Genomic DNA, 72089 nt, shown 5'->3' with positions numbered 1-72089 from the left:
CATTTGCAACACAGAGCACATTTATTAGTCCCTTGTATCGTGTAATGCATTTAAAAAAAGGTTGGTTAGTATTTTCACTCACAAATTCATTAATACGATTATTTATTATGGAAGTTTAACTTTGCGAGTCAGAACAAAATATTATTCTGAACCTCGCTCCATCAACTCCCTCATCTGGCGATTTCAAAATCACCAAACTACACCCAAAAACTTTTAGCAAAATTTAAAAACCCTTTGAACATGTTTGGATAATCACAGTGTTAGTATTTCTAAAGTCTTCACTCAGCTGTTTGTCTGCTACTCTCATATTGGGACTTGCCACACTTTGCCACACTTACCGACCGGGGAGGTCTGGGAGGCCATAGCTTGGGCCACTGACGGTCACCGGGTTACCTGCTGCCACTTTGCCTCCTGTTGTCTTCCGCCTCCCGGCCATCGCGGCGAGGCGGCGGTTTCGGGGACTACATCCCCCAGCTTCACTTGCGCCAAGGAGGGCGCACATCCTGTCCCGCCCCCGGAGGTGCGCATAAGGCCAGCGCGAGCTCCGGGGGAGAGGGGGACTTGCCACACTTTGCCACACTTACCGACCAGGGAGGTCTGGGAGGCCATAGCTTGGGCCACTGACGGTCACCGGGTTACCTGCTGCCACTTTGCCTCCTGTTGTCTGCCGCCTCCCGGCCATCGCGGCGAGGCGGCGGTTTCGGGGACTACATCCCCCAGCTTCACTTGCGCCAAGGAGGGCGCGCATACTGTCCCGCCCCCGGAGGTGCGCATAAGGCCAGCGCAAGCCCCGGGGGAGCGGGGGACTTGCCACACTTTGCCACACTTACCGACCAGGGAGGTCTGGGAGGCCATAGCTTGGGCCACTGACGGTCACCGGGTTACCTGCTGCCACTTTGCCTCCTGTTGTCTGCCGCCTCCCGGCCATCGCGGCGAGGCGGCGGTTTCGGGGACTACATCCCCCAGCTTCACTAGCGCCAAGGAGGGCGCACATCCTGTCCCGCCCCCGGAGGTACGCATAAGGCCAGCACGAGCCCCGGGGGAGCGGGGGACTTGCCACACTTTGCCACACTTACCGACCAGGGAGGTCTGGGAGGCCATAGCTTGGGCCACTGACGGTCACCGGGTTACCTGCTGCCACTTTGCCTCCTGTTGTCTGCCGCCTTCCGGCCATCGCGGCGAGGCGGCGGTTTCGGGGACTACATCCCCCAGCTTCACTTGCGCCAAGGAGGGCGCGCATCCTGTCCCGCCCCCGGAGGTGCGCACAAGGCCAGCGCGAGCCCCGGGGGAGCGGGGGACTTGCCACACTTTGCCACACTTACCGACCAGGGAGGTCTGGGAGGCCATAGCTTGGGCCACTGATGGTCACCGGGTTACCTGCTGCCACTTTGCCTCCTGTTGTCTGCCGCCTCCCGGCCATCGCGGCGAGGCGGCGGTTTCGGGGACAACATCCCCCAGCTTCACTTGCGCCAAGGAGGGCGCGCATCCTGTCCCGCCCCCGGAGGTGCGCATAAGGCCAGCGCGAGCCCCGGGGGAACGGGGGACTTGCCACACTTTGCCACACTTACCGACCAGGGAGGTCTGGGAGGCCATAGCTTGGGCCATTGACGGTCACTGGGTTACCTGCTGCCACTTTGCCTCCTGTTGTCTGCCGCCTCCCGGCCATCGCGGCGAGGCAGAGGTTTCGGGGACTACATCCCCCAGCTTCACTTGCGCCAAGGAGGGCGCGCATCCTGTCCCGCCCCCGGAGGTGCGCATAAGGCCAGCGCGAGCCCCCGCGTCGCGGGATCGCGCGCGGGTCAGCGCCCGGGGCTAAGCCCGGGCAAAGGGCGGGCCCTCTGTGGCCCTCAGAGGACCTGAGGAGGACGGGGCGGGCCACCCCTCTTGGCCCCATCAAAAGAGGAGGTACAAATACATTTTATCCTATTTATTATCGTGTTCTACCTGCCCAGTGTTGTTATCGGGCTTTTGTTGTCCAGTCATCATGTCTATTTGGGAAGAGCTTAATGCTGTGTGTGGCACAAACTATGCCCCTGATATATCAACTCCCCCTACTGCGGGGAGAGATACTAACCTCATAAACTGTACTACCCAGGATGTACCTTTATCCCCTGAAACACTGTCGCGGGAGTCACCCAGCAAAAGGAACAACGAGGAGATTCCATTGAATGTCGATCTAATGTGCTGTTGCTCCTCTTCTTTCCCCGCCAACCCAACTGTATCAACGCCACTTCATGCGGGGATTACATTAAATGACTCTGTTCTCCACCTCCAGTCGACCCTATTGGCCCAAATTGAGCGATTGTTGAATGCTGCTCTATCACCTCTGGTCACTAAAATCAAGGATTTGGGAGACAGGTTGACCGGTGTTGAAAAAATAGTAAAAAGGATTTACCCAACATCTGTAAATACTGCTGTTTCCTCACGTTCTACGCTCTCTACCAACCCTGACAAACTTGACAAGCCTAAATCCATTGAACACAGGAGAACACGATCAATTGATTCTCCTCTGAGCACACCCATTCCAAGGGGCCGTAAAAGTAAAGTCCACATTTGTAAAGCGCACAATCACCCGTAAGGGTCTCTAGGCGCTGGGGGCCGTCGGGAAGATTAAGCGAGCTATTGCCCAGAGTCACATGGTGCTGGGCTGACCTGCCGCCGGAGCCGGGGATCGAACTGTGGTCCCCAGATTCCAGTGTCAGTCGCCCTGGCCGCGGCGCCACACCTCTAATGTCACCCGTAATGTCACTTCAAAGCCCACTCGCACCCCTTTTAAAGCTCCTATGTTTCCTCAAGAAAGAAGGCATCTAATTAATTTACCCCCTGAAGCTGCCCCCTACGTTACTGTTCTCTCCGGGGTCCCTGAACTTAGTCAGGGCAAACTCTAAACAAGCGAGGATCTGCTGAATAAAGCCATCTTTTGGCTTAACAACAACAGACCGCTGCCACCTGTCCTAGATGGCGGAATCCTGAGTGTCAGGAGGGTGGGGTGGCTAGGCATGTCGCCCAAAGACATTCCGGGAGACCTGATATTAATCAGATTTAAACACAGGAACATTGTCCCCTATTTAAGATTTTCTCAGCCAAAACCTGGAGATGGCCATATTTCTACTTGGGACTTATTTGATTTTTACCCTGGCCCCAGAGTATTGAACTATAACACTTGGTGAAAGGGGTCTTTTTTACACTGCACTTCCCACCACATCAACAACATGTGGTAGTACCAAGTGATTGTGGGTCGCTACCCCCTATCTGGTTTTCGGGGTATGCTGGTCTCAATGATCTAGAGACACAACACCCGACTAGGACTACCAAATGATAATATTGATCATCACAAGACCTTTGATGGGAATCCTACACCAGGGGGGACTCACGGTACTGGTTCTTCACACCTGGTGATCTGGTTTGCTAGCACATTTCATTCATACCTATGTACTAATGACAAGGTTTTGAAGATTAGAGGACTATGGTGGAATCCTCAATTTAGACCCCTAAGTTTGTTGTTGTTTGTTGATTCCTTCGGGGGATAATACTTAGGCTTGGTCGTTAAACATCCCTCTAGCCCTGCATTAATTCGTATTTTTCCAAAACCTGGAGATGGCCATATTTCTACTTGGGACTTATTTGATTTTTACCCTGGCCCCAGAGTATTGAACTATAACACTTGGTGAAAGGGGTCTCTGTCGACTATGTGTTATTACTCCGCACCAGATTGATTTTAGTTTGTTTTAAATAACTGCTGAGTCCTATACAAATGTATGTAAAAGGAAAACCTTAGTATGTTCATAATAATTGTACATGATATACTATTTCTGTGTATTCTACGCATGATTGTTTTTGCTTGTTGTAGCTTTTATGATTTTTTAATTTTCAAAAATCGAAATAAAGCTTTTCTAATCTAATCATATTGGGTTCTACGAAACTCTTCTAATTCTATTTCTCTTTCCTGTTCCTTTCTGAGCTTATATATTCTCTTCTTTTCCCTACGATATTTCTTTCTTTTGCGTAACATGCAACTGATTTTTAACAAAAGTATCACAAAGACTATGACTAATAAAGGTGTCAGTATTTTGCCTAAAATTGAACTACCAATCTTTTGAAACCAGGTTTTGATTGCTGCAAATCTTTTGCTCAAACGTTCTGAAAAATCATCTTCATCTTCTAAAGGTACAATTTCTGAGTGTAGCTCTGTGATGTTTCTAATGTACATTTCAATATTTTGACTCTTGTCTGGGATAAATGTGCAGCAATGCTGAACATGTAAAATTCCACAGACTCCTCCCTCTTTTGCTAGCAGAATGTCAAGGGCAAGACAATTCTGCATTACCATGGATCTCATGGCAATAAGCTCAGTATCCACTAGCTGAAATCCACTAGCAGTATCAGTAGACAGTCTGTCAACAATCGTGGACAATGTTCTGATTTTGACTGCATTCAGGGTTATACCCACCAAAGGTATTACTGCACCAAAAATATCTCCCGAAATTTCTGAAAAACTTTCTCTTTTGTATCTATTCAGATGATTGCTAATTTCAAATGAACCTTCTACATTTCTGTCTACATGAAAAATCTTTGGAAAAACTAAACCAACATAACAAGTCCCATATCAGTGGTCTGGGAGATTGTAGTAGGCTTTGTCTCCACATACAAAATAAATTCTAGGGAAAATTGGATCCTTGCCACCTTTAAATCCCCATCCACCCAAGATTTGATAAGTAGCCTCACATTGACTTGCACCCACAAAGTAATTATCAAAAAGCGTATTGTCTCTTCTAATATAAAACTTCTCACTAACAGGTTTATCTATGTGTATTGCAACATTCTCTATTCTACCATTCAATTGTTCGTCTTCAATTTGCCAAAACTTAGATTTGGTTTTTTTCAGCATTTCATTCCTTTTATAAATTTCTCTTCTCTCTTCAACTAAGTTTAAGAAATCTTTTTCCTCAGTTCTCAGCTTACATGTTAAATTGTTTCTAAAAGCATACTCATATGTGAGTTCATTAGTTTCAATGAACAATTCTCTCATCTGCTTAGCATGTTTATGTTTATTCAGGCTTTTCTCAACTTTCAAATTTGCAAAAATCTCGTCGTAGTTAGAATAATAGTACTCTAAATGACCTGTTTGATAAAACAGACTAGCTATTACGCTGCAAGTAATGCCATAAGTAAGGGGAACCCAGTCGCTGTTTCTTTCTACTGCTTTATTTTATTTGAAGCAGATTACACCCAACTTTTTTTAATTTCGTGGGTGTTGTGATTTATTTATTCATAACCATATTTACAAGTTGCTTCACTTGGATGAACCAATATATTAGTCCGAGGAAATTTTTTTGTCAAACACCAGAGGCTAGTGTTTTGTATACAAATTTTACAAAAAACATTCAAACAAACAATTTAAACAACAACACTATACATTACTATACATGTTTACATAAATTTACATGTGATGTGCAACAAGCTATTGTTGAACCCTACTAACAATTTTTACTACCAGGCAGTAATTATATAACTTCAATGAAATTAGGGACTGGTTGCGCCAGGGCATGCCATTTTTCATGCACCTTTCTGTGTGAATTCCCAGTATTCGACTACTGGCCCTTGGCGCATTAAATGTTCGAGAACAAATCAGGTACTAAACAAGCCGACGCATTTCCAAGCCTGTGTGTTGCTCGCCAGGCTTTTCTTCAGGGCTTTTGTTAGTTGGGTACCTTTATGGGCGTTGGGTTGAATCTATCATGGTGGGAACTGCAGGGCATTCAATGATTGTTTTCGGGACCTCGTTTTTTGTGTTAAAGATGGGAATCTGTTTTTCTTTATGCTTTGTTTTCCTTCTCTTTGGGTCTCGTTTATATGGGCTGCTGCGGCAGGGTTTGTGGGTTTAGTCCGCGGGGCACCGCCGCTTTTTTTCGATGCACAGTGCCGCCTGTGGCTTTGTTTTCATAAAGCTCGCGTGTAGCTTTAGGTCTTTTAGACGCTCGTAATTTTCCTTCCTACTTCAATGACGAACTGGTGTTCAGTGGTCACAGTTCGTCATGGAAGTAGGAAGGAAAATTACGAGCGCAGAAAGGTGCATGAAAAATGGCATGCCCTGGCGCAACCAGTCCCTAATTTCATTGAAGTTATATAATTACGGCCTGGTAGTAAAAATTGTTAGTAGGGTTCAACAATAGCTTGTTGCACATCACATGTAAATTTATGTAAACATGTATAGTAATGTATAGTGTTGTTGTTAAAATTGTTTGTTTGAATGTTTTTTGTAAAATTTGTATACAAAACACTAGCCTCTGGTGTTTGACAAAAAAATGTCCTCGGACTAATATATTGGTTCATCCAAGTGAAGCAACTTGTAAATGTGGTTATGAATAAATAAATCACAACACCCACGAAATTAAAAAAAGTTGGGTGTAATCTGCTTCAAATAAAATAAAGCAGTAGAAAGAAACAGCGACTGGGTTCCTCTCATTTGATAAATGTGATTACGTTGTCCTACCCAGCGCTCATTTGGACACAACCTCCCCTTTAGTATAAGTAAGGGGAAGCATATTATACGTCACCCCCTCAGAAACTGAAGCATGTAATTTCACACAGATGTAGCAATCTTTGACTTCCATCACTCTAACATATTCAGAAAGGAGTCTAGAGAAGGTATTACTAGAAAAATCACCAGCAGATCTATCTTGATGGATCTCTAGTTTATGATCAATAACTCCGTTAGTTTTGCTAACTACATCATGTTCATCTTGTTTAATTGCAACTTTGCTTGTCATGTTAACTTTATACGTCTCTTTGTCAACTCCAAAAGGGAAGATGACGGCTAAAATTAACCAGACCAGAATTAATAAAATCACACAAATAGAAGACATTTTACAGCATTTCTTAAGTATCGAACATCTTGAGTTTTTGTTAATATAAGGCATCATTTACTTTAAAACAAGAGCCTCTCAGAAAAAACAAAAATTTAAAGATCACTGAATATATACACCCCCCTGTTTTAAAAAAATTTTTTAAAAGAAAATCCTACTTTCTAACAGCTTTTCTTCGACCTTACGTCTTACATCAAAGTGTTTTAATCCAGCTAACACAATTTCTTCAACCTTGTGTCACCTAACACAATTTCTTCAGCCTTATGCCAAATGCAAATTACAATGAACAAAATCAATCATTATCAATTGTGTCATCTAAATCTTCCTGACTACTGCTATTCACCTCCACCACAGGTGGGATGATTATGTAAGTCCACTCAGGGGACTTGTACATTTTTGGTTTGGCTTCACAATTCTTTTTGCTCTGTTATTAATCACTTCTATTTTTCTTCCTGCCTGAATTTTCTTATCTATATCTCCTTTTGGACTCGATATTTCATTAATTTGCTCCTTTGATCTGTTCACCAATTTAAATTTTAGGCATCCATTTTCATTAGGCCAGTTATCTCCTTTTCTAGATAATTTTTTCTTTGGCTCAGTTTGATTACTTTCTGCTCTCCAAGCTCTTTTCCTCAAACCCTTCAGTTGGGATTCATCGTCACTTTCTTCTTCTGTCTCAGTATCTGAAATTTGAATTCTAGATTCAGGTACTTCTTTACTCGGCAGCTTCACTCTGTTAGGAACATCATCCTTATAGCTGGTACTTGGTAATTCGTCTTCTTCTTCTTCAATTACCTTCAACTTCCCAGTTCCAGAATTTTCATTCCTTTTGTCAGAGCTTCCAATCTGCTTTTCAATACCGTCCTGATCTTGATTCTCTTCTTGTTCAGACTATTTTTCTGCTTCTTTTTCTAGGACAACTTCATCATCTTCAGAGTCTAGTATCACGATTTCTTCAGTATCTTTATCCAATGCCTCATTCACATTTGAAACTTCCAGATATCGACTTTCCTGTCGATCTTCAGGATCTGGATTTCTTTCAGGTTCTTATTCAGAGTCTGAATCAGCTGTAGTGTCACCTTCGTCAGGGTTTTCAGGTGTTGGCACACGAATGGTGTGACTAGCGTGAATCCACCTCTTCAATCCTTCGCACTTTACTGCATTTGTTGTGACAAGAATCACCTGTCTTGCCTTCTGCCACCTTGGTACTAGACAATTTCTTCTCCGGTGTATTTTTGTCCTCAACCAGTCTCCTGGCAACAGATCATGAGCTTTTTCCTTGTCTCTTGTAATTACATCAGTTCCCACCTGATGGAACACAGAAGTTACGACATCAGAAAGGTTCGTACAGTATTCCAAAATGACGCTATCATTTATACTTATCAATTTTCCAACTGGTACAAATGCTTGTCTCAGGACTCTTCCCATGACAATATCATGAGGACTCAGTCCTGTCTTTTTATCTGGAGTACTTCTTAAAGACATCAAAACAAGTGGAAGTGCATCAGTCCACTTTACTCCTGTAGCTAGACACATCTTAGCTATCCTATTCTTGATTGTACCATTTATTTGCTCAACAACACCTGATGCCTCTGGTCTATAGGCACAATGTAACTTTTGTTTTATATTCAGTGCTTCACAAACCATTTGTAGTAGTCTGTTTTCAAAATGTGTTCCACGATCAGTTTCAACCGTCACTGGAAATCCGTACCTAGGTATGATCTCCCTTAAAAGCAATTTTGCAACAGTAACTGAATCATTGTGATGTGTTGGGAACGCTTCCACCCATCGTGAAAACAAACAGACTATCACTAGTACATATCTCAACTTATTGTGGGGTGGCATGTCAATGAAATCCATTTGCAGTTTGGTAAAAGGACCACCCTCCCGTCCTATGGTTCCCATGCTTACAACTGTTTTTCTGTTTGGATTGATTTGTTGACAGATCAAGCATCTCTGACAAAAAGATTCTGCAATCAACCTGAATTTTGGATTAAACCATGTTTGTCTGAATAACCTAATCATAGAATCTCTTCCAATATGTCCTGGACCATGATACATTCTAGCCATGTCAGCAATCATGCTATTTGGCATAACTGGTCTGTCATCTTTATAAACCCAAATCTCATCTTCTCGCTGTCTACAACCTACTTTTAACCATGTGTCTTTCTCCTCAACATCTGCCTCATCTTGTAAATCCTTAACTCCTTGCCATATCTCTACTACAAATGTTAGCATAAGTGAGTTCAAAACATGTTCATTGTCTTTTTCCCGATTGATTGAAAAATTGTTTTTCGTGCAATACCTTGCGATCTCATCAGCATAGGAATTACCCTTAGTAATATAGTCGTCGCCCTTTTTATGCGCTGCACATTTCACGACAGCGATTTTCTCTGGTAACTGAATACCATCAATAAATCTTTTGATCAATTTTGCATTCCTTATTGGGGTTCCCGCAGAAGTTAAATAACCTCTTTGAGACCAGAGCTGGCCATAGTCATGAACTACGCCATATCCATACTGACTATCAGTCACTCTGGTAATTCTTAATTCCTTTGCTCTTTCACATGCACGAATCAAAGCAATCAATTCTGCTACTTGAGCTGAACGAATTCCCTTGCGACAAGAGGCTTCGACTACATCTGCAACTGTGCAGACAGAATATGGTGCTCTCAGAATACCTTCATCCATTCTCAAGCATGAACCATCAACAAAATAAACAAAATCTGATTCAGCCAAAGGGAAATCTTTAATGTCCTGCCTGGGTTTTGTACAATATTCTAAAACATCCAAGCATTCGTGATCAATGTCATTCTCATTCCTGAATTCTGTTACAGTACCATCAGGCAACAATGTGGAAGGATTCAAATTCACACACCTCGCAACTGAAACGTTATCTGATCCCAGAATAACCTTCTCATATTTGGTTAACCTATTGCTTGTTAAATGCTGTGTTTTACTTCTAGTAAGAATAATTTCAACTGAATGGGGTACGTAAACTTTTACAGGGAATCCCATTATAATTCCCTCACTCTGCTCAAGGCTTACACTAGTTGCAGCTACTGCCTTTAAGCAGCCAGGTAATGCTTTGGAACTGGATCAAGAACCGCTGAGAAATAGGCAATTGGCTTTCTCAGTTTACCATGTCTTTGAATCAAAACTGACAATGCACAATCTTCTCTTTCACTGCAATACAGCTCAAATTCTTTCTCATAATCTGGCATACCCAATGCAGGTGCTTCACACAAACTCTTTTTCAACTTCTCAAAAGCTTCTAACTCAGTTTCTGTTAAAGTAATTGGGTCTTTTATATCTGCTTTTGTTAGTCTCTGCAGTGGTTTTGCAATTTATGAAAATCCACTAATCCATTGGTGACAATAACCAACCATTCCTAAAAACATTCTGACCTGTCTTTGTATGTTTGGAGGTTGCATTCCCTGAATCATTTTAATTCTCTCAATTGTCACTTGCCTGATTCCTTTTACGTTTCTGTGTCCAAGATATTTAACTTCTTGTTTGCAAAACTGTAATTTTGCAGGAGACACTTTATGTCCCTCATCTGCCAAATGATTTAACAAGGTAATAGTATCTGTCACACAGTTATCTCGTGTTTTTGCAGCCACAAGCAAGTCATCTATGTATTGCACCAATGTTGACTTACCAGGTAAATCTAGATTCTCCAAGGATTTCTTTAGCAACTGATTACAAATAGATGGACTTTCTGTATACCCTTGAGGGATACGACACCATGCTGGAATACGCTCCTGGAACCTGAACGCAAAAATTTGCTGGCTATCTGGATGCAATGGAACAGTAAAGAATGCGTTACAAAGGTCGATAACTGTATACCATTCTGCATCATGTAGAATCTGATATAAAATTACCGCTGGGTTTGGAACAACAGGGCAACCTGGAACAACTATTTGATTAACCTTTCTCAGGTCTTGAACAATCCTGAAAGTTCCGTTCGGCTTTTTAATTCCCATAATCGGTGAATTGCATGGACTACTTTCAATTTCTTTTAGAACACCCTGTTTTATAAACTTGTCAAATACAGGTATGACACCTTCAATAGTTTCTGCTTTCATGTTATACTGAGGAATGTTTGAAAAATCTACTCCTTGTTTTACTGTAATTTTAACTGGGTCTACATTTTTCATCAAGCCCATTTCACTTCCTGTCAAATTCCAAATTTTAGCATTGACTGTCTCTTTTAATTCTTTAGGAAGATTATCTTTATCAAATGCAGGGAATAATTTACTTTCCTCTGCTTCAACCATTAACATTGTTAACTTGTAAATCCCATCCTCTTCTTGAGTTTGGAGCTCAATACCATCCGGTGAGCAATATATTTTGCAATTCATCTTACATAAAATGTCCCTCCCTAACAGGTTTACAGGACTGCTGTTACAAACTACAAATCTGTGTTTGTCTTTAAATTTACCAATTTCAACTTCGACTGGTTCTGTTAAATCTGTTTTAATTTGTTGATTAGCTACGCCAACTACTTGGATGGTGTCACCAGAGAGAGGCAGGTTTTCTATTTCCACTGATCTAACAGTAGAACGGGTAGCACCTGTGTCCACTAGAAAAGTGATTTCTACATCATTCACTTTACCATTTACAAATGGACCAGACTGATCTACCTCAAGAGTGGCTCCAAGCACACACTCTTCCTCCTCTCTCAGGCACCGTCATAAGTAATCGTCAGAATCACTTGCTCCATTTTCATTCAGCAAGTATTGTTGTGAAACATTTGACACATTCACTCTTTGCGGTCTTATTACCTGTTCACCTCCGCAGAATCCCGTTTCTGTATTGTATCTCTGCACATTCATACTATTTGGAAGTGGCGGTTGTGGAAACTGACTCTGCTGATTCACTACCTGTCGCTGTAGCTGTTGCTGCAGATTTATCTCATTCTGCATCTGTGGAATTAATGGTGCATTTTTTAAATTTCTGGGCGGATTTTTACATTCGCGCTTCCAATGTCCAATTTCACTGCAATTAAAATAAGGGAGTTTTTGTTTAAGCTCTTCAATATTAACATTCAATCTTGGCTCGTGGAGAAGTGTGGCTCAGGGGTTGGAGGCAGCAGACCCGGAAGCTGAGATCGGTCCTGGACCAGGGTTCAATTCCCCGCCTCGGCGGGTCTTGGGCTAAAAAATTCCACGGACTCGATAATTCTCGCCCCGGTGCCTCCTCGACTCACGGGTTCACACTCTGCGACTCTGGGCAATAGCTTGCTTAATCTCCACAATGGCCCCTCGCGGCGGGATGCCTGACTTTCACCTTGTGGATACCCTGCTATCTCACAGGGGAATACCAGGAAGGGTTCCCTAAGCAAGCGCCGGGACACCCACTGCGGGTAGCTGTGCGCTATATAAGCTCAACTACATTTACATTTACATTTATTAAAATTACCCTTAAATTTACCTTGATTCTGAAGAACATTTTTATTATCGAGGGTTGCTATTTGCTGTTCAGCTATCTTTACCTGTGCCCACATAGCTTTCTCCTTTAGCTTCTTTTGCTTTGCGTCTATCTCATCACTACAGTATTTTGCTTTTCTCAGAATGTCATCAACCAAAAGTGATTGCCAACCTACAATTCCATTTCTAATCATATCACCAATTTCAGGTCTTAAGCTATAAACAAACCTGTAAATAAAGTGGCTCATGTCCTTCTCACTTCATTTTTCATAACCACTGTATTGTTTAAATACCAACAGTAATCTCTCATAAAATGAATGTACTGATTTTTTTGGCTCTTGATTTGTTCTGTCTATTTTAACCCAATCAACTTCTTTCGGGGGAATCTTGTTTTTCAACCAGTAAATTACTTTATCATACAGATCCATAACATCTGATGATGGGGCACCTGTTATTCTATCTCAACCAGGTTCTACTTTAGGCCAACTTACAGAAACTTTACATTCTGTCCAAAGATCCGATGGGACAACAATGTCAAAGAATCCATCTAGATCAATCCACAGAACTTTTGAAACTTTAAGAAGTCTATCCACCTGTCGATACCATTCTACAGCCTTTTCTCTCAGCCGAGGAAAATCATTTGTGAACAATAAGATGTCCTGTCTTGTCCAAGGAACATGCACATACCCACCTCCTGCTATTTCTCTTATTGGAAACTGATTTGCTTCTTCTCCTCTTTCTCGTCTTTCTTCCTCTCTTTTCTTTGTCCATTTTACTCTCCATTTACTTAATTCACCTAATCTTTTTAGAAACACAATTAATTCTTTTATATGAGTTATTCTTCCTGTAGTGTTCAGGTTTTCAATGTCTTTTTCAGTGAAGTCTACTCTGTAATGTTTTCCCAAATTCTTCTGCCTGCTCAAATCAACTTCTAATTCAGTAGCTAATTCTTCTAACTGTTCATACTTATTTTTGGTTTTCCATTGTATGCTTTTGCAAATAAATATTAAGTCATCATCCTGATATAGCTTTTAACTGTCAGGTCCAATTGTACCAATAATCAATTCCTCCAAATCTGCTTTTAATTTTGCCACATCAAGTAATTTATTTTCTGAAATCTGTGGAGAATGTGTTAAACCTATTTTATTTATGCTCTTTTCTGGAGTTTCAGTATCAGATTCTGCACCAAACGGAGTTTTACATGGTGAACCTTAATTAAAAGTTAAGTCAGGCATTGTTTTTTCTCGGTGAATCTCTGATAATTCTGAGTAAAGTTTTTCAGCTACTTTCTGAATTTCTGCATTTAATGGAATAGTTAAAGCTGGGTGTCTAATTTCCTTTTGATCAAATACTGGTTGAACAGGACCAATCTTTACTGGTACTGTTACTGCTTCCATGCCTTTAGTTAACTGTTGTATTAACTCATCTTTTGATCGGAAGTGTTCCGAGGAATTTGGTAATTCATTACATCTTTCTGTTCTCATTACATTTCTTGGGGCTTCATTTCTCTGCACTGGGGAAATTTCAAAATCATTTCTGGGAATTTCAATATAATTTCTATTTTCTCCTGATATGCTAGAATTAGACCTTAACTCTACTCTTTCAGGTGTTTTTCCATAGCTTTGATTTGACATGGTAGATGTCTCATCAATAATTTCTTTTGGAGGTGGAGGAGCACTCGGGGAGACTCTTGATGTGACTGGAATTCTTGGGGTAGACCATGAACAAGCTGGTTGATATTGGTAAGCTGGCGGTTTCGGTTTTGTGATATAAATCTCTTCCAAAACCGCATCTTCTGAGTCATTTTCTTCATTAATATTATTTCTCTTTTGGGTATTCTTTTGACCTGGAACTTCAGTAACCATTACTCTTACTGGGTACAAACCATCACACATATCTGCACGTCTCCATCGACGCATTCTATCCTCATGAGTTTCTCTATTAATGTCTAATTTTGGACCTCTTGTTACACCTCTGTTCTCTCGTTCGAGTTCAAACATCTCATCCTCCCATTCAACGAAAGCTTCAAATTGAGTAGGTCTAGGCTTTGGCACAAGAGCCATCATTTTTTCTCTCAAGTTTTTCAAAACCTTATTATTAAATGACCCGTCTCCCGGCTATGCTAATACACCATCATCTCTGGTATAATCCATCCAATTATCCATCCATAGACAAGTATGATAACCATATTCACCTTCCATATAGGCTGCAGGTGTTTTGTACTTATGAAGTAACTTTCCGCCTCGCGTTTCAATTTTCTTGTCAGGTTTAAATATATTTTTCAATCTCTGAAGCCATGTAAGCATCTTTTCCTCCTTCTTGTAGAAATAACACATGTTTTTAATCAAATCCGATTAATTCTAAATGATTGTAAGTATTTTCTTGTGGTTCCGCAAAACCAGCCAATCCGTCCGCGAAACTCACCAACAAGCCAATCAGGTTAAGCTACGTCACCACCGTGCTCAACCAATAGAATTGCTGCTTTCAAAATGAGCCAAGCAGCTGTCAGCTTGTCTTGGTCTCGTGAACCAATCAGCGCGCTAGCTGTGACGTATGTTAGCCAATCACAGCGCAAACCCTGTGACGTACACTGCCGCTGCAGCTTCGCTGTCTCTCACTCCTTGAACTCACCCCTCCTTCACAAAATAATTTTCACAGCGCCATTTTAACAATTCTTTTCAATGGAATTCAGTTAGTAACTACAGAAAAACAAACCATTTGTCTGTTTCGCTAAAATAAAGTGATAGTTTTTACAATCATTCAAGTATTCTTTGCGTGGAATAGTGTGGCGGACCAGAAGGAGGGACTGGGACAACAGGGCTAGGTAAACGTGGTTTTATTTTTATAAAGGTCTTTTTCTTTCGTTGCGATTGTCTTTCTCGCGCTAAAGTGGCAGGATCCAAGGTGTCCGCTAGGGCCCGGAATCTGTGGGGACTTGACCGTCGTCTTTCGGCAACCTCGGGGGTGTCTCCACGTATCTGCCGCATGTTTTAAACGGAAATACAAAGTCTTGGGGTTCTCGCCCTGTATGCCTTTTTCTTTGCGGAACCGGACTCGGTAGGCCTCCGAGTCCATTCCTAGATGATCCAGAATTATGGTCTTGATTTGGGCATAAGGTGTTGTTCCGCTATAGTTGGCCACCTGGTAAGCCGCCTGTGCTTCCCCTGACAAGAGGGGGGCTAAGAAGAAGGGCCACTTGTCTTCGGGCCAGCCACAGGCCCGGGCAGCCCTCTCAAAGTTTGTCATAAAGGCATCGGGGTCCTCTCCAGGACTATACTTCTGTAATGCCACCCCAGAGGGATGAGGGAGAGGGGGTCTTCTATCTGCCAGTGGGGCGCTACTTGGTTCCTTTAGCGCTCTTTGCAGTCCCTCCATCTGGGCAGTCATAGCTGCCTTGAACGATTCCCTGTCGGCCTGAGCCGACGTCATCTGGCGTTCAACCGCCCATTCTAGTTTTTCTTGCCCTTTTATAATGTGGTTGATCAGCTGGTCCATCTCTGCAGACGGGATGAAGGGCTCGGATCCCACTGCTGACACCAGTTGTGGCGGACCAGAAGGAGGGACTGGGACAACAGGGCTAGGTAAACGTGGTTTTATTTTTATAAAGGTCTTTTTCTTTCGTTGCGATTGTCTTTCTCGCGCTAAAGTGGCAGGATCCAAGGTGTCCGCTAGGGCCCGGAATCTGTGGGGACTTGACCGTCGTCTTTCGTCCTCCTCGGGGGTGTCTCCGCTTCTATCTCGAGCCGGGTCCCAACGCCACATGCTGGAGACAAAAACACGGCTATTAGCACTCTGTTTGTTATGAGGCAAGCCCCGGGGGAAGGACCATAGGGAAGTGAGGACACCGGTGTCTGCAGTTGTATTCACACTCACGCCGTGCACGGATCGAGGGTGGTGTGATAAGGTGAGGGTAGGAACGGGGGTAGGGGAGTGTAGGAGGTGAAGAGGGGGAGAACGGGTGATAACGGTGCTATGTACAAGACTATGTACACGCTAACGCCGGCCCAGCCAACCCGATACCCGATCACGCACCTGAGTGAGCCACACTCCTCCGTGGGTGTGGCTGGGCGGTGCTTGGGAACGTTGGCCTCCAGGCACAGCAACTCTCCGCTCCTCGATAACGTCCTTCTTCGTTTCGTCAGGGGCTTCGGTAGACTCTCTCCGCTCTCCGTACTTCCTCCCGGTGTCGAGACACCCCTCCCTGTTCTCTTCCGGTCTTTTGTGTCCGCCTCCAGTTGTGGGCGGGTCTCTTTCCTCCAGTCCGCGAGCTTGAGTCAGGAGAGCGTCATAGGGGGGAGTGCTTTCGTCTTCAGCTTCGAGATCATTAAAGGCACAGTCTTCCCCGGGCTCTCGTACTTGGCTCCACCATGCACCGGACTCTGTTTCCCAAGGGTCCTGAGGCGATGAAACAGAAGTATTACTGTCTGTACTGTTCCACCAGTCTGTTTTAGCCTCTGTCTCTGCCACCCCGCTACAAATAAACAACGCTATTCTCACAGAATATTTAGATTCGTTGATAAAGTAAGTCTACTCTACCCTTCTAGCAGGTAATGACGAACTCGTTTCTCTCTGAATGCACATATGGTAGCAATTCAAAGTTTGACTCGATCGTAATTACAATATCATTTGTGCACTTTCAAACGGAAGAAAACCTAACCATGCATACATGAATCTTGGTAGGACTTTAACCAACCATAGAAAAACCCACACTTGTCAGTAAGATAGACGACGCTTCCTTACCCTTCACTCAAGCTTCGATAAATTCTACTACTCTTTTCACAGTGAGTTTTAAAACAGGCTCCAAGTCCCTATACTCGAAAGCTACAATTTTGTAGACAATCCTCACTATACATTTAACCTAGCACACCTAAAATCCCTAAACTTGTGTTGTACGTCCACAACACTAGTGATATATGACAATACCACTATTTTGAAACTGAACAAATGCACTGTGCAACTTCACTTGTCACACTACACTTTAGCCGGCAAACCAGGAATTTTCACACTGCTGGAAAAAACCTTTTCGACAACATATAACAACTTAACAAATTAAACATGTTTTAGTCATCAATCCTATGTAACTACCGTGTAGCATGTCCGTTACCATAGTTACCGTAACTCTGCTACCAAGGAATTGATGCAGCGCCCCTATAGAAAATCCGTCTCAACAACACTACCCAACACTATGATACTCACCATTAATCATATAACTCTCACAAGGCCCATAAACTACCGTGACAAATTTTGGGCAGCTGAATCATGTGACCTTATTAATTAGAACTACTCATAAACTATTTACACATTTATATACAACTGCAGTTTATCATTTCTTACCATGGATTTTTAGCATAAACATTTTAATTAAGTCACTAAGGTAAATGGATCAACTGATGGCAACTAGACCATGAATAAACAAGACCAGTTTGTAATTTCAAAATCTAATTTATTAACTTTATTATTCAAAGAAAGAGCATTTTAAAATAAGAATCTTTATTTTATAAGCAACTTAGCAGCATTTTATTGAGGAAAGGCATATTAGACTGACATTTTAAAGAATCACCATTCAGCATGAATTAAAGTAAAATAAACAAGTTTCCAAACCCCTAAGTTCTATTTTCCCTGTCTAAAACTCACTTCATCTAAAAGTTAAAGACATTAAGGCCTACTATCCTTACGTGCGCCAAATGTCCGTCAGCACATCACGCCCTTCAGGATTCGGGAAGCAAGCAGCCCCCTCCCGTTTTGGGGCTAGGTTTTTATACCTTTCTAACTAGCTAATCTCACTAAAAAGTATTCTTTTCTCGACCATCCAAAGTTCGGATTGGCTGACAGACGTCAGCTCATATGGTGTCATCATCTTTCCTGAAGCCTAAATCAGACTTTTCTTACAGTCCATTGTCTCTTATTTTCAAGTCACGCAGCTTCCTCAAATTGAAACATTTTACATTCACAGGCCGTGACTTCCTTAGCTTTGGCAGACTTTGCTGGTTCCTGTCCTTGGTTTAGTCCTTCCATGAGCACGTATAATACAATTTTCAATTGAGCTTGCAAATATTTTCAACGTGATAAAACTTTCCACGCGGGGCTCTTGCTCTCTCTGGACAGGATTCGACAACACCATCTTTAAAACGCTAAGCCTCAGGCCTTAGGCCTCCCTCATGGAGAACTAGTATTCAAAGAAACACAAGACATGAATTAATTAGAGTATTGAAAACCCTTCTGTTACCCACCCCCTTTGCTAATTATTATTCCATTAATTTATGTTAACTAGCTGAAAGCACACAAAGCTGCTTTTCATATTCAGGTTTCTCCACGAACGTATGCCACATAAAGACGAAAAGACATAACATAAGCACACGAAATAAGCACATGCCATTAGTTAAACAGCCGCATTTAATACTGACAAAGACAATAGACAAGGTTAGTTTATTATTTTTCAACGTACTTGCATTTGCAACATAGAGCACATTTATTAGTCCCTTGTATCGTGTAATGCATTTTAAACTAGGTTGATTAGTATTTTCACTCACAAATTCATTAATACGATTATTTATTATGGAAGTTTAACTTTGCGAGTCACAACAAAATATTATTCTGAACCTCGCTCCATCAAACCAAAACATAACATTGTCATTTACAACGCCATTAACAACGCTAATAGCTCTAACATAAGCAAATGTGAGAAGTATTGAATTTCCAATGCTTGTTTGATTCTTGTATCTAACCCAAGATCGATACCTTTAATTAGTGATCGCAACCCAACTAAGAGAAACATCCTTTTACAGTGCCCCAGTAACCATTCTAGGGCCTTCCTCTAGCCCCTTCAACATTACTTTTTTAGCTTAGTATGAGCACGCCCCGTTTTATGTGAAGAAGCACGTTTGCGTTTGTGGTTAGGTTTGTGTCATACACACATCATAAATAAATACATAAACACACTTATTTGTTTGCTTCTTTCAGCTCCTTCACTATGTCAAACGAATGCATTTTAAAACTACATCCAACAATAAGGAGTTTTTTGACAGTGAGGGGAACCCGCCTGCTCGGTATGATATTGTAAACTGGCAAAAGGGTGTGGGGGGCACCCTCATGCAAGTAAAAGTGGGCAGGTATGACTCCAGCGCCCCTCTAGGGCAGGAATTTCTTCTCAACAGCAGCATTATTCTGTGGGCTGCAGGCAGTAAAGAGGTAAACATGTTTTTCCTAATGTTTTATCTAATCTCATAAGTATAATCAAATGCCGATCAATTGAACTTTCAACATGTGAATCCGTTCGAGGTGTTGAAAAAGTTAAATGTGCTATGGCTTGTTAGGTATCTTGCTGTGCATGTGTATACCCAGCAGTATAAATACAACACAGAGGAGCCGATTGACTGTGTTTCTGGAGGAGCCAATCATTGCAGGCATGGAGCGAGATTTGCAATTGATTGTCCAAACGTACACTCTCACATTAGGGGGCAGACATGGGCCCAAAAACACAAACTCATATCGTAGAGACATGCCTTCTTGCACCTGTACATGAAAAATATCATGTTCTCATCATGACATTTGTCATCCTATTTGCAGTGGGACAGCTTCCCAAAGATTTTACTGAGATTGTCAATGTGCTTCCAGTGAGACACCTGTGCCGCAGAGGGGTTTTCATGTTCTCACAAGATTCTGCTCCCATATGATCTCAACAAATAATTGTGATTTGTTTGTCGAGGAAACACCTTTGCTAGAGGGCTGGTTAGTTTGTTTATAATTTTAGTGGATGGAGGAACATTTTAAGCTATCGGTTTTTTGGTCAGATCTACATCTCTACAACCAAGGCAAACCTCTGTGGCTAGAACACATACATAGTATTGTTGTTAACTGCATTTGCATGCCCTGTCTGCGGGCCTGGGGCAGGAGCACTGGGATAGGATTCAGTCTGCAGCATTCCAGAATCCAAACAGAGACTCCAACAACTCTGGAGCAAGAAGGTCCTACTAGACCAAAGCAGAGCTACATCTGTCTCCAGCCGCTGGCCTTGGGAATCCCTCCATGACTAGCCTGCCTCTTGAGTGCAGGAAGAAAGTCCCACCCATCTCCCACAGCATTCAGGTTTCACCAGATGTACAGACTTTGAGGTTGGCTATTTGGTTTTGCGTCATAGAAAATGAATGGCATGGCCAGATGACCATGCAGCTCTGTTAGTCCCTATGAGGTCCCATTCAGATTTCCAGAAGGACAACAGCATGTCTTCAATTATCTAGGGGTACACACATTGAAAGAAAGTCTAAGCACCTTCCCCTTGCTTGCTACATGTGGAGCTTAGAGGGACATCTGGGCCAGACAAATGCTTTTTCCAGTCAACATGGTGTAAGAAGAGTAAGTGTTTGCCCCTTATGCATACAGTGACGCCTGCTCCCAAGGGGTGAGCAGCTCTTAAGATGAGAGACCTAGAGCATGAGAAGTCTGTACTGTTCAGCTCCTTTGTTGCAGATTTTGTCCAGAGACCAAAGATGCCATATAGTGCTCAGGACAGAGCTCAATGGGCACAGTGTGTGCCACCCTGGTCTTGTAGGTAGCGAAGATCTGACTAGATCATCACTCCAACTACCGCTATAGCTGGACGCCTATGAATAGTTTTAGGTCCGAGACTCATGGCACTAACCATTGGTTTTCCACCAAGTTCACGGGCTCCGCGGTCTCCCCTACTGCGGCAGTATCAGAGGTTTTAATGAGGTGCTCAGTCAGAGCTGCAGCAGGTCCTGGCCACAGGCCATAGGCTTGGTCATGAGAGACCCTATGTTTAGGTTTCCTCAGGTACCCACAACCCATCCCCACAGGTCTTACAAATGCTCCCCTGCTCTGCTAGAGCTGAGGTTTGAGCAAAGTGCTCCCAATGGGTACCTACAGGCACTGTGGGAGGTCCCCTGCTCTTTCAGCGTGAAAATATTTGACCGGGTCACAGACAGAACTGTGATGAGCCCCAAGAACAGGACTGTGTGCCTAGACTCTACTTACCAGCCAGCGCTGTCAAAAAGCGCCAGGTCAGTGTTCCGTAGTGTTCCGTAGGCACAGTGGGTGCTCTCCTGCTCCAGCAAGCTGAAAAGCTCTGAGAGTGTCCCAGTTTGAGTAACATTAACCCCCATGCCTTGGCTACATTCACCAGCCCGTGGTGCCGACAGTTGGATTCTGCGGACACTCAGAGGGCTCTATGATCCTTGTAGGGATGAAAGCTGTGGCAGGTCCTATTCAGAGCTTTAGCAGGAGTCGGGCATGGGGCCCTTGGCTCCAGCCACCGTCGGTGTCTCCCAAGATATCTGTGACAAATTCATGCAGGCAGGATGCCAGTTTTCCTGCTGCAGCAGAATGGGAAGCTCTGACCGGTACCTTGTTAGAGCTCCAGACTGAGTCCTGTGTGCTGGGCTCCGGGCACAAACCCTTGGTGCCCAAAATGCCCAGAACAGAGCTCCACAGTCGAGGTATAGGTTCCCTTGGTCTGGCAGGATGGAAAGCTCTGGAGGTTTCTGTACATCTTCCACTTCCTAGCAGCTCAGAGAAACTCTCAGTAGTCCCAACCGGCTTGTTCCCCCTTTGTCAATCGGTTAAGGGGACCCTTGCGCTATCCAAGAAAGGCAAACATAACTATTACCGCTGCTCCTTGGAGCCTCTTGGTGCTGTGCTGCTGTGATGTTTTGAAGTTCAGGGGAATCTCTGGGGCCACCTGCAGGTGTTGAACGGGCATTTGCATGGTAGGGTTTGCACCACCAGGCTGATATTTGCCGCTGTTGCCTGCTTTCCCGGCAGTGTCAGAGACTGATCTCAGATTTGATGGTTACCCACTACCTTTGCAGCATAATGCCAGGATGGTACCTACCCTCGACCTGGGTAGATGTAGTGATTCTACATGAATTCTAAATCAAGACCAAAAGACTTATCCACTTAATTGTGACCCTATCCCCCCTTCAGGCATTCACATATAGTTTGCAATTTTCCTGTTGCACAGAAAAATAAATGGACATTTCAGCAAATGGATCACCAACATCACCTCACATCTCTAATAGTCCCTAATCCGAGAATTGTCATCTGCTACCAAACACAAAGCGTTCAAATGTAGCTGATTTAACCATTTCTATATCAATGGCAGCAAGTTACTGATGACCATACCTTGTTCACTTGGGAACTACATCTAAAACTTTGTCAGATTTGTGCAATTCTCGCCAATCTCCAGGAAGTAAGTATCCCCCCCCACCTGGTCACATTAGTCTCTTGTGTAGCTGTAGTTCCAACAAATGAACTCCTCGGTGGCTTCTCTCTGGGTGTTCCAGTAATTTCATTTCGAAGGAGAATTATTTTGCCTGGGTTGGCCTGGCTTAAACTAAAAAAGAAATAATTTAGGAATAATTTTAATAAATAAAATAAAATAATACAAACTGAAAAATAAAAATATTAAATACAAATAGAAAATGAACAAGAATGGATGATTGAATGGATTAAATGAATGATGATTTATATTTCCGATAATTAAAAAATAATAAACACTTCAAAAACCTCATATTGAATATTTTTACTGCTAGTTTTCTCTGTTATCAGCAGTTGTATATGTCTATATTTAAGAGGGTGCATAGGGGTTTCCAACCTTTGTATGGAATTCCAAAGTACCTTACTGGCTTCATTCATTTAAGACTACATTAGTGCAATACGTACTTTAAGAAAATATAGTTGTTTTCCATTTTTTGCTTTGCTTGAAAGAACATCAGCACAGTAATCCATAGAAACAAATCAGTAAGCCCTGTCACACCTAACCCATGTCAGATGCTGAAGTCAAGTCTCTGGCTGGGATCTCACTGAGCCGTGTCTGGGTACCTTGGCAGAACCCCCTTTGGTCCCACCTGGTAGTGTCCTCAGTCCCGGAATCTTGGCACCAAAGCTAAGGTGTCTTTAGAGTCACGGAAATTAGCTCTGTAGTTGCAATATGGACTTCCCCTGCATTAGCAGGGGGTGCAGTTCATAATAGGTCCCAAGTCATTGCTCCATCTGTGTTCCCTGCACCTGGCTGAGCATTAGGGTAAACCTGAGCTCCAGCCTCCAACCTGCAGTCTCCCTCTTTGTCAGGCCCTAACTCCATGTGCATGCAACAACTCCTGGTCATCTCCAATTGAAATATGTGATATGACTAGATAACTCAGTTGCTGTGGTTTCTCTGATATCCCCGGCAGGGATTATTTTAAGCTTTTTTTAAAAGCTACGTTTGCAGGAAATCAGAAACAGTTGTTACACAGGCTACAAGAAAGTCTAATGACCACTGACTGAATTAGTAGGGACAAGGAGCTAAGGACACATTTGTAGTGATTGGGTGGAGCAAGGTCCTCCATGGACCCATCATAGGGTTCAAGCGCCAGAACCTCTTCCAGCAATCCAGACCTGGTCATGGACCACATAGCACTGGCCCTAACACAAGCCCGCCTCAACAGCAGCATACATTTCAGACAGGGCAGCCCTCTACAGGTCATTCCTCCTGGTGCTCCAAGGCCCCATATATTTGGTGACTTGTCAAAAGGCCACTAACCCAATCCTAATTAAATGATTACCACAGTGATTAGTTTGCCACAGAATAAGCACTCAGAACAAGCAGACTGGGCTACAGAAATGTCCTCTACTCTGGAATCAACAAAACCCTGCTACGCAAACTCCAGACCCTCCAGAACACCGCAACCAGACTCGTCCTCAGCATCCCACAACATGATCACATCACCCAAAACCTGCAAGACCTCCACTGGCTCCCCATAAAGAAGAGAGTAATATTTAAGCTTCTCACACACGCATACAATCCCTCCACAACACAGGACCCAAATACCTACACGAAAGAGTCTCCTTCCACTTACCTAGAAGAAACCTCCGACCTCGCCCTATCATAAAGCCCACACATCCGCAGAACCAGAGCAGGAGGAAGAGCCTTCTCCTACGACGCGCCAAAGGCCTGGAACAAGCTCCCGGAAAACATCTGATGCTCCCCCACTCTGCACACCTTCAGGAAGAGCCTCAAGACCTGGCTCTTTGGCCAACGTGGAGCTGCACCCCCCTCCCCCAGCACCTTGAGACCCTCACGGGTGAGTAGAGCACTTCACAATTTTCTGATTGATTAATAAGTGCCAAGGCCCTCATCAGGAGGCCTCTGCAGCTTGCTCCACCCATGCTTCCTGCCAGAGCAGATCCTGAATTAATAAAAACTGTTGTTGTGCTCATTTCTAAAATAGACAAACAGTTGACTATGTGGCAGACTGCCCTAAGTGCCGATGTTCACAATTAAGTACTAGTGCAGAGTACTGGAAACCACCAGTTCACATTAGGCATTAGTTTACTGCAGTATTTTTGTACACTCGTGCCTTGTGAAAACATCTGTCTCAGACCAGTCTCCTTCTTTCTACAAATTCTTGTGCTTGTATTTTTCCCATGGAGGTGCCTGGCACTACCCTGAGGGCTACCGCCTTGTGCCTCACTTGCACCTTTTCAATAGCAGATGTTGCTCTTTGTTTCTTTTTAACATTTTAGAATTTGGCACTTTAATTTTAGCATAACTTTTATTTCCTAGCAGTGCTACGGAAAGGGGAGTTTTGCAAGGCAGTAGAGGTGTTGCAAGGCACCACTCCATTTTAATTTACTCACTTAGTATGGCTGGCCGTTGTGTCATCAGCCTCCGATATCCTCCTTTCCGCTTCCTTGAGACGATCATCATGTTGGTCCACCTTATGGACTAGGGTGTCCATCCTGGAGGATATGCAATCAACCTTGTCCACAACCGTGGCGAAGCCTTGCCTCATTTCCTGCATGATTTGACGCATATCGAGGTCCGATGCGCCTTCTCCACCGCCCTGCACGTCAGGGTTGTCCATAGCAGCTTCCCCTCCACCCGGCGGTTTGCGCCCTTTCTTCGCCACCTCAAACGTTAGCTTCGCTGCCTCGCGTCCGGTTTCCCCATTGCTCCTGGTTATGATGTTTGGCCACAGTACAAGGGACTGGGTGCGCAGGCTGGCCCCAGTTTACCGCAGTCGGCAGCTAATGCAGTCCCACCTGGTATCTCCACCACAGAATGGTCCTGCAACTCCTTTGCCACAAGGTCCAAGCGCCTCGCCGTTGGCACACTCAGTATGGGCAGGATTTTCCACTGGAGCTTGCGCGGATTTCCACTATGCAACACCACGCCGCTATGCTGGAGTCAGTGTGCCTTCACAGATCCTTCCCCTAGGAGCTGGACGCTCTCACTCAGTCTGCCACAGTTATCGCGCCTGCCACACCATCCATCTCTGTGTCACAGCTCGCAGATTGGGGCACCTGACGTGTATCCTAAGCAAATATTTAGCAGTCTATTGCCACCAGAACACCGTCCATCTGCATTGTAGTCTGTAAATCGGCTTCATCACTATTACACTGCCCAGTTCACACTCCTCGTTATGCCCGCCTCTAGGTTGTTGGCAATATGTCCGGACCGCGCCACATCAGCACTATAGGGAACCACTCCACCAGCGCAGCGTGTCTTCGAGGGCAGGCTCCGTCGTACCTCTGCCCTCACGTCCTCTCCTTGCGCCGTCCTATGTTATTCCCGCTTGCTGTGTGTGACTGCACGCCCCCAGGGGCCACTCCGCTCGTCCCAATGCTCCTTATCTCCACGTTATACTAGGCAGGCTCGTCACCGCCAGTGCTGCATACCTCAAGGCATCACCATGTCCGTTAGAGCCTCCGCAACTCCCGGTTCCAGGCCTCCCGGATATGATCCGATCCGCAACTGCCACTCCGTACGTCCACTATTGTATATCCACAGGGCGGCTCACGCGCCCGACTGCCACCGGTACCTCCGAACAGCGGGGGAGTGATAGTGTTCCCGTTTCCACCGGGAGTGTAACCGTATAAAGTTTTCAAATATCTACCATAGTTAGAAGAAGCTAGATGTGATATGTCGGCACAAATTGCTGTTTTCTTTTTCTTTTTTTTGTCGTCATTCTCCGTCTATCTCAGTTCAATTTCTACCCTGGGCGTCTGTACTCACTCTCAACCAAGAGGAAGTAGGCTGTTAGAATGCAGCCTCGCCTACTAGTACCAGATCTACCTGGGTATCAAATGAAGGAACCACCGAGAAACCTCTTCTACCTAGCTCCAAAAGCTATTAACGGCATAATTATAGGACGAGGGGGGAGAAAAAAAAAAGATTTCTCCTTGTCATCTAAGAGCCCCATCTCAGTTGCAAAACATTCCAGAATGCCTTCCCTTTGCTACTACCCTGTCTGGCTAGATCTAATTTGGAGACTGCAAGAACTGATGCCTGCCAGTCCGCAAAAGTAGGAGAACTGGATTCCATCCACTTTATGCAGATTTGCCTCCTGGCTAACAACACAGAATACAAAAGCAAAATTCCAGCAAGCCCCATGATGTTTTCTGCAAGACCAAATTGCTGTTTTGTCAACTAAATTTCAATATGCTTTTACTTCAACTGTTACTTTTTTATAGGAAAATCTTGAAGGAGCTACACAAATGATCCCTTGCTGAATTCAGAATTTGGTCTACTTTTCAGAAAATGTATAGCTTTGCGGGATCCATTATTAGTTTGATACCCATTCCTACCACTAACAGGAAGGAGGTTGAAAGCACAAAAATATGAAAAATAGGCTTTATCCCAGTAAAATGCCAAAACTGTGTACAAGATTTTGTTATTCTGACAAAGGTGTGCCTGTTCCTTAAAGCTGGTAGATGGTGATTGTGGCACCACAAACCCTCCATTGACGCCATTTGCAGGGAAGAAACCAGACACTTTCTGTGGCAGCATTTTTATCCCATTTTCCCCCCAAAAACAAATAAAGCTGTATTTTGCCTAATTTCTCAGTCCCCTCAAGGCAATCCACAAACCCCTGGTACCTTTAGAGTCAATTCGATGTTGGAAGAAAAGGACGCAAATTTGGCATGGATACATTCTGTGGACAATATGTTATGGGGGCCTAAGCACAAACCACCCCAAATAGTAAAAAAAAGGCGTGGCACGGGTGGTGGGAGGCCTGGCAGTGAACGGGTTAACCAAATGACAGTATAATTTAATGTACAAATGTCACTGTCAGGAGCTGTGTGTGTTAATAAAGTCTTTTCAGCGACTCATGGATTGTTTTCAATGTTTCTCGTGCTTATCAGTAAGTTCACAGTGCCAGGAACCGTGCACTCTGTAGCAATTATGAATGCATTTGTTACATTACACCGGATTCCAATAGGATATAATTACTAATTTTGGTACTGATGTTTTTGAGTGTACAAGCACCATGTCTTCTCAGTGAATGGGATATGCTCAGAAACTTTCAGCCTAGGGATTTAGATTTCATGCTCTGATAGTGGTTGTATTTTCTTACCCAGCCTTTGTTCGCACCACCATTTAGAACACGGAACCAGAGTGTGCAGGTATGACTGAAGACATCTGTGTGTTCCCTCTCTTATTACTTTCTACTGATCTTTGTGGGTGTAATTATTTTCGGAATAAGACTGTCTGGAAAGATGCTTTAGCTCGGTTTTCCTTTTAAGTTTGTGTAATAAATGCCTTTTTACATTTTTATGGATTGCTTTTTCAACTCCTTGGGAGAAACATTTGAAAGTAGTATTATCATAAGAGGGTCAACTGAACTTAGCAGAATACCTCACAATATCATTGCTTTGCCATAATCCTTAGTACATTACTTCCTTATATTCGCATGGTGGCTCATTTACAGTTCTGGAAATTTGTGTGGACTCTTTTCCATCACTTTTCAAACAGTTAGTGCTATGATTCATGACCAGAGCGCATCAAGGAGTTTCTGGTCACTTGGAGAGAACAAAAGTAGGGCTTGTATTTCAAAATAAATGCTTTTCTTTTTGTATCACATGGTGGACCAGGGACGTATTGTCTTTTAACACAGATGGCATAAATTTCAGGGTAACAATATCCTTTGTCTATATGCGTGATACAGTGGACGTTCACACAGTGTAAGTGCTTCATTCACAACACATGTTGATTGCTGTGCTATAATATGGGTGTTTTCAGGAAATTTAGCTCGTGTGCTTGCATCAAATTTTGTGTATTTCACAGCAAAAGTAATTCAAGGTGTGTGTCTCTCAGGGATTAAGTATTAATGTAATGTACCTTTCAGAGTGGCTCCTCCAGTGGCGTTTGTTTTAGGGGGTTGCATCAAGTATTTTTGCATACCCCTGCAAGCTCTCTGTATGCATGGCAGTGCCCATACATGAGTGTTTATTGGTAAAGCACACAATGTGTGTTAATTTTCTTTTCTGGCAGCATATTACTCTCGTACACTGGAAAATAGGAGAGAGGATAGTATTTAATGTTCTTTGTTGTTCTTGTGGCTAATGTTAATTTGATGTTATGTACACATTTTGTAGTGTAATTCGTATATTCCCAATAGGCTCTGTGCATTGGAATAATATATCCTATAGATTTGATGTAGGACTGAGGTCAACTAGGTCTCTATTGAATGTATTAAACTTAATTGTGTGTGTGCCAACTAACTCAGAGGTCACTAGAAAAGTTCTCGAATACACAAGAAGGGATTCGTTTCTGACAACCACATAAACATGACAACTTTGTTTCCCAAGAATAAGAATATATCTCTCAGAGTCTCGGAAACAATACATAAGTATTTCACTCAGTCAATCGTGCATGCTTTGTTTCTACAGAGTTGCAGAGAAATAGTGAGCTTGGCGTTTTCAATAAAAGGTTTATTGAATAGTCTTCTTTCTCATGCAAGAGAGGTGAACTGCTACAATCGTTTTGCAGACTGCAAAGTATAATGCATACAGCGTAAACAGTAATATGAAATAATACTGTAAGAGCATTGTATGGTTCCTAAGCCATATAAAAATACTTACATAAATAACATGGACTAAAATACTCAACTGGTGCTTCTAAAATACGCCTACCCCAATGTACCTAACCTAAGTCTAGTACAAGGGAAGAAGTAAGTATTGTGTAGCATAGGTTTTAGTTCTTTTGCCAAGTATCTACCAAAGGTTTCTCTAGGTTCTAATCAGCTCCATACCTTGTTAGAATGAAGGAGGTCCGGTATCTCTTTCTCGGGACTCGATTTCCCAACACCCCGCAAGGGGAGCCGGAATCTCAGGAGCTGGATTCTTGGCAGGAGAAAGGCAGCTTCCTGATCAGTGCATCAGCTGGAGAGTCGGCTTCTTTCTGCACTTGCTGTAGCGAGCTGCATCAGGCAAATAGGCTGTCGATCTGCTTCAAACCACCGTAGTTTGCCATAGCAAGTGAAGGTATATTTATACCTTGAAGGTGTTTAGGAATGCCATAGTTTGACGTAAAGTCAGGCATATGAACGTCAGTAATCAACCCCAGGGGAATAGTTGTTCATTGTAAAGTAACTGAGTTCTTGGAGAAATCAATATTCAAACAAGGGGAAGTCCCTGACTGCTTAAGTTGGTTTTCCAAGAAATTGTTGTGACTTTTGGTAGTGGTGGAAGTAGCCATGCCTGTATTTGTTATGCCTAAATAAGGGCTTGATTTCTATGTCTATATACAGGCAATGTGAATTGTACCTATATAAGAGCATGAATCGGGAAAATTCACTCGGAGCCTAAAACGCCACACAACAATTTTACCTTTAAACTGCATCAGGTCCCTGTGGCTTGTTACACTTCCACCCTCCTGTCCATTTTTCTTCTTATCTTCCCATCTCCTTTGCCATCTCCCATCTGTGTCGCTTCAAGCAAACACCAAACCAAAATGCATGGGTAAAAGACATTGTCATTATTTCCCATGCCTGCCGCTTCCGGATGATCGTAGTCTCCTGAGACCCAGGAGGCTGGAAACTTTTCCCATGGTGACCTCTCCCACTTGCTAACTTGGAGAGCGACGAGCCCCTGCCTGAGGCCGGTGAATCGCACCCCCGAGGACCTGTGGAGTCCGGAGGTCAACGATCGGGTTGTGAGTTCCGTCCCCCCCGCCCCAGAGGTCCGACATCCAGCCAGTGGCAGTTCAGGTGGGTTATCAATATCAACGCCATTTGGTCTCTCAGTGAGGCTCCCGCGGCCGGCCGGTGACCGCGACCTCTAGTGCCCTTTCTAGGTGTCCTACCACGGCACGGTGCCCATCACTGGTTCCCGGAGCCGACGGGGAACATGCCGGTGTGCTTTGATTACAGCTGAGTAGAGCAGCGGGGATGAAATCACCTCGTCCGCTGCCTCGGCGAGTGACATCCCTAAGATGGCGGATGGGCGCCAAGACATCGCGGGCCTCTGAAAACCGGCTACCCCCAGAGTCGTTCCAGCAGATTGAGCGGGACTAAGGGGAGTGCAGCTGCGGGACATGCCTGGCCGGTCCTAGCAACGAGGAGTGCCGAGCCGTGACCCTGCATCAACGCGGTGGGAGACCCCTCCCCCCCCACTCCCAACCTGACCTGCGGACACAGATTCCGAATCGGCACCCTTAGGACGACGCAGCGAGGCGGCTCTCGTTGAGCGGAGCCGAGCCGAGCGGAGGGAGTCTGGACCGGCACCACCTGGGACGCGTGCCCTGCAAATATAAGAAATGCAGTCAGTTTTTCCTTTCATGCAATGACTATGTATTGTCTCCCGCCCGGAGATCGCGGACACCGCTGAGCTTCCGCCCATGAGGGCGGCGTCCTTCGTTCCTCGCCCTGGCTGTCTACACTACTGCCCGGAGCCACCCTTCGTCCCCCTTGAGGCTGCAGACCCCGCAAGGCTCCCACTACATCGGGCGACGTCTCCCGCATCTTGCCGGCACCTTCATTGTCATACCGGCACCTACACGATCCGCGCTGCTGATCTAGAACATCAAGAGACTCCTGGGGACTGCGTTGTTTTCTCGCATGGACCTGATGGACAGTTGGAGCAAGCTGGAGTCCTGGGAACTCCCGAAGACGGCACCGTTGAATACACTGCAAAAACGGATGACATCATCATGACTACTCCTCATTAATCTCTCAAGGTACTGTTCCTGCTCCTTTTTCTCTCTATTTTTGTATTTCTTTTGCCCATTCAACCGGAAAACTATGGCCCAAAATGGCCGGGGCCATAAAATACAGCAATAAACTGCCTTCATCTTCTACCAGGCACACACAAGCCTGAATAACAATCCTAATGGCTATAGCTACATCAAAATAGAAATAGGACTTGTACTCCCCACTCAGTCACTCAGAAAGCTAGAAACTGGACTATCCTAACCGGCCCAGGATCAGGAAACAAACAGAGGACTACCTTATTCTTCTCCCCTACTATCTATAATCATAGAAACAAACAGAGGACTATCTGAGATGCCTTTGTTTTATTCAATAATCACCGTTGTTTATGCCCCATCACCTTAAATTTTTTATCTATGACCTCCACTATCACTCTTACTCCGCTTTACATCTTATTACTCCCTGTCACTCTTTTCTATTTCAATTCTCTCCTATCTATATTCTTCACACTCAGTGAACTAACTACTATTTTTATCCTATTTATTAATCAATTCTACCTATCATATATCTATCGCATTTTATCTATATTGTCTTATACCTATTTTGCTCTCATTTTGTTATCTTGTTAGATATGCTATTGTATTGTGACGCCTCCTAACTCTTTTCATTGCTATTTGGAATGTTCATTGTGTTATTTATTATTTTACGTCATTATGTATAACTTCTATTTTTATCCGATTTATTAATCTACTCTACCTATCATATTCTATCACATCTATATTGTTTTATACTTATCTTGCTCTCATTTTGATATCATGTCAGATATGCTATTTTATCGTGACGCTGAGTTTAAAAATTGTCATTTTCTCTGTGCTTGATTTTAAAAAGCATTGAGCATATCAGCACTGAAGCGCTGACTCTCACGCGCTAAAGCAGCAAAGTGATTTTGAAAACTGTCATTTTTCTCTGTGTTTGATCTAAAAAGCTTTGAGTATACCTGCACTGAAGCGCTGACTTCTCACGCGCAAAAGCAGCAAATTGATTTTAAAAACTGTCATTTTTCTCTGTGTTTGATCTAAAAGCATTGAGTATACCTGCACTGAAGCGCTGACTTCTCACGCGCTAAAGCAGCAAATTGATTTTAAAAACTGTCATTTTCTCTGTGTTTGATCTAAAAAGCATTGAGCTTACCTACACTGAAGCGCCGACTTGTACGCGCTAAAGCAACCCTCCCAGACCCCCCCTGACACAGCGACTTCCAGCGCTGACACAGGGGAAAACGCCCACACCGCCAGCGCGGGCCCTAGGCGGAGCCACACCCACTGCGAGGCCACGCCCATAACACTCACTACAAATGTGCCGGCCATACCAGCGCAGCGGACGAGCGCAGCGGGAGCGCCATTTGCGCGCCGAAGGCGCGCCTAAGGCAAGCCCGTCTGCGCCCGTCTGCGCACGGCCGGGACTAGGGCCAGAACCCCTGTCGGATAAAACTGCCCCTAAGATAACCTACTCACGTCGGGACCTCCTAAGTCTCAGACCCACCATCTCCTCCTCTTGTGAGTTTGTTCACGATCTAGAGGGACCATTTATCAGCTGCACTTACTGCCACCCAGTCCTACTCAAACTCCCTATCCAACCCTACAAACCCTCAGCCCTCAAACTTGCTTCTCTGAACTGTCGTTCTCTCCCTAAACATGCGACGCTTATTAACCATCTTATAGAAGACCATGAGATCGACGTTCTATTTTTGACGGAAACGTGGCTTTCCCCACACTCGGCATCAGACATGGTTCTAGCTACCCCTCCGGGCTTCCTCATTCAGTCCCTGCCTCGCCCTTTAGGCAGAGGTGGTGGGGTCGCCATTATTCACCGGGACTATCTCCCCTGCAAATACAACGACGCGCAGGTTCCCGACTCTGAAAGCCTACAGTTCACAATTAAGTTAGACCCGACTAACTCTCTCACAGGCATTCTACTGTACCGCCCCCCCGGTCACCCTGGTTCTTTTTCTAGCGCTCTCTTGGACACGGTAGCAACACAGGCCCACTCCATCACCAACTTCATGATACTAGGAGACCTGAACATCCATTTCGATGACCCTTTAGATACTGGGGCAGCCGACTTGATCACCGATCTAGCGGCTCTCGACCTCCACCTCCTAAACTCCGGAGCTACACACAACAAAGGTCACTTGCTGGACCCGGTGTTTACAAGCACCCCCACCATGCAATTCAACGAGTCCCTCCCCCTCCCCTGGACGGACCACTTTTTAGTCTCTTTCCAACTATTAGGACCTTTCAGGAAATCTCAAAAACCTCCCACTTACACCAGGGACAGGGCCTGGTCCAAGCTCCCCACCGAAGACTGGGCCAGGACCCTAGAGTCAACTACCCCTGCACATGCAGAAGACCCGGCTATCGCCGATAGTAAATTCAGAGAATGGATTACTACCTCCCTGGATTCCGTACTCCCATTTAGAACCCGGGAGGACAAAAACGGGAAACCAGGTTCCGCCCCGTGGTATACCCCGGAACTTCGATTACTACGTAAAAAATGCAAGAAAGCCGAACGGCTATGGAGGAAAGACTGGCAGCACGCCAGCAAGGAAGCCTACCAGAACTCAGTTAGATTTTACAAAGCCTCCATTAAGCGCTCTAAAGCCTCCCACTACGACACTCGGATAAGAGAATCTACCAACTTAGCTAGGGAATCCTTCCTAATCGTAAAAGAGCTACTGAAAGTACCAACCACTCCTTCCTCCAACGCCCCCCCTGTTGACCGAAGCAACGAATTAGCCACCTATTTTAATGACAAAATTGCCCGAATCTTAACATCCCTTCCCCCCCCTGTCCCTCTAGTCACACGGACAATGAATCACCCTCCAGCCAAGCAGGAAGCAGCATGCGCCCCCAACTAGCTACATTTAGGGCAGTAACCTGCAACGAGGTAGATGCAACCTTGGCCAAAATGAAAAGCGGATCACCTCTGGATCCAGCACCAATTAGATTCCTCAAAACCGTAGCCCCTGTCATAGTTCCCACGATCACAGAGCTTATTAACAGCTCGCTTGCCCAAGGATCTGTCCCCGATAGCTGGAAGAGCGCAGTCGTGAAAGCACTCCTTAAAAAACCCCAGCTAGACCCAGCAGACATGGCAAACTACCGGCCAATCTCACTCCTCCCTGGCATCAGCAAGGTAGCCGAGAAATTGGTCAACGGACAATTGTCTCAGTTTCTCGAGGCAAATAACATCTTACGGCAATCCCAAACTGTGTTTCGCCCGGGTCATGGCACTGATACCGCCCTTCTGACCGTTATCGAGGAGGCAAGGCGCATTTTGGATTCAGGAGGGTCAGTGGCAGTGATCCTCCTGGATCTTAGTGCAGCCTTCGACACAGTCAACCATCGTGTCCTCCTCCAACGGCTGGCGGCAGCAGGGCTCACCGGGATGGCGCTCAGGTGGATAGAGTCCTTCCTTGCCGGGCGCACGTTCCAGGTATGGGACAGCAATCACCACTCGTCCACCCTCCCCCTCACGAGCGGGGTCCCCCAGGGATCATCTCTAAGCCCTACGCTTTTTAATGCTTATATGGCCCCCCTTGAAGACGTGGTGACACCCTTCGGCATCAAAATTGTGAGTTACGCGGATGACACACAGCTGGTCGTCTCCCTATCCCAACTAGACGACCACCCAGACAATTTGGCAAATTGCCTTACGAAAATCTATGGCTGGATGTGTGAATCTTCACTCAAATTAAACGGGTCGAAGACCGAAGTGATGCTCATGGGAAAGCAATGGGTGACCATCCCCCCATCAGCCTGGCCAGACGTGTTCGGGGAAATTCCCACCCCGAAAAAAGAAATTAAGACCCTAGGAGTCTGGCTAGAACCCGAGCTATCAATGAAAACACAAGCGGCCAAAACTGCAGGAACCTGTTTTGGGCTTATGCGCACCACCCGCAAGATTCTTCCCCTACTCCCGCCCACCTCCAGAAAACTCCTAGTCCAAGGGCTAATACTGTCACGGCTGGACTACAGTAACATGGTCTACCTGGGTGCCCCTGAGGCCACCTTGGCTAAAATACAACGAACACAGAACGCTGCAGCCCGACTACTCATGAACCTTCCCTCCAGCGTGTCAGCTAAACCTGCCATCAAAGCCCTACACTGGCTCCCGGTGCGTCAAAGGGTGGAATTCAAAGCCATGTGCACGGCTTACAAACTGATTAATGGAGCTGGCCCTCCGATTCTCAGCGACCTGGTAACTCCTTATATAGCTCCCAGATCCCTGCGGTCCGAGAATGAACATCTAGCCAACATCCCCAAATTTAAAAAGACACGCACTGGAGGCCGACGCTTCTCTGTGAAAGCTTCCACCGGATGGAACTCACTCCCCCGTACCCTCAGACTGGAACCCAGCTATCTTATTTTTAGAAAAAAATTGAAAACACTTCTATTTCCGAAATAACGTCCCCCCCTTTTTCTTCTTTTTTCTCCTCCATCTCATCTGGATATCAAAATCATTACAGCGCGGGGATGCCTTCGGGTCACCAGGCGCTCTACAAGTCGTTAAAATAAATAAATAAAATAAATAAATAACGCCAATAGCTCTAACTTTCACAAATGTGCGACCTATTGCATTTGGAAATGCTTGTTCTACCTCTTATCAAGCACATCAAACTGTGTTGGCTAAATATTATCGATTCCTTTTTGACCAAAAGCTAAATCCCACACTGCTGAAAAATTGTTTAAAAAAATCACTGATAAAGTGTGCCATTTCCAGATCCTAAAGACTTTAGAATTTATTATCACATCTCCAATCTCATTACAAGGTAAGATCATGGGGAAATATTGCCACAGAAATGAAAAATACCAAGCCTGATTAAACCTTCTTTAGAAGTGATAAACATTATTCATGTGCAGGGGTAGTTCATATTTATTAAGATATCATACAGCACAGGAAGTCATCTTGCTGCACTGGTAATAAGGAAAGAGCAGGAATTCACCGTGCATAACAACATACGGTGCACACCTTTCATTTCCCAGTATTGGTGCACAATGTGCTGCCTAGTGCCAATTCAGTGCGTGGTAAGCAGGATCGTTTTGTGCTGGTAGGAACACTGTCCTGTACAAAAACAATCCTGTGATTCATTTTCTTATTTCGAGGAAGCAACAAGGAGTAATAAAGGTATTTCTCCTCGTTCTGCCACACCTGGGGAGGAGAAGCCTTCTGACACATTCCTGGATCTACCACCAATGGTAAATCTGGGAATGCAACATGATTCATGGGTGGATGCGTGGAAACACCCCCTCTCCCCCCAAGGAGTGCCTCCTTGGGGCAGAGTAATGCAACACAGGGATTAGCGCTGCATTGCGTTACTGTTGGTTTATGAAGCCACTCAGGGTCACGTGGCTTGATAAATCCTACTTAGGATTTGTATTACCCTTGCATGGTACAAGGATGCAGCAAAATATATATATATATATATATATATATATATATATATATATATATATCACGCTCGTTTTCCACCATCCGTTCAATTAGGAAAAGGCACTCACAGGGCTTACTGCAAAGAACGGGTTTATTTTCAAAAAGTCAGTGAACGCAAACATGAAAAAGACGCGTTTCGCCTATGGCTTAATCTCTTAATCGAAATACGAGATTAAGCCGTAGGCGAAACGCGTCTTTTTCATGTTTGCGTCCACTGACTTTTTGAAAATAAACCCATTCTTTGCAGTAAGCCCTGTGAGTGCCTTTTCCTAATTGAACGGATGGTGGAAAACGAGCGTGATATGTACGCGGCTGCACCACCGCGTTTAAGGCACCCGTTCTTCAAGTGCGCTGTGAGGAGGTGCAAGTGGAGCGAGAATATATATATATATATATTGTGGACGTGGGGGTGTGGCGGACCGGAATACCAAGCGCGGAGGCCGTATGTAGTGGGCAATGTTTGTTTTATTTTATGTCCTTGAGAAACAGAGTAGGTGGAAGTCTTGTAAACACAAAAATCAGCTCCTCGGGTAGAAGGATGTGTCCGGTCCGGGACGCGTGGAAAGCTGGGTCTTCCGGAGTACCGATCTGGGTCGTCCTCGGAGGTTCCGGGAGGGGAAACAAAGAAACAAAACAAAGGAGCCGTTAGTCTTACCGGACTTCGTAGGTCGGACCCTTTTACCAACACCGGGGTATCCGTGAGGGGAAGAAACCGACAGTGAGGAGGGGACGGTAGGGTCGGGGTAGGTATGGGACACAAGACGGGTATCGAGAGCTGGTAGACGTGCTGAGTGGAGGGACGTGAAGGGGACAAAGGGGTTTTATCTACAAGGTGGTATGGTGCTTTACAATATATATACAGTGCTGCGGGTGACGGCGTGATCCTACGGACAGGTCTAGACACAAGGGAGTTATTTACACTGCACCTAATGTGCTACAGGGGTGATTCCGATTCACTCACCCGCTCCGCCGCAACTCTCCAAGTTGAGTTGCGGCCGCTCCCCAGCAACCTCCTGCGGACACCACCAATCTTCGGACCACTCTTCCTCCTCTTCGGTCGCCTTCTCCTTCGCCACTCCGGTCGGGGTCTCCTGCCACAAGCTCAATCCGACGCCTGACTGCTTCCTGTGACCAGCTTTTCCAGCGTCCGGGCCTCGCAAAGGGGAGGTACTTCCGGGGTCAGGAGGGTGTGTTTCCGGGCGTCCGCCGTTCCGGATTGGTTCCTGGAACAGAGGACAGAGGGTTGGACGTTTGGTGGGCCGGGTTGTTGCCATGGACGCTCTGGATGCGGTTTCTGCTTTGTACGAGGGTCTGAAGGGACGCGGAGCAAGGACGGCATTGGAGGGCGCCGCATCACATCTATATATATATATATATATATATATATATATATATATATATATTCACTGAAAAAACCATAGGTTATAGACCATATATAGTTAGGAATTAGCATTTACAAAACCTTGAAAATTCACTGAAAAAACCATAGGTTATAGACCATATATAGTGAGGAATTAGCATTTAAAAAACCTTATTTTACTCACACAAAACCATTGAAATTCCATATATAGTTAGTTGCACTACCTATATATCGCGCACCCGCAATCCACTGCTGATGATGTCACATATTACATCATTCATGACATGGTCAGTGACATCACTGATGACATCTCAAATGACATCACTGATGACATCACTGATGACAACATCCAGTGACTGTATGTTTCTGTAAAGTTAAAATATGTCTTACATATTGAAGAATGAGTGGATGTATAAGTGTCTGGACGAAGGATTTAGTAGGTGCATGACTGAATGTATGAGTGAGTGATTAAATGTGTCTCACTGAGTGCATGGGTTAGTGACTAAACTGTCTTAATTTGTGCATCATTATGTCTGTTGTTCTGTAAACTGCTGCATGTGTTGATCAGTAGCTATATGAGTAACTATATGGGTTATTGATTGATTGCCCAAGTATTTGCATGGGAGACTGAGTGTGTGTGTGGCTGGCTGGGAGGTGTGTGACTCTGTACAGATCAATGTGTACTTGTATCAATGATTGTATAAGAGAGTAAGTATGTGTTAGTATATGGTTGAAAACGTAAGGTGCTCTATGTTTAACTGTATAGAGTAGAAAATGGAAGTGTGATTGATTCTTTACAGGACTGACTAGGTGTGTGAGTAACTCCATGGATGAGTGGCAGAGTGTGAGTGTCTGTATAGGTGCATGAGTGCATATGATAGTGTTGTAAAGATGAGTGATTGTATGTATGAATGATTGTATGGGTGAATGAGTGAATGTGTGTGTAGACGTAGGAATCAGTGAGTACGTATGTAGTAACTAGTATTGGTGTGTCAATGGTTTCAAAAAGTATACTCTGTTTTTAACACTGGGTGAAACAGAGGTTATATTAAAATGTGAGGAGATGCATTGTATTGTCACATGAATGATATCATCAGTGATGTGGTCATTGATGTCAAATGAGATGTCATCAGTGATGTCATCAGTGATGTCATTTGAGATGTCATCAGTGATGTCATCAGTGATGTCACTGACCATGTCATGAATGATGTAATATGTGACATCATCAGCAGTGGATTGCGGGTGCGCGATATATAGTTAGTGCAACTAACTATATATGGAATTTCAATGGTTTTGTGTGAGTAAAATAAGGTTTTTTAAATGCTAATTCCTAACTATATATGGTCTATAACCTATGGTTTTTTCAGTGAATTTTCAAGGTTTTGTAAATGCTAATTCCTAACTATATATGGTCTATAACCTATGGTTTTTTCAGTGAATTTCAATGGTTTTTTAATAGCAAATATCATAAGCTGTCGAATGTCAAGTACGTGGTAAGTGAAAACATTTTCGTGTTTATGCACACTGATCTGCTTTGAATGGTGCCCCCCCCCCCTCATTTCTATTAGGAGTACTCTCTCTTTGCAGATAGTGAAAGGTAGTTAACGCAGGCCTTTGCCCCCGTTGTAATCCGTCATGCCTGCTTCTCTCTCCATTTGATTGATTGTTATCCAAGTATTTACTGTTTTAGAATTAGTTCTCTTTGGTTCATTCTCTATTTACAAACAAACACAGAGTCGCAATACTCTGTTTAGTCTTTGCAGATAACGAAAAATCGTGTAAAAAAAAGAAAAGGAATCGAGTAAAATCAGTAGGCCACTAATGGGATCTCTTTTTGACCTCGCTAAAATAGAAACATTAGGAACAACCCCTCATGACAAATACAAAACTAGTGAGATGAACTGAACTCCACACAATGATGGCTGCAAAACAGCTCGGCTCCGCCACCCACCCCGCCCAAAATAACGATAAAGAGCGGCTGCCATGATTGGTTGCGGAATGGCCACAACGGAGCTACGAAATGGTGGTGCTCTCATGCTAACCCCAGCTTCAGTCTGAAACATCCAGAAACACTGTAGACTACCAATTCGATCAGTTCCGGTAGCGCCCCAATCTAACCCGGTAGAGAAGAACTAGCCCTCCCCTCTTTGACTGATGGTTCTTGTTGCCTGTCCCTTCTGTTGTCATTTAACAGAACTATTTAGCCTGCTGAAAGGGGTTGTGTTTCGACCGCTGGTTGGTGGAGACATTTTGACTATATTCTGGACCTGCGTTGTCGCGTAATGCGTCATATGACGCGCCGCGTTAGCGCATCCGGAAGTCATCCGGGGCGCGCAGCGCGTAACGTAAGCATAACAAGTCATGTGACTTGTTAATAAAACTTTTCATTGGTTCATTTTACTTTTCTTATTCTAATGATGAAAGCCTTGGTCATATCACCTAAAAATTACGCTTTTAATTACTTCCGAACATTATTTTTTCTTAAATATATGTTATAATGTTCCAGGCTAATGTACTTTCCCGGAAATTTTACAACTGTCCTGCAAGTAAAATATATTCTTTTTTCGAGAAAAAGAGCGTTTCTTCGTCCCATGACGGAGCCGTTGAGCAAAAGAGGGTCGACCTGCTGTCTTAGTCGCCGATACGCCTGAATATGAGATTCTTATCGATCACTTTATGTTGCAGGAATAGAAAACACAACAGCCCTTGACCATTTATCTTTACTGCGTTCCTTCGTATTATACCTTTTACCCTTCATGTAATTGGTCTGCTTTATTTCACTTGCCTTTTAATGATTCTAAAACAGTGACTATTATTAAAAACTTTACCAATGTATATACTACTACCATGTTTTCTTTTAAAAACCTTTATTGTGAAAATTTCATTATACAAATACGAGCCTATAACCACGTGGGCCTGCCACGGAGCAAACTGTAATCGTATATGATGAATAGACATTTACACTGTAGAGGAACGTAACGGGCGGGCCATTAGGTTGCAAGAACTAAGGTGTCTAACAGTTACGGAATCGGTGGACGTACATTTTATAATTAAAATACGACAGGGCCAGTTACAATAAAATTATCTAGATATACATTTGCGGGCAAGTACCATGGGTGACGTTAATTCGAATTTTCAACAGTACAGTAATCAATAACACATCAGAACTTAATATCAATAGGGATGTCGAAATATTCAATCAATTCTCGTCCCCGCCCGCCATGTGCTTCAAAACTGCATACGTATCTCGTGATTTCAAGGTTCTGCAACCAGTACACAACAAGGAGTTACGAGTCCCATTTATTCCGGCGCCATTTTGGGCGAGGACGGGCAGGTCCAGGATATAGTCAAAATGTCTCTACCAACCATCGACTATGATGATGTTCATATGCTGTATTTATTAGAGTAACACTCATCTGTCCACATGAAATTAATTTACCACAATCTAAACATGTCATTTTAATCTTTCCAAAGTTCTTCTAAATATTTGGGACCGTTTCCCTTGCCTCTGAAGCTCTCAGTGCCACTTCTTTGATGAATGTACTAGCAGGTCAGGGGTTCTCCTCCAAATCTCTCTTTTATGCAGCACTATAATTAATTGGTGCCACCTCTCCATATGACGATGCATGGTATAGTTACCACAACTATATTTTTTTTCGGTTCCTCTGGAGAGTTCATCGTGGCAGATGAAGCGTGTAACGTACCGGGCATTTACCTTTTTTTGCATGTACAGGAAAGGAAAAAAAAATCGAGCGTCCGAGTTCTAAGGTGTCCAAGGGCCATTTTAGTGGACCAGGCCCAAATCCAAAGAACAGGCCGCCATTTTGAGAGTCCTCTTGCAGCCGCCTGTCGCTGTAGCATCAAGAGCAGCCGAAACTCAGCTGAATGGCAACTGAAACGGTAAATGGGCGCCCCACTACATTTCAGCATTGTAGGATGACCACACCAGTACAGCAACTTGCTAGACATCACCTCGGTGCCATCCGGATCTCGGCGCCCCACTGCAGATGAAGTGCCTCTCAACTATGAAACCACCACGGTGACATCCGGATCTTGGCGCGTTGTGCTGCCTTCGGCCTATTCGCACATCGGTCCGCTACTGACGCCATCTCACAGGCTAATGGGGTGACCCACGCCGAGTTTCAGCATTGTAGGATGACCACACCAACTTGCTAGACATCACCTCGGTGCCATCCGAATCTTGGCATCTCAACGCCTAGTGGTATCTTCCATACAGAAAATATTGTTACGCTGCCTTTGGCCCCATTCGCACATCAGTCCGCAACTTAGACATCACCTCGGTGCCATCCGGATCTTGGCATCTCAGCGCCTTGTGGTGTCAGTCAGAAAATATTGTTGCGCTGCCTTTGGCCCCATTCGCACATCAGTCCGCTACTGACACCATCTCACAGGCCAATAGGGCGCCCCACGCCGACTTTTACCATTGTACGATGGCCACACCAGTGGCACAACTTGCTAGACATCACCTCGGTGCCATCCGAATCTTGGCATCTCAACGCCTAGTGGTATCTTCCATACAGAAAATCTTGTTATGCTACCTTTGGCCCCATTCGCACATCGGTCCGCAACTTAGACATCACCTCGGTGCCATCCGGATCTTGGCATCTCAGCGCCTTGTGGTGTCTTCTACTCCGAAAATATTGTAGAACATATTGTTGCGCTGCCTTTGGCCCCATTCACACATCAGTCCGCTACTGACACCATCTCACAGGCCAACAGGGCGCCCCACGCCGACTTTTACCATTGTACGATGGCCACACCAGTGCCACAACTTGCTAGACACCACCTCGGTGCCATCCGGATCTTGGCATCTCAGCGCCTTGTGGTGTCTTCAAATCAGAAAATATTGTTGCGCTGCCTTTGGCCCCATTCGCACATCGGTCCGCTACTGACGCCATCTCACAGGCCAACGGGGCGCCCCACGCCGACTTTCAACATTGTAGGATGGCCACAGAAGTGCGACAACTTACTAGACACCACCTCGGTGCCATCCGGATCTTGGCGCGTTGTGCTGCCTTCGGCCTATTCGCACATCGGTCCGCTACTGACGCAAACTCACAGGCCAACGGGGCGCCCCACGCCGACTTTCAGCATTGTAGGATGGCCACACCAGTGCGGCAACTTGCTACACACCACCTCGGTGCCATCCGGATCTTGGCATCTCAGCGCCTAGTGGTGTCTTCTATTCCGAAAATATTGTTGCGCTGCCTTCGGCCCCATTCACACATCGGTCCGCTACTGACGCCATCTCACAGGCCAACTGGGCGCCCCACGCCGACTTTCAGCATTGTAGGATGGCCACACCAGTGCGGCAACTTACTAGACACCACCTCGGTGCCATCCGGATCTTGGCGCGTTGTGCTGCCTTCGGCCTATTCGCACATCGGTCCGCTACTGACGCAAACTCACAGGCCAACGTGGCGCCCCACGCCGACTTTCAGCATTGTTGGATGGCCACACCAGTGCGGCAACTTACTAGACACCACCTCGGTGCCATCCGGATCTTGGCGCGTTGTGCTGCCTTCGGCCTATTCGCACATCGGTCCGCTACTGACGCAAACTCACAGGCCAACGGGGCGCCCCACGCCGACTTTCAGCATTGTAGGATGGCCACACCAGTGCTGCAACTTGCTGGACACCACCTCGGTGCCATCCGGATCTTGGCGCGTTGTATTGCCTTCGGCCTATTCGCACATCGGTCCGCTACTGACGCCGCCTCACGTGCCAACGTATTTTCTCCGCATTTTACACCCTATGCCGCATAACAGGTCATGTGACTTGTTTATAAAACTTTTCATTGGTTCATTTTACTTTTGGTTTCCTAATGATGGAAGGCTTGATCATGTGACCTAAAAACAACACTTTTCATTGGATGAAAACTTTTTTTTTTTCCCAAACGATGAAAGCCGCACCTTGTTTCTGGATGTTTCAGACTGAAGCTGGCGTCAGCATGAGAGCACCACCATCTCGTAGCTCAGTCGTGGTCATTCCGCGAGCAATCATGGCAGCCGCTCCCCACCAGAAGCCTGCAGGAGTCGGAGCCCCCAAAACTTTTGATGAATTCTCAAGGCGGAGGGGACGCTTTCGAGAATGGGGTCCAAGACCTAGCAGACAAGCGTCCGATTTCCAAGGTGTCCCAGGGCCATTTCAGTGGACCAGGCCCAAAAAGGAAACAGCCTGCCGCCATTTTGAGACTCCTGTGACAGCCGCCTATCGCTGCACCGCAAGAGTGGGCGCAACTCAGCTGAATTGCGGCATTTGACACAGTGGACCAAAAACGGACGGAATGGCAACTGAAACGGTAAAGGGGCGCCCCACTACAACAGATGACACTCCACCTGGAGAGGCCCATTCACGCCGCCTCCCCCGGGGCGCCCCACGCCGTTATTCGGAGCAGCATTGTAGGATACCAAAACCAGTGCGGCAACTTACTGGACATCACCTTGGTGCCATCGTTCTGCTGCCTTGGAACTATTCGCGCAACAGTTTGCTACTGATGACCCACCCCCCGCGACGCCCCATGCCGTTATTTGCTGGGTGGCAACTTACTAGACATCACTTTCGTGTCATCTAGATTTCGGCGCGTTCTGCTGCCTTGGAACTATTCGCACAACAGTTTGCTACTGATGACCCACCCCCCGCGGCGCCCCACGCCGGAAATCTGGACGTTGTGCTGCGTTGGGACTATTCGCACAGCCGACCGCTACTTCGTTGTTTTTCCCTAAAAATGTTTATATGTTATTACTATTTTTGTTTTCTTGTATATATTTATAAATTATTAAAGTTTTATAATCTTACTACTTTGTCGGAGTGCTATATATATTTATTGTGACACATAATTGTAAAAACTTTGATGTACAAAGAGTCATCCCTGGAATCTTCCGCTTCAGGCTCGGTCCCCTCCCCAATCACAATACAGGATGGTTTTCAGATAATAGCAACGCTTCTGCTGTGCCGGATCTCATCGAGTGTGGGCCTTGATCTACTATAACTCCTTTGAAGAGGGGTGATTCTTTACAGCTGTGGCCATAAACTACATCTGCAGGGCTAGCTGATACCCTAGGACCAGCCTGGACAATCGGACACAGAGGAAAAGGAGTGTCAGAGGGTGCGGTAGTGAATAGGGCGAAAGGGAGGTGTCGGGCGGGCACAGGGTGTGATTCTCAGGGAAGAGCAGCGCAGATGGGGGGAGGTTTATTACCCATGCATAAGACAGAGAGCGGGGGTGACCACTGCCTGGGGGAGATGCTTGCGAGGGTGGGGAGCCATGCTAAGGATCGACAGCGTGCACAGAGTGGGTCTGGTCAAGGCATCTAAAATGGCTGCCGTGCACGACAAAAGTGTGGCATTTGAAAAAAGACAAGATGGCGCAGACAATGTTTTTCAACACTTCCTGATTTCCTTCGAATCGAACGTTAACAGACGTTGGGGCATATTACCAAAGTTAAGCGATATTTATCCCTAACGATGCTTAGCAACGATTTTTTTACTGTCAGAAATTATCGCAGATAAACCTTGCTATTATCAAGGTTCATCGGAAATACGATAAAAAACGACCGCAATGCATTAATATCGCTGAAAACTCAGCGATATTCATGCATTACCGAGCTAATGCTCTTAGCCATGTTATCCACCTCCCATTGGATAACATGGCTAAGAACTCCTCAGGGCAGGTGGTAGCTTTTGCAGATATTCGCGCTTATCTCGAATATTTCCAAAAGTTGATAATAGGAGATAGCGATGTTAGCGACTGTTTCCTGTCGCTAACATCTTGGCATGCCCACTTTGCATGTCATTAGTGATAAATATCACTCACATGCAAAGTGGGGCCCAAGATGGTCGCTATCTTCTACTAGCCGTCGCTAACTGGTGTTAGCAACAGCTAGGTAATACACATATAATTTTATCTCCGCGAAGCGGAGCGCTGTTACAGATATATATCTTGTTTTTGAACGTTAATTTCTCAAAATGCACTGAAGCACATATATTGAGACCTAGCAAAGGCACATCGGGCTACCAGTCCCTACAATTTTGCCAAGTTTCGTGCAAATCCATTCAGCTGTTCGATCCTACCGAGAGACAAGATGGCGGCCGCTACGGACTGTTTGGAATGTTTACAGACACCGGAGAGCCAATCAGCTTCGCTTCGCAAAGCTCCGTAACGCGAAAAGTACGCGAAGCGGTGCGGTGTTACAGATATATATCTTTTTTTGAACGTTAATTTCTCAAAATCCACTGGAGCACATATATTGAGATCTAGCAAAGGCACATCGGGCTACCAGTCCCTACAATTTTGCCAAGTTTCGTGCAAATCCATTCAGCCGTTCGATTATTATTATTTTTTTTTTTTTTGCCCCGCGGGGCCCTTTTAAAACCTCCACATCAAACCTAGGGGGTCAGCGAGGATCTACTATTCCCCCTTATGGTCATTTGCCCCTTCGCTTTCGCCTCCTCTTGTCTCTCGATCCTACCGAGAGACAAGATGGCGGCCGCTACGGACTGTTTGGAATGTTGACAGACGCCGGAGAACCAATCAGCTTCGCTTCACAAAGCTCAGTTGCGCGAAAAGTACGCGTCCTGGGCCGCTGCCCAGTCCGCTGTTACAGATATATATCTTTTTTTAAACGTTAATTTCTCAAAATCCACTGGAGCACATATATTGAGACCTACAAAAGGCACATCGGGCTACCAGTCCCTACAATTTTGCCAAGTTTCGTGCAAATCCATTCAGCCGTTCGGGCTAAAAGTGAGGCCAACCGCCCTATGGAAATTAACATGGGAAAAACGCGTTTTGGGACCCCCCCTTTTTTCTCGGCCCCCCCTTGACGAACCCCCCCAAAATTTTCAGGGGCTGCTCAGAAACAAAATGTGCCATTTTCCTGAAAATTTCAGCCGATTCCGTCCACAAACGCCAAAGTTATTAGACATAGAATTTTCAAAAATCCCATAGAGAAAAAATCCTAACTATATATACCTACTGGCGACCGCCAGTAGGTAATATATATATATATATATATATATATCAAGGGTATTGCTCAAGCATCTCCTGCCCGCTCCAAACCGAAAGTTGTATCGTTGCAAAGGACTTCTTGGGCTAAGTCCTATTAATCAGGTTCAAGGAAAACGATACTTGTGGGATTTTAAAAGTTCTTTATTCCGCCGCCGCCAAACGCGTTTCGACTGCCAAGCAGTCTTGCTCACTGGACAAGAGGCAAAAGCGCGCGGCCATTTTTAAATAAAGAAGTTACACGTAATGAACTACATGTCAGCAGACATGAAAGACAGACTCGTAGTTTTTCTTATAATCATAACAGTGTTAGCAAGATCATTAATATTCTGCGGCAAAACAATATGACGATTAAATAAACCACATCTCTGTGTTACCTTTTAAGTTAAATTGCAAAAACGGACATGTTTGCATGCATTTACGCGTACATTTAGAATTTTTCAACAAACTTTATCGACAAACAAATGGATGTACAACCCCATTCTCGCCCTAGTGGGCTTTGCGCACATAAATGTGGATAAGCATAGGCTTACAATGTGGCTCAAGTGAGCATATACATCCTTTTAAGTACATTAACCTGCTTAACCATGTCACATTTCAACTGAATACCATTGTCAAAATTAAACCGTCTGTTTTGCCAAAACTCATTTTTTAAATATCACTGTTTACTAACACTGTATGCCACCAGCTCAGCTAATCGTCTCATAGTCTGTCCAAAAATTGTTCTTATTCGTGAACAGATAAATACATCAGTTACAGATAGCTACTCTCATTGTATTCACTTACTATGATTTAAAGGTGTGTGTGTAAATCTTCCTCCATATTGAGACCCTTCGGTTGTTTTGAATCTAGCTTTATTATATAGCGAGATTCCAACTGTCTTAATTTTTTTAGACGATTACCACCTCTTTGGCTTGCAGGAATTGAGTCAATCACATAATATGTCAGACCACTAGTGTCTTTGTTGTGCGACTTCTCAAAATGCCGTGCTACGGGGTAGGATCTATCAGAATTCTTGATGGCTCTCAAATGTTGCAAGATACGCTTATGTACCTCATTGATTGTGCTCCCCACGTACCGCAAGCCACAAGGGCATTGCAGCACGTAGACAGCAAAATCTGTCTTGCATGTGTATTTGCCTTTGATTTTTTCAACTCTGTCACCAAGGCCTAATTTGTACTTATTACAATTTATCCCATGCATGCATGCCTTACATTTTAAACATTTCACAAAGCCATTTTTCTCTGATAGCCAATTTTTCTTTGGACGTGGTTTTTTAAGTGTGTTGCTCACTAGGGAATCTCTGAAGGATTTTGATTTTCTATAGGTGATTTGCGGTCGCCTGTCTACCTCCTTCCCAAGAATCGGGTCATTCTTAATGATATGCCAGTGCTTGTTGAGTATTCTTCTCACCTCAACATGTTGTTTACTAAATGTGGTTATAAACCTACACTGGCTCTGTTTAGATTGCGCAGTCTTCTGATTAGAAAACAGAATTTCCTCTCTATTCTTTTTTGATGCTTTATGAATTCCATGATCGATCCAATTTTCAGGGTACCCTCTTTCAGTGAATCTTCTTTTAAGCACCCCTAATTCTTTTGCTGTCTCTTCTGGGGTACTGCAATTACGCCTAACCCTCAGGCTTTCCCCATAGGGGATGCTACACTTTAAATTTAAAGGATGAAAGCTCTGTGCGTGCAGCAAAGTATTGCCGCTTGTAGGTTTTCGATAGAGACTGGTTTGTAACCTTCCATTCTCTACGTAAACTCTAAGGTCTAGGAAATTAACACTGTCCCTACTGATGGAACTGGTGAACGTGAGGTTTAGGTCATTAGTTTGCAGACTATTAATAAAAGCCTTAGCTTCGCGCTCTGTTCCCCTCCACACCACAAATAGGTCGTCAATAAAACGACTCCAGTGAACTATGTGTTCCTCCCACTCTTTCTGATACTGCGTCCGGACGACCTGCTCCTCCCACCAGCCCATATGCAAATTAGCATAGCTGGGGGCGAAGCAGGTCCCCATGGCAGTGCCACATGTCTGGTGGTAGAGTTGGCCATAGAAGAGGAAAAAATTGCTGGTTAAACATTTTTCCACCATACGTAGAATCATTTGAGTATGGGCCCACAGTGTAATCGACCTAGTTCCCAAAAAGTGTTTCACTGCACGTAAGCCATCGCAATGCCTTATACTAGTGTACAGTGTGGCGACATCAATTGTGACTAGTAAATAGTCATCTTCCCAGGGTATATCATAGATCCTTTTAAGGAAATCCCCGGTGTCCAGTATAAATGATGGAAGTGCCTTGGTGAGTGGATTAAGAAAGGAGTCTACAAATTTAGAAGTATTTTCCAAAGCACTTCCTATTGCAGATATTATTGGGCGGCCGGGGGGATCAACAATGTCTTTATGCACCTTAGGTATTAAATAAAACACCGCTGTAGTAGGCTGGTCAATTTTAAGAAACATAAATTCATCATGGCTTATTAAAGATGAATCATACCAACTTTGCAGTTCTCTATTAAATTGCTCATTGCTGTTTAGCATCGTGTCTTCTGATACCTGAACATAACATTTCTTGTTATTCAATTGCTTATATGCTTCTAATAGGTATTTGTCCCTATCCCAGAGAACTACGTTGCCCCCTTTGTCCGCATTGCGAACTATGCAGTTATCACATTCAGTTAACTTTTTTTATCAATGCATAGTAGGCCTGTTGCTTTTTAGAAGTTGCTTTATTCGGTTGAACATTTTTGCCCAGATTTTTCAATTCATTTTGAACTAGTTCATTGTAAACATCAACAGTATCCTTTGCTGTTGTGGGAATAAATCTTGAACTAGGCCGAAAATTAGTAGGGGCATCCTGAAAAATGTCAATTTCTTCTTCTTCTGCAATCGCTGCAGCAAGACTGTTTACTCCTGGATCTTGTGCTACTATGTTACTGGCACGTAAGTCCATCATCAAGTCCATGTCATCCACCACTAGGTTGCCTTCATGTGTTGCTCCACCCATTTGGTTTCCTGTGGTTCTTTTCCTTGGGTTCATCAAAAAATGTTTTTTTAACTTCAGTAGTCTTATAAACTTAAAGAGGTCTATTCTGGTTTGCACATAGTCCAGATCCGCCTCTGGACAAAACGACAACCCCAGTTCCAAAATTTTCAGTTCTTCCTCAGTCAATTTTACATTCGTCAAATTTATCACAGATAACGTTTTCGTTTCATTGGTTACTATGCCACATTCTTCTGTAAGCCTATGCTTATCCACATTTATGTGCGCAAAGCCCACTAGGGCGAGAATGGGGTTGTACATCCATTTGTTTGTCGATAAAGTTTGTTGAAAAATTCTAAATGTACGCGTAAATGCATGCAAACATGTCCGTTTTTGCAATTTAACTTAAAAGGTAACACAGAGATGTGGTTTATTTAATCGTCATATTGTTTTGCCGCAGAATATTAATGATCTTGCTAACACTGTTATGATTATAAGAAAAACTATGAGTCTGTCTTTCATGTCTGCTGACATGTAGTTCATTACGTGTAACTTCTTTATTTAAAAATGGCCGCGCGCTTTTGCCTCTTGTCCAGTGAGCAAGACTGCTTGGCAGTCAAAACGCGTTTGGCGGCGGCGGAATAAAGAACTTTTAAAATCCCACAAGTATCGTTTTCCTTGAACCTGATATATATATATATATATATATGCCCCGGCCCTAACATATTAACTGTGCATTATATCAATGCTTAATTTGAGCCAATTGTCAACACCCACACTTATGATATGTCTTTCACTTCGTGGAGGTGTTTGTCCAATTTAGAAATGAGCAAAACAACAGTTGTTTATTAATTCAGTATACATTAAAATGTCTAATGTCTAATACAGGCCGCCCAAGCCATTCTTACAGCTTTGGGGGCGTGGAACAGTCTGAATTGTCACATTTGTAGGAGTGTAACTTTTAGTAGGTGTGTTGGTACTGTCTTTGGCAGTGCCGGCTGGGGCAGTGGGTGGTGCAAGCTGTAGTAGCCTCTTGATGATGGCCGTGGCACTTATTTTGTTACAAATGAAGCACTGCATGATACTCAGATCCAGGCATGGGTGAGGTGCATCTTCCCCACTGCCTCATCACATCCTTTAGTAACTTTGACCATTATACCTTTCTTATTACCCTACAATTATGTAGGAGCACTGGAATCAAAATACTGAATTTGTTTACATCTTACCTTAAAATCAACTTCCAACTTATATAAAATAGTTAGCCATTCCTCATGCCTAAACAGCTGTGCATACTTTTTTACTCTTCCCGGCTGACCTGAAGAGAATTGTTTCTGCCATTTTAAATGTTACATTTCTGATTTCCCTCCAATAGTGAGTGGAAAAAGTTTTCTAAACATGAACATTTTAGTATTTTGACTTTTGAGCAGTTTGTGTCATCTACTTGCTAAAAATTGCAGCTGACTTAGATGAATGTCAACTATGTAAATGTAATTGCAAACATAATTTTTGATGTTTTTGGAAATACTCACACAGTTGGTAGCTGTCTATGAGGCGCAATCTACCCGAAGGTAAAAATACCAGCTTTCTCTTAAAAAGAAACTGGGATCGCCATGAGAAAAAAGGATTTTCCACGTCAGTGACGCCCAGCTCTACCTTACCTTCTAAACCGGACTCAGTATTATTAACGTTGCAGGCAGTCTCGAGATATCTTGAAATTGGTGACAGGATTCAATCACAGACTATAACCCCTAACTGCTCCTCTCAAAATAAATCCCTACTCCTTTCCTCTCCCCGTCCCACCCACCCACATTCCTTACCCCATAGGAAATTCCTCTGCCATATCTGACAAAGCCAAATCAGTACTCTGCATAGAACAGCTAAAAGTGCCAAGAATAAACTCCAACCGCTTGGAAACATCAATCAGATAATTTTCTGACTTCAACATTGTTTTTCATGCTCTATTACAATCTCTAGTCGACTAAGGAAAATTTGTCGTCAATGACCATCCCTAAACTCAACTGAAAGTGGCACTGCAGTGCATCTAATATCTACAAACCTCCAAATTTAGTCACAATACTCCAGATGCATTTCCAAAACAGCCAGCTTGCCACACAAAGCAGTCACGTGAGGTCACACAAATAGAATTCTAAGAAAATAACTCTCTGTGGGTGCATGTGATAACCATGAAGCAAGAGTGACTTCCTGCTTGAAACCTCAAAAGTTTCACCAAGTAAATATGGCTCAGTTCTTCTCAGCTTGTGCCCCAGAAACTTGAAACTTGTTCCAGCCAGAACTCCATCATACCCTTCCCTTCCCACTTTCATAAACAATCTGAAGAGACAGGCCTTTCAAAGGCACGGCTTTGACACTAAAGATGCTGCACCAAATTATTGTCGTACCCTAAATTTTTGGCCACCCCAAGCATTATTTGATTGTCTCTGTCTCAGCCGTTTTATGTGTATACTGAACTGAATCCCATACTAGCCTGAGTATCTTTGTCATCCAGAACAGCTTTGCTATGCTACCTCTGATATGATATGGGCCGATGCATGCATTCATCTATAGCCAACTAAAATGTGTCCATATATAACTGTATATTATTATTTTAAATTACATGTTTTGTGTGCAATCACACATCTTGTACAGAGCTCCGACACTCATAAATGGACAGGCTCACGATGCAGGAAATTCCAAATTATTAAATAAACTCACATATAAATATACTAGCCAAGCTTTTGATTACCTAAGCAATTCACTTTGTGCAGAGTTAGAGCTCACTTTCAGATAATACCAATTGCAGCGCATCTTCACCTGTGGTCTTTTGGACCGGTTCGGCGTTCGCCACACCTCACGATAGTCTGTGACTGTTTAGAAAATTGACTAGTGTTAGCGGGCATAAAGAGAGCATGGATTAAAAGCAAAAAGACAAAGTGATATGCTTAAATCTAAATGTTGATTTCCGTGGATTGTGTTTCCCTCTGTGCTTTACTCTGCAATTGGTTTTCATGGCAGGTTTAAAAGAAACTGAGATAGAACAAATTTACATGCAATTAGTTTTCCTTTTTGTTGCTGATACTTTTGCAGACGCCTCCTTCAGTGTGCAGTCCCAGCTGCCCGCCGGGGTTCAGGATTGTTCCCATACAAGGGAAGCCCGTCTGCTGCTTCCAGTGTGTGCTGTGTCCCCTGGGAGAGATTTCAAACCAATCTGGTATGTGAATGAGCAGTTTAAAGTGCTCAGTACAACTGTATCATTTTGTTAATGAAAGTCAAACTGCGGCTGTTTCTTTAAACTTTAATGCTGTTTTACTCTTTCAGACTCCATTGACTGTTTGCAATGCCCCTGGAATCACTGGTCCAATGAAAAACAAGACCAATGCATCCCAAAAGTCATCGAGTTCCTCTCCTATGAAGACCCTCTTGGTGTTACATTGACCACAGCCAGCATTTTGTCTTCACTGACTTCTCTTTCCATTCTAGGACTCTTCATTCACCAGAGGAGCACTCCCATTGTCAGAGCAAACAACCGCTCCCTCAGCTACCTCCTACTCTGTGCACTCACCCTCTGCTTCCTGTCCTCTTTGGCGTTCATTGGCTACCCCACAACAGAAAAATGCCTCATTCGGCAGGCTGCATTTGGCGTCACCTTTGCTCTTTGCGTTTCTTGTATCTTGGCCAAGACCATCATGGTGGTCATTGCTTTCAATGCAACAAAACCAGACAGTAACATGAGGCGATGGGTTGGACCAAAACTGTCCTACATGGTCATTAGTGCCTGTACCTTTGTTCAGGTTGTTTTGTGTGTATCCTGGGTGCTTTCATCTACCCCTATTTCACAGTATAACACAACCATTCAGCCTGGGAAGATCATAGTTGAATGCTACGAGGGACCATCAATTGCTTTCTGGTGCATGCTGGGATATCTTGGACTTTTGGCTACTGTCAGTTTCATAGTAGCCTTCCTAGCCAGAAAACTGCCTGACAGCTTCAATGAGGCTCAATTTATCACCTTCAGCATGCTTGCCTTTCTCAGCGTTTGGATTGCGTTTATTCCGGCCTTTCTCAGCACCCAGGGCAAGTACATGGTGGCCATGGAGATATTTGCAATCTTGTCTTCCAGTTTGTCTTTACTGTCCTGCATATTTCTACCAAAATGCTACATTATTATGCTGAGGCCTGAGATTAATTCAAGGGAACATTTGATGGGGAGGGGAAAAAGTAACACCATCAATGTTCAGTGAATGTGGACAAATAGGTCAGGGAGCTGCTTCTCAATATAAAGTAATAAAGGATAAGTGTAATAGTTATTGTTATGCATCACTGGAATGCATTGATGAGTGTCTATTCTATGGTCAATCCAGTTGACTTCACTATTCTACAGTTTAAAGAATGTCTAACCCTCCCATATTCACAGGCTTAGGTATATCACTGAACAAAAACAACTTCAAAGCATATAGGATCACATGTTGACAATGATGTTTTCATGCATATCCAGATTTAATATATGTTCTTGTTACTATATGAAAGATGGATGAGAGATTGCCTCACTGGACCTGGTTCACTAACCCATGTTTATCCATAAATATATGTTTATGGTTGGAAATTGTTCCATCTATGGCTGTCAGTAATTCACAGAGGGATCCCTGACAGACATAAATGTTATTACTGCAGCGGATTACTCCACCCCGAATGTGGAGCAATCTGGGTGCACAGACATAATATCGACTCCAAAATATCGTTTGGACAGAATATCGAGGAAAAAATATCGTTTGGACAAAATATCGACTGGACAGAATATCGACAGCCAAAATATTGTTTTTAAGGTAAGTGCAGTAATATCGACTGTAAATAATATAGAAAGTGAAAATATGTAAGTATATACTATAGATAGTAAAATAAATTGTTTTTATTTTTAGGGTTCAGGGTCAGTTTTGGGTTTTTGGGTAAAGGGGTATTTTTAGGGTTCAGAGTCAGTTTTGGGTTTTTGGGTAAAGGGGTATTTTTAGGGTTCAGGGTCAGTTTTCAGTTTTTGGGTAAAGGGGTATTTTTAGGGTTCAGGGTCAGTTTTCAGTTTTTGGGTAAAGGGGTATTTTTAGGGTTCAGGGTCAGTTTTCAGTTTTTGGGTAAAGGGGTATTTTTAGGGTTCAGGGTCAGTTTTCAGTTTTTGGGTAAAGGGGTATTTTTAGGGTTCAGAGTCAGTTTTCAGTTTTTGGGTAAAGGGGTATTTTTAGGGTTCAGGGTCAGTTTTCAGTTTTTGGGTATTATTTTATTATATTTTATTACTATATATATATGTTTAATAAATATGAAATAAAAAAATATTTATTTAACTTTCATTAATTATTTAATTATTATAAGTTAATTTAAGTAATTTTAAGTATATTTTAGTAATTAATTATTAATATTAATTTAATTTAACACTGTTTTTAGTAAATACGATATTTTTTACAACTATATTTTTGTAAACGATATTTTGTACTCGATATTTTTGTACTTACCTGTTTGTACATACAAACTCGATATTTTTGCTGTAGATATTTTTTCCTCGATATTTTGGGTAGTCGATATTTTGGTAGTCGATATTCTTTCAGTGATCCAGCAATCTGATGTTATAAAACTGCAGTCTTTGGCGAAGCATGAAGTTTTTTGACGTTTTCTTTAACCAGTTTATTTATAACATTTCGGTCACTGCTACAGAGAAATGCTCTTAACACACGATTTTGCATTTGGCTGCTCCTAGGTTCAATCCCGCCCCTCATAATACAAGTAACATATCTCTTGCATTGCCTAATAATCATCTTTAGGTCGAGACAAGGCAGCGCGCATGCGCCGTCTGGAAGACCTGGAGTAGTTTGTTAAAAAGACTTTGCTCCCGTCTGCCGCTTACTATTGGCACGCTGCAGTGCCTGTCTTGGTTGCAACATCCGAGGTGGCTCACATAATCAATCAATCAATCACATTTATAAAGCGCGCTACTCACCCGCTACTACCGCTATGCTTCGGGGCTTGCTCAGAGTCAGCAGCTCTAGCTGCTACTCTGATACAGTGTAGTATTAAGAACAGCACTAAATGGCCGTGACACACCTGTGAGTCAGACATGATAAAAAAACACACTGAGATAGCTTAAGCCAGACTTTCTAGTTTCTACTACTACTGCCAGCAGTGCGCCTCAGTTCATCATAAGAAAGTTGCAGGCCGCATTCATTGGCATTGGCAGCCCTGCTTGTGCACATTCAATTAAATGCAAATCCCGTGACCCGAAGACCCACCGGTTGCTGAATGAACCGCTTGAGTCATTGCGGCCTTGAGGCTACCCATTAGGGAATTGCTCACGGGCCACGCTAGTTCAGCGAGTTGCTGTGATATCTCTCTGCTTGAGAACATTTTCTTTTAACTTAATAGCACTGTCACGATGATCATCATCAGCTGCCTGCTGCCCTGTTTGAAGCAGGAACGTGCCAGGCAGCAATGTATGATACTAATCTATGCAGGCATGCACAAAGATGTAGACAGAATTTTCAGAGCCTTTGTTAGGTTTTCTTTAATTCTTCATATTTGTAATTGTATTGCCCTCGCTCGAATAAGCTTTACTTTAATGCTCACGGCAGTCCTGGCCGCTTCTTTTCCCATTCCCTCCTCGTTTCACTTTACTGTTGGTCCTGGCATCTTCTCTGTCCCTCTCCTCTCAACCTTCCCCCCCATGATTGAAGTCACAGCTGAGTCTCTGCATTCTTTCTTTATTACACTCGTTAAGGCTACTGCTGACACCATTGATAATCCACATACAGTTTGCACTGGACATCTATACAACGTTTTACTTTTTTTTTTTAAGTTTGAAAAGCTTTATTAAGTTGAAGAAACAATGTAAAACATCAGTACAATAGCACAAATTAAGAGCAGTAGGAATAAAAGAATTGTGGAGAATAATGTGCCAAGAAACAAGAAAGACCCCCAAAAGGGGAAAGCGCTATACAAAGGAAAAAATGCTTTTATAACTTTTCATTTTGGGGGGAGGAAAGAGAGAAAGAAAGAGTGAAGAAAGGGAAAAAGGAGGGAATAGAAGGGGAACAGCAATAGAAAAAGTTATGATAAGAGAAATAAAGAGGTATGAAATACGGAGAAGTTCACAGTAATAATAATAACAGTAATACTAAATATAACAATAACATGTGATCAAGAGGCACTTTTAGATATAAAATCTGTTAAAGGGGACCAAAGTAAATCACGTTTTATCAACAATGGAATAGAGGAAGCACATGCACGATCTAGTCTATGATGATGGCAGAGCAAATTCCACCAAGCATTATAAACCACGTTTGTAGTGTCTTTCCAATTAGTTGTTATAATTTGAAAAGCGATAGCAATGCAAAGATCAATAAACTTAGGAGAATGGAGTGGGACATCCCAAACTGGGGCCAAACCACCCAGGAATACAGAAGAAATAAAAAAGGGAACATTAGTAGATAAAATCTTATTAAGTGTAGACCAAATATGGGACCACATGCGTTGGACCTTGGGACAGAGAAAAAACATGTGAACAAAGTCACCAGGAGTGCATAAACAGGACCAACACTTCTTTGTGTCTAACAATTTAAATTTAAACAAATCACAGGGAGTATAGAATAATCTATTGTAGAAAAAATAAAGGGTTTGTGTAGTACTAGCAGAACGAGAGGTGGAATGAAGTTTGGACCAAATAAGTGAGGGGAAAGTTTGATTGAGGTCCGATTCCCAGATAAGTTCAAGATTAGTTTTAGGCGTATCAGTAAGTGAAGGAGAGAGTAATTTGTAAATAGCAGAGGCCTTAAGAGGAACCTGAAAGTTAGGTGGAGAGGCAAGGAGGGGAGGTGAAGAGGACGAAGGGATATTGTGTAGGATAATAGTGGATAGTTTGGGCAGAAGTTCATGAAAGCGAGTACAGAATTTGTTAGAGATACCGAAGGAATCGCGATGTGCTGGAAAGGTTAATAAGGAATTGTTAGAAAGAAGATGTTGGTAAGTGAGAATTCCTTTGTCAATCCCTTCCTTCCAAAAGAGCGCACGATTGCGTAATTTAAGAGACTTATTATACCAAAGTGGGGTATTCATATGAAGAATAGATGGTACAGAGAATGAACAAAAAAGGGCAAGTGTTAAAGCTTTGGAGTGTTTAAAAATAGGAGAAAGTAGCTTAGGAGATGGTTGAGTGAGATTGGAGGCAATGAGGAAGGAGAAGGGGTGAAGTTGAGCCAATTCCAGAGAGCTCCAAGCCGTAATAGGAGGAGACGAGGTTTCAAGAAGAAAAGGCCAAATTTGCTTGAGAGTAAAAGCAGAATGAAAGCGTGAGATGTTGGGGAAGTTAACACCACCAAGATGTTTGGGTTGTTGAAGATGGAGGAGAGAGACTCTGGCCTTATGCTTATTCCACAGGAATTTGGAAAAGAGACTATTGATAGACTTAAAAAAGAAATGGGGTAGAGAGATAGGAAGCATGGAGAGACAGAAGTTCACAATAGGAAGGAGCATCATTTTAATAGTAGAGAGACGACCCCACCAGGAAAGAAAAAGAGGGGACCAACGTTCTATAAGAGAAGAGAGCTTTTTAAGGATATCGGAGTGATTAATTTTGATAGTTTCTCTAATAGTGTTAGCATATAAAACGCCAAGACATTTGATAGAACCAGAGTTCCATTGGAAACCAGAACCCTGAAACATGTGAGGAAGACAACATTTATTGAGGGAAAGGACTTCAGTTTTATCAATATTTAATTTGTATCCAGAAACAGAGGAATAATCATGTAATAAAGAAAAGAAAGCGGGAAGGGCAACAACAGGGTTGGAAATGTAAAGCAAAATATCGTCTGCATAAGCAGTAAACTTAATCTCAACATCTTTATAAAGAAAGCCTGAATAGGAAGAGGATTGTCTAATTTTCTCAAGGAAAGGTTCGAGTGCCAAAACAAAGAGAAGGGGGGAAAGTGGACAGCCTTGTCTGGTTCCTCTATGAAGGGGAAAAAGTCAGATTGCATACCATTAATCCATATAGAAGTAGAAGGAGCAGAATAAAGCAACTTAACAAATTTAAGAAAAGTGGGACTGAAACCGTGCCAACGAAGGGCACCAAACATAAAATCCCAGTTGACACGGTCAAATGCCTTCTCGGCGTCTAGAGTAATGGCAGCCAAGGGGTCAGCCATTTTAGCAGAAAGATGAATAATATTCAAAAATGTTCTAGAATTGTCTGTAATGGATCTTCCCTTAACAAAGCCGGATTGATGAATGTTAACCAAATTGGGGACAATAGAATTAATTTGCAAGGCCAGAATTTTCGCATACAATTTACAATCAGTATTAATGAGGGAGATGGGTCGATAATTTTTACATAGGGAAGGGTCTTTATCTTTCTTGGGGAGAAGAACTAGCATAGCCTGCGAAAAAGAACCTTTAGATTCACCAGAGGAGAGAAAGTGATTAATTAACTGAAGAAAATGAGGAATCAAGATAGATTTAAAGTGGAGAAAGAAGCGAACAGTAAAGCCATCGGGGCCAGGTGTCTTATCTTTGGGGAGAAGAGAGAGAGCAGCAAGAATTTCCTTTTCTGAAATCGGGGCATCGAGAGAAGAGAGATCCAACAAAGGATTGGGAGATTTGGGGACAGAGGTAAAGAAAGAGTCTAATTGCTCTGCAGAGGGGGAAGACTCAGGAGTATAAAGAGAGGAATAAAATTGAACAAAGCAATCCAGAATGTTAGCATCAGAAGACTGGAGCAAGCCTTGTGAATCTTTAACCGAGACTATTTTCGATTTCTGTTTTTTAATTTTGAGATAATTTGCCAGAGCCCTACCAGCTTTATTGCGACCACCATATACCTTTGCATTAAATTGAAGAAGGTGATTGGAGGCCGATTCCCAAGAATGTTTATTAAATTGCAGTTTAGCGGAAATGAGAGAGGAAAGGGAGTCAGGAGAGTTAGAAGTATAGTAAAGATGCTCTAGTTCTTTAATGCGTTTTAAATAGGAGGAAGCTTGGGATAGCGCTTTCTTTTTTTACGTGAAACAAAGTCAATAATACAACCCCGAGCAGTGGCCTTGAAAGCATCCCAAAGAAAATGAAAGTCAGAGGTGGATGGTAAGTTAGTAGTGAAAAAATCATCCATGAAATGAGTAAAGTGTTCAATGAAAGCAGGGTCAAGTAAAAGGGAGTTGTTAAAGCCCCATCTGCGGGTCTGAGGCGTGGGAGAGGGGTAGTCCATATCTAAAATAACTGGAGCATGATCTGAGATGAGGATAGAGCCTATTTCTGAGTTGGTCATGAATTGGAAAGCATGGTGGGAGAGAAAAATATAATCAATACGGGAGAGGGAATTATGCACAGGAGAAAAAAAGGAAAATTCTAGAGAGCCAGGGTGGGACAACCTCCATGAGTCTATGAGGCCTCTGGAGGAGATGGCTTTGTAGAAGGACTTTTGCATTTTGTTGGGAATGTAGCGAGCTTGAGATTTGCGGTCCAAAAAAGGGTCCATCAATTGGTTACAATCTCCCCCAACAATAAAATCATCATTTGCATTAGAAGAGAGGAGGGAGGAGAAATCATTCCAAAAGGAAGAATCAATGCCATTCGGACCATAGACATTACAGAGAGAGAGATGAACATCATTAACAATGCAGTCAAGGAACAGCCACCTGCCATTAGAGTCAATAGTTTCATTTAAAATTTGAACAGACAACGCTTTATGAAATAAAATAACAACACCATTTTTGTGATTAATAGCAGGAGAGCAAAAAACATCCCCAACCCATTGTCTGCGTAACATCGATAACTCTTGATTAGAAAGGTGTGTTTCTTGTAAAAAGGCAATTTGACATTTTAAACGAGCAAGATGAGATAAAACACATTGTTTCTTGATAGGGTTACGAAGACCCTTAACATTCCAAGAAATGAGTCGGAAACCTTTCATATGAGGCGATTAAGGGAAAAGTAAAAAGAGAGAGTAAGACAGGTAAAAAGGGAAGATATATAGAAAGAGTGGCAAGGAGAGGTAAAAACAAGCCAGATAAAGTAAAAAGAGGAACAGTGGAGGTAGTAAAGAACCCCAAGTACAAAGAGCAAAAGAAAGAGGAGGGAAGCCATCGTAGGGAGGTGAAATAAGGAGAAGTGAAGAAATATAAATGGAGGAGAAAGAGAAGAAGTGAGTAATAAGGTGGTGCCAAAAGGAAGAGGAAAAAAGAGGGAGATTGAGGTAGGTAGAGTAGAAAAAAAACACCATTGCGTCTGAGAAGAGGAAAGAAGAATAATAGAGGAAAGATGAGTGAAGTAAAGGATGCTGAGAGAGACCAAAATGGAGAAGGAAACCAAAAAGGAAAGGAAAGGAAAGGAGAGGATAATAAGGAAAAAGGAAGTGGGCGCAAAACGCTACCCAAAAAAAGACATTAAGAAGAAGGATGGCAAGGGAAACCAAAAAGGTTCCAGCCATACAGAACAATTAACGGAGAAAAGAGACAATAAAGTGAGAGCGGGAGCAGCAGGGAAAGACGACCGCACAGAAGGGAAAATGTCAAAGAGCCCGGTCCGAGGAACATGAAAGAGAAAGACAAGAATAAGAACAAGGAATAAAGGAAATAGAACCCAAGACCGAGCACGACAATATAAACAAATGGAGAAGACTTACCGAACAGTTAGGCAAGAACAACAGCGAATTGGAATATTGAAGACGAAGACAGGACAGTACGATGGGGGGGCATACAACCAGAACATAAGACGTCGAACCTAGAAGACAACGGAAGACAAGAAACCAATTAGATCATACGAAATAAAACACACAAAAAAAACAACACAAGTATGAACGATAGGCAAAGCACAGAGAGGAAGACATGAAGAAATCAAGGGTCGCCTTGTTCCATGGAGTCTTCTCTGCGAGAGTGGATGAATCTGCGGAGATCTGCCGGGTCCTCGAAGCTATAAGACCTTTCTTTGTCTGTGACCTTGAAGAAACAGGGATGAATAAGTCCGTATCTAGCATTCATGGAGCGTAGTGTAGGCCGCATATCCAGAAATTCCTTTCGACGCGTCGCAGTCTGTTTGGAGACATCCTGAGAGAAAAAAAGTTTATGTCCTGACCAAAGTAATTGCTTGTGTTGCTTGGCTGAATGCAAAACAGACATGAGGTCAGAATAAAGAAGAAAATAAGCAATAATGCCTCTAGGTTTTGAAGAAGAAGAGGAATTTTTGGGTCCAAGACGATGTGCCCTTTGAATATTCAGGTCAACATGTTTAGGCAAGCCGACTATTGGTAGGACTTGTGACTTCAAAAAGAGGATGATGTCGGACCCCTCTGAATTCTCCGGAGCGCCGTAAATACGCAGGTTATTGCGTCTATTCCTGTTTTCCAAATCCTCGGTCGTTTTCTTGAGGACTTGAACTTCTTTGGTGAGGATATCCACCTTAGCGACAACATCCTGAGCGTCGCTGATTGTTTGTTCAACATTGGTGACCCTTTGATCTAGGCTGGACCATTTGTCGTCTAACCTCTGCAGAGTAGTAGTAGTATCCGCAATAAAGGGACGAATTAGACGAAGCTCATCCATGAGGTCCTCAAGGGTAACTGGAGACTGAGATTTAGAAGGGGACGGGGGATCCGTCTTAAGACACTTGCCTGTTGTTGTAGGATCCTTGCGCGTCGAAGAAGCTGCGGTGGAGGCTTTAGTGCTGTGTGCCTGCTGCATGGTGACTGAGGCGGAAAAGCAGCGTGGGGTAAAGAGCGAAGCAGCCTACCAGGCAGTGGGGGTGAATGAAAGTAAGGCGAACTGCAGAAATGGAGACAGGAACACCCCCAATAAAGAACAATGTATCTTCGTGGCAGAGAATAGTGTACAGAGCTGAAGTAGTGAAGCACCAGGCAGGCAAGCACAATGTTAATACAAGGGCAGGAGCAAACGCCAAAAATAGTGCCAGAATACCACAAGACGCCTCAGAGAAAGTCAAAAGCCTCCTGGAACAGTAAAGTAAAGTTCATTAAAAAGTCATAGGCGGCTGAAAAGGCAGTGGAAGTATATGTGAGGAAAAACGGAAAGAAAAAAAAAACAAAATGGCGGCCGGAACCGAGGCGCCGACATTTATGCTGAATTCGGACACCAAGGATGCATTTTCGCATTCAGGAACATACCCATATGTTGGGGGGCAGTTCCGGCATCGAATTCCGCCGTTTCTGAACTGAAACGCTGTCTAAAAGCGAGACCTCCATAAATGCAGCGCCGCCGAAATCGCGGAGCTCAGGGAGGGACAGCCATCTTGTCCGCCGCGTCGCGCGCTCAACGTTTTACTTTTTAAATGTATTTCATGATGTTTTATTCCCCCAGCCTCTTAGCTCGTCTCCTCTCCGCTTTCAGGCCCCCCCACTGAGTAGAAAACATCTCTGCTCCTGAAAGAACTTTCCTATAGCATGAAAACATTTCAGTTAATTTATATACCTAACACAAGGTTGCAACATAAACATACCCAATTTAGAAATTGTCAGCCACATGCATCATTGTAGGAATTTACGATTCCTAAATTGTGAAAATTAAGAAATCGCAATTTAGGAATCGCAAATTCCTATGCATCAAGAAATCACAAAAGTTTTTGCGATTTCTTAATTTTCCTTATTTGCGATTCCTTAATTGTGAATCGCAATTAAGGAATCGCATTACATTGATTCCTATGGGCCTAGAGGCCCATAGGAATCAATGGGAAGGCATTCTCATTTTGCGAATTCGCAATTAAGGAATCGCAAAATGAGAATGCAATTTCAAGGGTGCAGGGGGGGTCCAAAGGACCCCCCCTGCACCCCTGAAATGTCACGTAAGTACATTTTACTCACAAACATGTCCATGGACATGTGTGTGTGTGAAATATACATTTAAAAAATGCACTTTTGTGCATTTTTGAAACTTTTCGCAAATTACCATGAAGGTTTACTTCATGGTAATTTTCCCCTTCCTAATTGCGAATTCGCAAATTAAAAAAAATCATGCATAGCATTTAAGAAATCGCAAAATTTGTGATTTCCTAAATGCTATCGCAATTTGAGAAATCGCAAAAAATAGCAATTTCGGAAATTGCGGGGGAAAAAAAAATGATGCATCCCAAAAAAGGTTTTTGCATTCGCAAACGGCCGAATTTTGCGATTCGCACCGTTTGCGAATGCAAAACAGCTTGATGCATGTGGCCATGTGTTCGCTACTCTTGTGCTATTTATATGGTATTATACAAGACTGTTTTATTTGTGTGTTTTGGAATTTTATAAAGCGCAAACTCGACACGAAGGTATTAAAGCTCTTCACATGAGCACCAGTTGCCTTTTTGTTTTACTAGGCATGTGTTTCCCAGCATTTCTATTGACAGCTGCCTATATGAGCCTACAAACAAGGGAATACTGGCATTTGCTAGTTGTATGAGAATTGACATAAAGAAAGGTCTCTGGATTTGATCTAATATGTTTTAAAATATTTAAAGAATAACTTTTACTACTCAATAGGCTTCCCACTGCACTGGTATGCGGGCGTGGTGCAGACAGTTCTGGAGAGGGCCTTTGTCATATGGAGGAAAGGCATGTTTACCTGACAGGCAGAACCTTAGCATCTGCAAGTCTGTTTTTAGGAGCTTCCTATGGTGCCAGAAGCATATCCAAGGCAAAGCTTACATTCACTTCATCAACAGAGGGATTACAGCAGAAATATGGGTGTATTCCAAACATGTGCTATAAACATTGTAAGATGGAAGGATGGTTTTGCGAGTTGAACTGTCACCATTGACAAATGCAGTGATTGGAAGGTCAATCGGTCAAATCTGATTATGGTCGACTGCATTCCATCCTCCTAAGATCAGTAAATTCCGTACCATTAAACTGTGTAATAGTAGCACTATTGCATTGGGTAAGGATAATACTTGTTATTTAAAGCATTTCAAAATGGTTGGAGCGTACTACATATAATCAATGTCTTATAATTACAAATTAGTTTTAACACAGGACCTCACTGGAAATCAAGAGAGTCATGAGCAGGAGCCAATAAGTTGGTAATTGTGCATTCTAACAGCACAGTTGTATCCCAGAAGATAATAGTGAATTAAATGTATTTATAGATTAAATACACTGTGTTTGTGCAACTTCTAGCCACTCCCGAAAAAAAACCATGTAACCTTCTTCAAGTTGTCACAGTGGCTCAGCAGCATATGTGCTTGTAGTAAAGATTTTGTGGCATCTGAAAGTCACAGTTTAAAATCCACTTCCTGCATAAACTACCTATCCCACTCTGTCTTCCTTTCTATCTATTCTGTGCAGGTCTCACCCCTATTTTACATTCAACATAATTCCAATAGACAAATGTACTTCACACCACAAACTTCCACCCCCACAAAATTCCACAACTATCAATTCCAATACAACCCACATAATTCACTCCACACCACAAACATCCACTACACTCCAAACCAAAACACATAGGTAAAAGACATTGTCATTTACTAACCCAATAGATACAACTTTCGCAAATGTGGGACCTTTTGCATTGCAAATGCTTGTTTTTGTATGGAAGTCTAGTCAGAGCTCATTGTGGTCATAAAGCATTGTCCTTCTACATATGAAGCTATTTGATGAGGAGAAAATATTGCATAGTTTAAATTACCCTATCAGAAGGAATCAACATTATGAACTCTATCATGCAGGATAGCTGACTGGTTTCCATCGAGTATATATATATATATATATATATATATATATATATATATATATATATTTTTTTTTTTTTCACAGATTTGCCACCCCCGGAACTCCGAAGATAACGCAAAATGACACACTAGAGGATAGCACAATTATACTTTATTGTGCCCACAGCAACGCGTTTCGGCAATGCCTTTTTCAAGTTTGGTGACCTGCGCCCAACTTTCCTTAGAAATAAAGGTCAAATGTATAGAAACAGAAAACATACTCCGTTTTCACATCCTTTGTAAACAATCAAATTCATATATAACAATAAAGTTTCAAATAAATCTAGTATGTCTTCTTAATTCATTTCGAATAAATAATCTAAACATAATTGTCACTAAAGGAAATAGTGCGATAATTAAAAAATTACATCCTGCATTACTCGAGATTCGATGTTCAACCCTATTCCCCATGTATTGCACAGAGTCAATGACATGTCTAGTTACAGAATCAAAAAGTATATGATTATTGCCCTATCTGCTGCTCATAGCGGAATTACCATCAACACCTCCCCTTCTATTCGTGGTGGCTTTTATGCGTCCGCCCCTGATTCCCATATGATAACACTTCCACAATGCGCGTGTGTTGTCTGCAGTGAAACAATTCAATAAAGTTGTACCGTTTCAATATGATTATGTGAAACTCTCTGGGTAATGTACCCAAATGAATCCAAAACATTTTAAAAGAAAAGATCACTGTCAATGGGTAATGTACCCTAAATTCAACTCATAGGTGTGCCTGGGAAGAACAAGGAAGCAGATAAATCCATTTCAAAATATCGTAATCTCTCCATCGACTTATCTAGATGCACACAGGGTATGATCAGCAAAACCTTTTTCAGTGGGGTAATGTACCCTCTTCGCACATTTATCCCAGAAATATTCAGAAATATTCACTATATTCTCTAATACGCATTTCTATTTGAAACGGAATGTGGGTGCAGGTATAACCGTGTCTGTGGTCAAAAAAGTAAGGTGAAAGAAGAAAGTGAATTCAATAAATTGAAGGTAAGTGATTCATAATGAGGAGGGGACAACAACAAATAAAATACTGTACGGGGCATATCACAATAAATGGAGCTGTTCTGAAAATATAATGATATCAGATCTTAGCGGAATGGAACAAAACCTGTATCCCATTATGCTTTCCTCCCCACCTATGGTTTGCCTCGAATCCCTGCTCTCCTCCTATACATTAAAAATTTGAAATCTTTCTAAAAAGAACCACAGTACCACTGTGATTATTGTTTTACATACATTTCCAGTCTATTTACAGTGCATGAAATAGGACATTTAACTGCCTCCTATATGGGTGGCCAGTTCCTCCCCTGAATTTAATCCATTCGGTGCGTTAGTATTCAGTTCAATAATGTACCTAGACTCAGCTACCCTTAGCGCTTTCTCACGATCACCTCCCCTGAGATGAGGATGAATCCTGTCAATACCCCAGAATGTGAGTAGTTTACTGTCACTTTGATGTTGCATCTCAAAGTGTCGTGCCACAGTGTAATTCCAATCCTTGTTATTTATGGCTTGCATATGTTGTAGAATCCGGGTTGTAAGGAGAAATGTAGTACTTCCTATGTAGCGAAAGCCACAAGGGCACTCTAGAATGTACACCATGAAATCACTAGTATAGGTGATAAATTTCTTAATCTTTTTGATTTTCTTGATTTTTGGAGACTGCCACTCTCCGCCTTGTAGCTGTCTCTGCTTGGACTGTGTCTACAGGCCTTGCAAGAGTTGCATCTTTTGAAACCGACAATGCCACCTAACCAAGTGGTGTTTTCAACAGGGGTGTTATAGCTGTGCATTAATTGGTCCCTTAGGGACCTTGATTTCCTGTATGTTAAAGGTGGAGCTTTACCAATCACAGTGCCTATTACTGGATCTGTGATTAGTAGATTCCAGTGTCGTTTCATGATGTGCCGTAAAGTGTTGGATTTGGTATTATACGTGGTGATCAATCTCGGAATCAAAGTTCCATGATTGTCTTTCTTTTTCTTACCAAAAAGTGACTCATGGCGAGGTATGTTGCTGACTTTGGATGTGGCCGTAGAAATCATATTCTCATTATAGCCCCATAGGCGGAACCTGTTTCTCATCACGTTTTGTTCCCTCACATAACCCTGCTCTGTGCTACAATTTCTCTCGGTCCGGAGAAACTCCCAATAGGGAATACTATTTTTAAGGGGAGTAGGATGATTACTAGCAGCATGGAGCAGGGTTTTCCCTGCGGTTTCCTTACGAAAAAGATTAGTGACCATTTTCCCATTCTCTATATGTATAGCTACATCCAGAAATGTACAATAAGAGGAGCTAATGGAATGAGTGAAATGTAGGTTAAGGCTGTTCCTGCCTAACTCAGTGATGAACTCCTGTGCAAGGTCCACCGGCCCTTCCCATATCAGGAACAGGTCGTCAATATACCTAATCCAGATAGGGATATGCTCGGTAAACCTGTCATTGGTTTCCACCCTGTTCCTCCCACCAGCCCAGAAAAAGATTTGCCAGGCCGGGGGCAAAATAGGTGCCCATCGCAGTCCCTGAGCGTTGTTGGTACAACGTTTTCTCAAATATGAAGATGTTCTCTTCCAAACATTATAACATCATGGCCTTCAACATTTGAGTATGTTCCCATAGCGAGAAATGACGGTTTCGAAAAAAAATACATGCATGCTTCCACCCCTTGTTGTTGATTGATACATGTATATAGGGAACACACGTCTAAGGATCTCATGTGGTAGCTGTTCTCCCATTTGATGTCATGAATTCGTCGTAAGAAGTCCCCACTGTCTTTGCAGTAAGATCGCAGTTTCACTATCACTACAAAAGGTGCCAAAAATAAATCAAGAAAGATCGATGTATTTTCCAGAAGGCCACCATTGGAAGATACAATAGGTCTTCCTGGTGGTCTAGTGGGATGTTTATGCACCTTGGCCAGGAGATAAAAACATGGCAGCCTTGGATTATCTGTCTTTAAAAATGCATACTTGTCTTTGTCCAACATGCCTTCCAATCGCCAGTTCATTAATAGATCATGATACTTTTTTATAGAGTCTTTGTATGTTACCCATCCAATCTCCTCGTAGCAGGTCACATCGCTTAATTGCCTTAAGGCTTCCTGATTATATTGTTCAATGTCCCATCCAAACCTTGTCAAGATAATCTAACTAAAACACAAAGAACCGCCCTCATCAATTTATCATCAGATCAAACAATTATCATAAAACCATCGGATAAGGGTGGAAACGTGGTTATAATGGACATTGGTAGCTGAGTATAGGTACATTATTGAATTGAATACTAAAGCAGTGAATGGATTAAATTCACGGGAGGAACTGGCCACCCATATAGGAGGCCGTTAAATGTCCTATTTCATGCACTGTAAATAGCCTGGAAATGTATGTAAAACAAGAATCACAGTGGTACTGTGGTTATTTTTAAAAAGATCTCACTTTTTTAATGTGTAGGAGGAAGGCAGGGATTTAAGGAAAACCATAGGTGGGGAGGAAAGCATAATGGGATACAGGTTTTGTTCCATTCCTCTAAGATCTGATATCATTGTATTTTCAGAACAGGTTCATTTATTGTGAAATGCCCCCTACAGTATTTGTTGTTGTCCCCTCCTCATTATGAATCACTTTTCTTCAATTTATTTAATTCACTTTCTTCTTTCATCTTACTTTTTTGACCACTGACACGGTTAAACCTGCACCCACATTCCGTTTGAAATAGAAATGCGTATTAGAGAATATAGTGAAGATTTCTGAATCCTTCTGGGATAAATGTGCGAAGAGGGTAAATTACCCCACCGAAAGAGTTTTGCTGATCATACCCTGTGTGCATCTAGATAAGTCGATGGGGAGGTTACGATATTTTGAAATGATTTTTCTGCTTCCTTGTTCTTCCCATGCACACCTATGAGTTGAATTTAGGGTACATTGCCCATTGACAGTGATCTTTTCTTTTAAAATGTTTTGGACTCATGTGGGTACATTACCCAGAGAGTTTCACATAATCACGTTGAAACGATACAACTTTATAGAATTGTTTCACTGCAGACAACACACGCACATTGTGGAAGTGTTATCATACGGGAATCAGGGGCGGACGTATAAAAGCCACCACGAATAGAAGGGGAGGTGTTGATGGTAATTCGGCTATGAGCAGCAGATGGGGCAATATTCATATACCCTTTGATTCTGTAACCAGACATGTCATCGACTCTGTGCAATACAGGTGCAATAGGGTTGAACATCGAATCTCGAGTAATGCAGGATGTAATTTTTAAATTATCGCACTATTTCCTTTAGTGACAATTATGTTTAGATTATTTATTCAAAATGAATTAGGAAGACATACTAGATTTATTTGAAACTTTATTGTAATATATGAATTTGATTGTTTACAAAGGATGTGAAAACGGAGTATGTTTTCTGTTTCTATGAATTTGACCTTTATTTCTAAGGAAAGTTGGGCACAGGTCACCAAACTTGAAAAAGGCATTGCCGAAATGCGTTGTTGTGGGCACAATAAAGTATAATTGTGCTATCCTCTGGTGTGTCATTTTGCATTATCTTAGGAGTTCCGGGGATGGCAAATTTGTGAAAAGAGTAACACGGTTGTCGTCACCGCTTTGGCACCGGTGTCGTGAGGAGGTGGATCGATGAAGCATGACGCAGCAATTTTAAATAATCCAGCAATTGTCATGTAAATGCACACTCAAGCAATAAATGGCTACCTGTCTTGCATACCTGAGACTATGAGTGGTCATTTACTTGACAAGTTCTGGAATATATATATACTAGCAACCCGTCCCGACGTTGTTCAGGTATGAATTGCTGCCGGCCAGCAGTATATTGTTTTGTAGGATTTTGTTTTGATAGCATTTCTTATCTGTGACAGGCCTGTGAAACGCTCCGATTCACAGTGCACTGCTGATGCACTTAAGAGTGCTTGTTCAGTAGTGTGTGAACTCGAGTTTCCCTACTTTATTTTTCCTTGCAATATTATATAGCGTGAACTCAACAACATAGCATTAGCACAATTTACATTACAGAAGAACACATTCATTTGTGGTAGGCACGGGGAGACAAAGCGATTTGTTTGGAATCACAGGATGTTGAGCTGATGCCGAGATTCGAACGTAGCTCCCCAGCTCTAAAGTTCGCAATTCTGGAACTTGTGGCGGGAGGTGTGTCTCAAAGTGTATGTCGGTGATGGCCATCAATGAGGGAGACCTGTGCATTTTTCAAATGGGTGGTGAAAAAATATGAGTATGTTGCTGGAGATGTGGGTTGCCGTGCCACCAATGTACTTACCAAGGGAGGGTAAACACCCATTATTCCGCAACTTTCTTTCCGCATACCATCACTACGCATACTTTCATTACGAAAGTACCATGACTCCACAATGCCATTATAACGCATGGCATTACATTTTATATGCTTTTACCACGAATACGTTTAGAACGAAATTCGTTGTAAATGCATGAATGGTAACAGTATGTTTTTTTTTAATGTTTGGATAAGTTAAGTATGGGTATAGGGGTTTATGTTTTGGGGTACTGAGGTATATATTTTGGGGTGTTTGGGTATTTTAAGGGTTCAGATATAGTTTTGGGTTATGGGGTACAGGGGTAGTTTTAGGGTTTAGGGATAGGTATGGGTTTTGGAGTACAGGGGTATTTTTAGGTTTCAGGGCTAGGTTTGGGTTTTGGGGTATAGGGGTATTTTTAGGGTCAGGGGTAGGTTTGGGTTTTGGGGTACAGGGGTATTTTCAGGGTTCAGGGCTAGGTTTGGGTTTTGAGGTACAGGGTATTTTTAGGGTTCAGGGCTAGGTTTGGGTTTTGGGGTACAGGGGTATTTTAGGGTTCAGGGGTAGGTTTGGGTTTTGGGGTATTTTTAGGGTCAGGGGTAGGTTTGGGTTTTGGGGTACAGGGGTATTTTCAGGGTTCAGGGCTAGGTTTGGGATTTGGGGTACATGGGAATTTTTAGGGTTCAGGGCTAGGTTTGGGCTTTGGGGTAAAGGGGTATTTTAGGGTTCAGGGGTAGGTTTGTGTTTTGGGGTACAGGGTTATTTTTAGGGTTCAGGGCTAGTTTTGGGTTTTGGGGTACAGGGGTATTTTAGGGTTCAGGGGTGGTTTTGGGGTACAGTGGTATTTTTAGGGTTCAGGGCTAGGTTTGGGTTTTGGGGTACAGGGGTATTTTCAGGGGTCAGGGGTAGGCTTGGGTTTTGAGGTACAGGGGTATTTATAGGGTTCAGGGCTAGGTTTG

General features: G+C 43.2%; 1 protein-coding gene across 1 annotated transcript; it reads left to right on the top strand.

The window, feature by feature from the left end:
- Positions 1 to 16270: 16270 nt before the first annotated feature.
- LOC144797926 (vomeronasal type-2 receptor 26-like) lies at positions 16271 to 54379 on the top strand. The gene is made up of 4 exons (XM_078668728.1): positions 16271 to 16351; positions 19259 to 19486; positions 53182 to 53305; positions 53413 to 54379. The coding sequence occupies exons 1-4, from the start codon at positions 16271 to 16273 to the stop codon at positions 54333 to 54335; spliced, it is 1356 nt and encodes a 451-aa protein (XP_078524854.1). The 3' UTR covers positions 54336 to 54379.
- Positions 54380 to 72089: the final 17710 nt, after the last annotated feature.

Source organism: Lissotriton helveticus, chromosome 12 (genome assembly GCF_964261635.1).
Source record: "Lissotriton helveticus chromosome 12, aLisHel1.1, whole genome shotgun sequence".
Classification (NCBI taxonomy): domain Eukaryota; kingdom Metazoa; phylum Chordata; class Amphibia; order Caudata; family Salamandridae; genus Lissotriton; species Lissotriton helveticus.
Note: the sequence above shows the minus strand (reverse complement) of the source record. Positions and strands in the feature narration are given on the sequence as shown.

What these genes read in the sequence shown, in the direction of transcription:
- LOC144797926 (XM_078668728.1), top strand. Translation starts at nt 16,271, where the DNA reads ATGTACAAGACTATGTACACGCTAACGCCGGCCCAGCCAACCCGATAC. An exon ending in TGAGTGAGCCACACTCCTCC is followed by an intron (nt 16,352 to 19,258) that starts GTGGGTGTGGCT and finishes TGCTTCTTTCAG; the next exon opens with CTCCTTCACTATGTCAAACG. An exon ending in GGGCTGCAGGCAGTAAAGAG is followed by an intron (nt 19,487 to 53,181) that starts GTAAACATGTTT and finishes ATACTTTTGCAG; the next exon opens with ACGCCTCCTTCAGTGTGCAG.